Source organism: Solanum stenotomum, chromosome 5 (genome assembly GCF_019186545.1).
Source record: "Solanum stenotomum isolate F172 chromosome 5, ASM1918654v1, whole genome shotgun sequence".
In the NCBI taxonomy this organism is placed as follows: Eukaryota; Viridiplantae; Streptophyta; class Magnoliopsida; order Solanales; family Solanaceae; genus Solanum; species Solanum stenotomum.
In genome coordinates, this window is record NC_064286.1 from 56,004,995 (window position 1) to 56,068,273 (window position 63,279).

Below are 63,279 nucleotides of genomic sequence, written 5' to 3' on the forward strand. Positions count from 1 at the left end.
AACACATTTATCTCACCAGTTCAACATGTTCGTACGAAGTATCTAGGAAAGTATGCCCAATCACCATACACAAACTTAAGTGAATCAGGTGACACATCGGTGAACACAGTGAAGTAGTGTTTATGGAGGCATCCTTTTGTAAATTACAAGGGGTTTGATATGTACAGTGAAGTTATCCTTCATATAAATGGGTTGATAGCAAATTATCCAAGAAACGTGGAAAGTATGTATTGTTGTGTAATTGTATTTTACCATTTGTTCATTCACTTTATATGCTATAACTACTCAGTTTGTTTTATAGGAAAATCAGTTTCTTCATTGCTGCTTCAAATCCAATCGATCCTCCTTTTGAGTTTGGTGTTGGTAGGGTGGATTTGATGGATTGGTTTCACCCTTTGGCTTATTCAGGACAGCCTTGGAGAGATTTGGTAATTTCTTACGGTGTAACTCTATATTAAAGTAAGATTTGGTATTTATTTTTTGTTGTGATTTTTAGTGATTGGTAAGTAAAATTGGCTTCATTGTAGTCACTGAAATCTGTGATTTAGTTCTATGGGGACAATTGTTTTTGGTATGTATGTTAGGAAAATAAACTACTGACACAAACATAGACTCCTAATTATAGTTTAATTGTTACAATGAAAAACATATAATTTTAAATCTAGTCTAATAGGTAATAATCATATAATGGTGATTCTTTCAATCAAGTTGTGATATTATTTTATTGTTTGGTGCTAACTAATAAAACTTGATATGCAACATGTTGATGTGATAATGTATTATCTTTGCAAGTTTTGCAAGTATGGTCCTAATAATAGTGCAAGAGTTACTACTACTGACCCTTTTTTCATCAGTTGGGTTGTTCAAATCTATGATGCGTGGGAGGCCAATGACAAAGATGAAAGTCTGATTAGTATACATCATGAGGTTGCACAATATATAAGAGGTGATAGGATTCTTGCTAATACTCCATGGGTGGATGCTGATCATGTATGCTTTCCAGTCAATAGTAGTGCTGCATTCCACTAGTTTCTGGTTGTTTTTTCCATAAGAAAAAAGGTGTTTATATATTTATGATTCTTTAAATGGTTATGGGGTTAAATATACCAATGCAGTAACAAGTTTGGTTCAAAAAATATCTAGAATGATACCTTGTTCCTAGTTGCTATTGATTATTATGCTTTAAGGAAAGACATTTACTGGAATACAGATGTGCATTATGCTGGAAGGCCAGTTGGTGATCCGTTGGTATATGGTAATCGTGAAAACATCCCACAACAACGCGACAATTCAACGTAAGTATAATGTGACTTTTTTGTGATTGATTATACTATGTATTGTACTAATTATGTTAATTGGGTAATATTTATAGGGATTGTGGTCTGTATACCTGTGCTTTTGTTGAATATGTTTGTCGTGGAGATAGGAACGTATCTATGTCGGGTTTAAATGCTGAAAATCTTCGGTTGAGATTTGGAGCATTACTGTGGGAATATGGAAAGATGAAAATTGATACTGAATCTGTTAGTGAAGATGAAGCTTCTAACAAAGGTGGTCGGTCAAATCGGAGGGTCAAGGAGTAAAAAGTGTCATTTCTTAAGACAAAATTTCATGAATGTTTTATGGTTTTGAATCTCTTTTGTAATTTTGGATAGTACTTTAGTTGCGTTTATGGTCTTGAGTTCGTTGGATATTGTCTTTATTCTGTGATTATGCATTTATTTGGTTGTTTTTTTGCTTAAATTTTGTGATAAATTTATAGTGTGAGTTTGGTTTGTACATTTATGAGTTTGGTATAAATTTAGGTATAAATTGGGTTTTATCATTATTGAAAAATTACACTAAGTGCTTGTATATGATCGATTGGATTTCTTTCAAAGTTGCAGGCTGGTATGCATACCAATGTGTTTACCCAGTTTTGTGTTTTTTTCTTTCATATGTAAACCAATTTTTTTGTTTAACATAGTGTTTTTTTTTTGTTTCAGTGTTAACCAAGATTATAGTCATAAGCCATTTATTGAAATATCAAAGTATTTTACCAAAAATTTAACCATTTAATGATCTTAAAAAAAACAGTCAAAGAAATACCAAAGTATTTTATCAATATTTTAACCATTTAATAAACTTAAAAAAAAAACAGTCAAATATTACATACCCTTAAACCAATTTTTAAAATTTATGATTTTATCAGGTTACCATCAATAAATGTAGGAACTATTTTTCATATTATTATTTACACCAATTCACATACTTAAAATACACTAAAATATGTACCATATTTTTCTTTACGAGGTTCTAATTATATACCATAGATCGTCAAACTTGTAGTTTTTTACACCACCAATTACACCAAATAATTTATTAATGCACTCATTTTAATTTACGTATTATCATATGTAAGATAATATACCATCATCATTATGACATTTGATTTTTATATATACCATCATTTTATACCAAGCTATGTACCAGTTGTAACAAGAGTAAACCAATTTTACATTAATTGAGTGTTAATTATTGTAGCGTCCAAACTAATATACTAACATTTAATACTTTTCAATTTATTGTTTTAGGTTGGTGTAAACTGCAAACATTTGTTTTACTATATACACCATTATTATGATCCGTTATTTTTACCATAAATTTGTTCCTATTTACCATAATTTTACCAAGAATTTGGCTTATTTACCATATCAAATCAACAACAGAATATCATCCAATAAGTTCATTTTTTATCAATATTTCTGGATATGTGACAACACGTAATCCAAAAGAGTTCATGATATCTACTATATACAACCGTTTATAACAACTATGTATTCAAAAATATGAATAAGATAACAAAAAGTAATCAACTTTGAAATAAGGTAATGAAATTAAAAAATAGTACATCTAATAAAAGTAATATAGTTCAACTGTATAACTGCAAAGTAAAAATAACAACAAAAATACCACAAAGCTAATTATCATGAGTTTTTTTTTTGGGCAAGTCTTCTTGTTATGCCCAACTATACCACATTCACTACTTTCCTCTTATTCCCCTCTCCTTCGGTGAATCCCTTTTTGCGATCATTTTTTGGAGGTCTGCCTGATTGCTTTCTTGTAATTGGTGGTAATACTACCTCTTCCAAGACATGTGATGGAACATCCCAAGTGCTTTCGCAAGGCAAGGGTTCAATTGGTATTGCATATGTATCTTGATAATTCTTATTACTATAATAAGTTGAACAATAATCATCGCGATGTTTATTCCTATGTTTGATTGCTGCAAGTGCATGACTACAAGGGATCTCATCATGTTGAAATCTGCCACAACTACACATTCGTGTATTCAAACATACCGTAAACCTCTTTGCACCATCTGTAATGGTATGAATGTGTATTGTTGATGCGCGTACCTACATTTAAGAGCATGCATTATCAATAATAAAACCAAAACATACTATGCATAGTAGAGAATTGTTAATACTTACAAGTATACGATGAGACAAATTTCTATTGTCCTCCAACATTGTATTTACTTGTCAAGGTTGTTGTAGTATTTCTACCTTCTTCGTTGTGTTTCTCATTTCAAGCTTCAATTGTTTTTCTAACAAATTTCAACAATGGTACCACTGGTAACCTTCTTCCAACAAGAATAACGTTATTTAGTGACTCTGCAATGTTACTTGTTAGTGTCCAAGTCCTTTTTACTGGTGAATGTGCGCGTGACCATTTCTCATAATTTGTTTTTTGTAGATAAGCACGGTATTTTAAATTAATTTGATCCATTCTTTTCATCAATTTATCAAACTCTTGAACAATGTAAGTTTTTGCTAAACTGAAGAATAATGTTCTAACCTCTTCTGTATCTCTGTATATTTTCTTTAGTAAATTGGTCCATAGATGGTATATGCATGCGTAATGTCTGAATTCGGGATAAACAGCTGCAGTAGCATTCCAAATGCTCTTATTTCTATCAGAAACAAAGCACATATCTTCCCTTTCATCGAATGCATTTTTAAAATTCTCAAAGAACCATAACCATGAATCATTATTTTCTGAATTAACTATTCCGTATGCAAGCGGCAAGATGTGACCTATACAACAAATATCTTCAAAATAAATACAACATATATTGATTATATATAAAACAAATTAATCTAGTTGCGGTAATGGTATAAACAGTACCTCCTGGATCTAATGTGCTAGCTATCAACATAGTGCCTTCGTATGTTGATTTTAAATGTGTACCATCCACGACTACTATTGGTCGACAATACTCCCAGCCTCTTATACTTGCATCAAGTGCTGTAAATGAATATAAAAAATGATTTTCATCTGTTTTTTTATAATTCACAATTGTCCCTGGATATGTCTTCTCCAATATATATAGATATGTTAGAATTTTTCCATATGATTCAGCAGGGTCACCTCTTAATGTCTCAAAAGCTTTTTTTTTTACCTCTCCATGCTTGCATGTATGTCAATGAAATACCATGTATCCTTAGCATGTCTGCTTGTATGTTAGGTTGGTGTGTAAACGGTCTTCAGATCGACATACTTTTCAACCAACATTGCCCCAAGCACACCACTTGTTGATTGTCGCTTTGATTGAATCCGGTCCTTCAATGGACAAGGATGTGTATCATAGAATTTCCTCACTTTGAATAACTTTGAATTATTCAAACATGAGGATTTAAAAACCCATGAATAGTTTTCTGTAGCACACTTTAGATAGTAACTGCGAAAACTCATGCATATTAATACATGGTAAGTTGTTAAAATATATTGATAATTTTTAAAATCAACATATATAATAACTCACCAGGTAGGACTTGATCTTTTTGCAATGAAACAAAACTCTCTTAGAAATGCATATCGCTTTCAAACTTTCGATATAGTTTGCTTGTTTATATAAACTTGATCCTCGGCCACCAAATAGTGTTGAGGATTTGAAATTATTTCAGTTCCTTCAGATTCTTCAATATAACCTTCCAAAATTGGATCCATGTTAGTCAAACATAGTGTGTTAGATCCCAAAATATGTTGACGTGTTGTTTGGACATTAGTTTGGTACTCAATGGATTCCATAGCTTTGTCCACACACGTCACACATAAAGGATATTTTGAAAAGAAATCTAAATTGCATCTCTTTTGATCTAAATAAACTTGCACTCCCGTATCGTTATGTATCTTCATTGGTGGAGATGGACCACTCACGAAATACCTCAGTTCCAAATGATAAATTGTTGTGTCCACTCCCAATTGTGAAGATATAGCTGTAATCAAGCCTTCGTATTTGGTGGTTGGATCATACATAACTCCTTCAATATTGTAATCCACGTAATTGTCTGTTTAAAATAACAAATTCTTCGATAATATTAAAAGGAACTTTCAGAATTACTTACTACAGTCATCAACTTTATTATCTTTGTTTTTACATTGATTTTTGTTGGTATATAAGTCATTTATTGAAATACCAAAGTATTTTATCAAAATTTTAACCATTTAATGATCTTAAAAACCATTCAAAGAAATACCAAAGTATTTTACCAATATTTTAACCATGTAATAAACGTAAAATAAAAAGTCAAAGATTACATACCCTTAAACCAATTTTCAAAATTTATGATTTTATCAGGTTACCATCAATAAATGTACGAACTATTTTTCACATTATTATTTACACCAATTCACATACTTAAAATACACTAAAATATGTACCATAAGGTTATTTATGAGGTTCTAATTATATACCATAGATCGTCAAACTTGTAGTTTTTGACACCATCAATTACACCAAATTATTTATTACTACACTCATTTTAATATACGTATGTTCATATGTAAGATAATATAAATTTGACCAAACAATACACCAAATCATGCATTAGGCTATTTGTTTGGTGTCAGCTATTAGTGACAATTATACCAGATCACATACCTAAACAAATACAGAAATACATATCGCAAACTTATTAATATAAAATATTTGCTACCATACGGCACACCTCATACCAATTAAACCTAAACTTTAACAAAAAACAAATTTGACACATCAGTGTACAACAAAATCATATGAAATTGTTGAAATTACACCAAAATTTCGACGATCCCGAGCATCAACCAAATTGTATGAATTAATTTACACCAAAATTGACAAAATAAACAAAACGAATAACTACCAAAAAGAACAAAATAGATATTTGTGAAAAATCAAATTCAACCACATAATAAAAAATCATGAGAATTATTTTTTATATAATTACCTGATGAGTGCCATCGCCTGTTGTGTTGAATTAGAATTGAGAAATTATTGGTATGCATTTTTTTCAATAACCGTTCTTTGGCCGATTTTTTAAGTCAGAGAAAGGAGTTATGTTTTGGTAGGAAACCTCTATTTATGGGAGATAATATATAGCATATTTGAATAAATTAGGGAAGGTAAAATTATTGGAGAAATTTATGGGAATTGGGATAAGCATGGCTGATTTGGAAAATCTTTTTTTTTTTTAATTTAAATTTACTTTTGAAAAAAAAAAGTATTGCTATATAATTCAAAAAAAAAAGTATTGCTATGTTGGTGTAAATACAGTTGTTAATTTGTATACTTAAAAAATCCGCCCAATATATATTACTCTCTTTTTCTCAATTTATGTTGCACAAGCGAAATTTCCAGAGTCACCAAAAAAATTTAAAATATTTCTTTTAGGTATTTTATGATTTATAATATTTCTTATGCATTATTCACATAATATATGTTACTCCCTTTATCTCAATTTATGTGGTACAAGTAAAAATTCGACAGTCAACCAAGAAAATTAATTATTTTATATCTTAAATTGTAATTATTTTGATTTATAGTCATTTTTATGTAATTATTGAATATATAACAAATTAAAAAATGAAGTACGACAAATAAATTGACACAAAGAAATTTTTGAAAGTATTGCTTCTACCACTTATTGATATTTAATAATAACAATAATAATTAATTTATCATTCCTAAAAATTTGTTGAAATTTTATGAAAACATTATTTTTATTTTAATATTTTGATTTATTGTTCTTTCTATGTAATTATCAAATATATAACAAATTAAAAATTAAAGTAAGACAAATAAATTAACACAATTTTTTTTTTGAAGTATTGCTTTTAGCCACTTATTAATATTAAATAATAATACTAACAATAATAATAATAAATTTATTATTTCTAAAAATTTGTTGAAATTTTATGAGCAAATTTATTTTAATTTTAATCTTGATAAAAGACAACGTTAAATAAAGAAGAAATAGTGGGGGATGGTTGGGGACGTGACACGTGAGAGAATTAACTTGGTTGGATTATTGTGTGGTAAAGAGATGACATATGCAAGGGACACTTTAGTCTATAACACTCAAAAAGTATTCGTAGTTGCTATAGTAAAATTCCCTTAGGTCCAATTATATTGCTTCATTCTAAGTGAAATGACTAAAATACTCTTTAAAAGCCAAGCAGGTATGTTGACAAGGTGTGTGCTTATTCCCATTTATAAGATAGTATATATACATATATATATGCATGTTATAATATTACAAAGGGTCGAGCACCATGCTAGTGCGTATATATATAGAGAGAGTATATAATTATATAATTATCCTGTTGATACATTTGATTTGTATAAGTTCTAAAAAATTCATAAATGTATAAATACAGAATTTGTATATAATTATCTTGTTTGTATAGTGACAAACGAATTACACATACGACAAGCGAATTATACAAATTAAAATATTTATATAAGCAAACGAAACTATAGATATGAAGCGTGATTTGCCAAAGCATAGCTGATGAAGCTTAAGAAGTTTTGTAACAAAACTTCAATGTACTAACTACAGCCACATGAATCAAATTACGATGGCTAAGATATGTAACCTAGATGATTCTCAAGTCAAAACATGTAATCTTCGTTCACTATGACGTATTTTTCTGTATAATTTGTGTATAGTAAATGTATAATCAATGTATAATGTGTACACACCAATATACATATACTTTACAACTATTATACATTAATTACACAATGTAAAATTGAAGGAGCACGGAAGAACTGACAAACTTGACCTTTTCATCTTTGAAAGTGTACTCTTAATTAATATGATTTTTTTTTAGAGCAACTTACAAAAATGACTATATTTATAGGGTTATTGAAGTTCAATAGCTATAAGTATGTTATTTATAAAAAATGACTACAATTTATATCTTTTTCTAGCTGTATTTCTTTATATATTTTTATTTTTCTATTTATACACTAATACAGTTTAATTACAATAAACTAAATAAGGAACATGTATTAATTGTGTAACATATGAATACTATGAATTCAAATGTCTCTATTTATAAGACTTAAAGTATTAATATATCAAGGATACAAGTATTTATAAAAACTTAATGTATTAATATATCAAACAAGGTAAAGTATGACAATTAACATATGAACATGACAATTTGAAAAATGAATACATGAATATACTGTTGTTAAACAAAAGATGGATACATTGGACAACATAGAAACAAGAAAAATGGAAAATAATAAAATGTGTAGGTATCAAATTAAAGTGTGTCAGTATTCGCTTGTATAAAAAAATTGATAAATCCAACAAACGTCAGTCTCTTTTTGGTCAAGTTTTTTTCTGTAATACTTGAGGTTTGGTGTTTACTCATGTATTTGTTTATAAAAAATATAGGATTAATGTATTCAATTATACTTGTATTGCCTAATCAATCTTTTAAATTGGATAGATTACTTATGTATCCAGATATACTTGTATGCACAAATCACCATTTCAACTTGTGTTAATATTACAATACAAGTACCTATGTATGTAAGTATTCTACAATATACAAATTTGACAATCACACAAATCCCAATCTCTTTTTGCTTGTGTTCTTCCTTTACTAATTTTTTTTTTGTATAACTATAATCATTGTAATGGAGAAAGCAAAACAATTCTTCCATCGAACCCCTATATATAAAAATAGATGAAAATATAGATGGATACAAATATAATCTTCATAAAAAAAAGAGAAAAAATCAATTAAAAGATACTTGATGAATTCAAATCACAATCACACAAACCTCAATCTCTTTTTGCTCATGTTCTTCCTTTACTACTTTTTCTTTTATAACTATAACCATTGCAATGGAAAAAATAAAATAATTCTTCAATTGAACCCCTATAAAAATAGATGAAAATATAGATGGATACCAATTTAATCTTCATAAAAAAAGAGAAAAAAAAATCAATTAAAGATACTCGATGAATTCAAATCACAAAAATTGCTCCTAGAATCATCAAAAAGATCTTAAATTGGAAGGAATATGGGAGGAAAATATTGAGAATATGTGATATAGGAATATTGATGAAAGAGAAAGTATTAATGAGGATAAAATTGAAAAACTGATCACAAAAAATGTGCCTAGACATAATTAATTATCCTTGTGATATTAATTTTCCTATTTAATATTTGATAACTTTTCTGATTATTTGTATATAATTAACTTTGCTATTTATTGTATAGTTATATCCATGTAACATAAAAAAAAATAAACTATAGCTATTTGTTTTAAAGATATATTGATGTTTGCCATATTCTGTAGTAAAACACAAAGAAATTAAAAGAATTCTTAAAAGGAAAAAAGTATAGGTTTTAAAGTTGACAACTCCGGTATATAAAACCAAGGGAAAATTACACGATAAGACAAACATGTTATATGTATTTATGATAAACTGTTGTAGTTTAAAATATTACAATTTGTCATTGTATATAGGATTTTATAACAAATTTCTCTCTCCCTTGTGTCTCGCTNCCCCCCCCCCCCTCTCTCCATCCTAAACAGTTGCAACCTAAAAACATTCTACTTAAATATGACAGTTGTATTTTGTATTATGTATCAAATATATTTGTATTCTGTATTAACTATATTTTGTATTACGTATCAACTGTATATGTATTATTTTGTATCAATTGTATTATAAAAATTTGTATTTTGTCAATTGTGTTCGTAAATACAATTGATACAATTATATTTGATATATGATACCAATCAATTGTCCTCAGACAAATATATTTTGTATCAACGTTATTTGCATTATGTATCAATTGTATTCATGATACAACGAATATGAATGCATTCAACATCTCTCCTCTTTCAGTCGATCTCGCTCGCATTTCTCCTCCTAAAATGAATGCAATTGTATTTCGATACAAATATGTTGTATCAATTGTATTCGTGATACAACAAATACAATAGGTATTAAACCCCCCCCCCCCTCTCTCTCAGATCTCATTTGCCTCTGTCATTTCTCTAACATGTAGCTATAATTCGTAATTAAGCAAACTATAGCTACAAATCTCTAATTAAGCCAAAATTTGTCACGACCCAGGGGTACCCCTTAGATGTAACAAGGCGTATAGAACACCGAACGACTCCATACATGCCCCTTAGTCCTCATAACATAAGAAATAGAACAATAAGAGTAATACATAATTTCAAGTCTTAAAAAGTTTTTCATTAAAGCAAGCGAAAGTCTAGACACTTTGTTTCATCATAGCCATCTATTACAATAGTGGATGAAATAGGGCCTAGCCCATACAACATGTCCAAAAGGAAATACAAGAAATGGAAACTAAACAAAAACTCCGTCCTCGAATCATGAGGACTCACCAAGCTCAGGAACAATCAAATCCAAGCTCTAGCCACAAGTATAATCACCTCTAGTACCGGACCCTACACTTGGAGAAAATGTAGGCAAAAGTAGGCGTTTAGTACAAAAATGCACTAAGTGTGGTAGTAATGCATAAAAACACTGGAAACATGCAAAAGTGGACATTCATTTGAAAGCATGCACTTTACCAAGTTTAAACATCATCATAGAGATAGTTGGGAAACATAAGCCAAAACATCATCTTCAACACAAGCTAGCATCATCTTTAGAACATTTGAACACTTACGGGATACTTCTTGAAGCATGTCTTAGTTCACTATTAAACATCTTGTTATTGTGGAAAATAAGCCTTAATCGACATGAGACCATGTGAGTTGAAACATGGAATCCGGTGACCCTCTCATCGAAAAGGATTGGTCTACTTGCCTAAGGTAGAACCGGTAACTCTTAGCTTAGGTGGATCCACTGGCTAAATATCCTACGGGGGCACGTAGTTTATGGGATAAAGAGATTCTTACTAGAAATCCGGCCTTACTATGGGAGAGCTTCCATCTCAAGAGATTTCTTCTAGAAACCCAGCCTTACTATGGGAGAGCCTCCATCTCATACAATATTCACTCGGTGCTAAGCATTAAATTCACAGGGAGTAGTTAATTCTTTATCAACATCATTACTCATGATAGGGCACCCTTGGCCTACCGATTCAAGGTACATCATTGGAATAGCTCTTTTTAGTTACTCATGAAAATGTGTCATTGGCCTACCGATTCAAGGTACATCATTACTTTAGCTCTTTATACCATGCGTGAGCAACTATCATCATCCATGATCACCTTTACTCTTAGATTCAATTAGGTGAGAAAAACCTTTCAACCTTAGAGTCATTATTATTATGAGAAAACCTTTCACATCATGTTCATAAAGAGTTCATGAGAATAACCTTTCAATCAACCCACAACAACTAACATAATCATTAACACTTTAATCTCAAAGCATCATTAAGACAATTAGATAGACTTCATAGAAAATGCATAATCTCATACTTTACCTCCTTGAGGTTCAAAACTCACCGTTAATCAACACATCTAGAATTTAAGCATTAGACATGGATTTCATTATAAATCATGTGACTCTATCACCTCATGCATTAATTCATAAAATTTCCTCTTTCATCAACAAAGACCCACATCTTATCATCAACTTTGAGAAATATGAGGATTTCATGGGTTCTTGGGGATACATCATAAAAACCATAGGAAATCATCAATTCATGCTTAATATAACTCAATTCAATAATTAAAATCAAGTTTTAAAGGAACCCATGACTTTTGAATCAAATTCAAACAATTGGGGATTTCTACAATTTGAAATTGAACGTTTTGAGAGGCTCTATGGATGAAAGCTATCTATGGATGAAGACTACCATACCTTAATCACAATGCCCAAAAAAACTGATGTGCAAAAGCTTGCTCTTCAAACCATTGCTCAAATCATCATCATCTTTTTCTTCTTCTAGAGAGAAAATTTTTTTGGAAGGAGGTTTTGGTTTTCTTTTGGGATTTAGGAGGAATGAATTAAATGGGGTGAATTTAGGGTTAAAAGGGCTTATATAGGGGTTCTAAATATAGACAAAACGACATAGTATAAGAACCAATTAATTAGGAAAAGATCCAACTGCCCCTAAGTTAAACTGCCAGCTGCCTCCGACCTGCCGACCTACAGACCTAGTTAACGGACCGTGGATGGACCTACGGTCCGTCTTGGTGAACCGTGGTTGGTGGTCAGAGAATTTAGCCTTGACCTATGGCCACTGGACCATGGTCTGTGGACCGACCAACGATCCGTAGGTCCCTTCCGTGGTCTATGCTGGGACCATTTCTGAGTACCCAACGACGGGCCGTGGTCTGACCCACGGACCGTCCTGGTGGACCGTCGATTAGGATCAGAGACCAGGAATTATGGGGGTCCAACCACGGACCACACCTACGGGCTGTGGGTGGCGGCGTGGTTTCACTACACTAGCTCCTGGAAATGCCCCTTTTTGGATCGAGGCGTTACAAAACTGTAGTCATTTTTTTTAATGTTTCCCTTGTTGACATCCAATTTTAGACCTCCACATTAGAGATTAATTATTGAGCTTCTTCAGTTTCGAACGAATAAAACAATTAGTTTTATAAAATCACAAAATAAAATAAAATATAGTTTGCAAGTTATTTTAAACAATTTTGTCACTTCTTTAATATATATATATATATAGGTTTTATATAGTTATGTATATAATTAATGCATTTTATGAGTATTCAAAAATCATCTCGAAAAGATTTTATATTTTAAAAATACTTTATTAGCAAGGGTCATAATTTTGAATTAATAAGTTTTATGAAATTCAAAATACTTTCAAGTTATTTTTTAGTAATTTTATCACATTTTAATAATAAGTATGTATATTTTTGCAATCACGCTATTTTATAAATATTTGAAAATTATCACAAAAGATTTTACATTTTGGTTAAATTTTTTATTAATTTACTTTAAGTTATAGTTATAATTTTGAGTTAATTAGTTTTGTAATTGAATTAATTAGTTTATAATTAAGTTAATTATTTTTTATTTCTTTAAGATTAAGAAGCTCATCAATTAATTCATATTAATTCATTTTGTTTAAGTCTTAACCAATTCATCGATTAAATTTGATTCGATTACAATCTAGATTTAGTTGAACTTTTATTCCTAAACAATTTTCAGGCCAAATTTTGGGCCTCTGTTTTTTTTTTCTTTTTCAATTCGCGGCCCAATACTCGAACTGGCCCAATTCCTTCAGCAAAAGAAACCCAGTTCATTATTTCCCTTTTCCAGCAACAATTCCCATCCCTCCCAAATCCTCATCAGCAACCCATTCCAATTTACATCAGCCCATTCCCTTACATTTTAGTACCAAAAAGATCCGATCCAACAATTCCATTCAACATACATCAACATATACATACACATACCAAACCGACCCAATTTCTTCTTCTCCCCTACGCAAGAACCAAAAGTCAAGAGCTGCAAATCCCAGCAAATCCGGAAAGCAGCAGGCGTCTGCCGCTCCCATACTCTTCGTCGTCCCCTTTCCTCCCTTTTCACGGAAATCAGCTTTTGCCCATCCCCTTTACTGTGGTTTCGAAAATAGCAGAGGGGATTGAAATTGTTGTTTGAATTCGAATGGATTTCCCCCTCCAAAACGTCTCTTTTCTTCTTCTATATATTCCCTCTTTCAATCAGTGTTTGGGGGGACTTTTTTTTTGGCAAGAACTCAAGAGAAATACATTTTAAATATATATACGCTCTTCCCTTGTTTGTGAACTGCTAGTATTCATAGGAGTTTTCGGAAGTTCGAAGTCGGTGGTCAAGTTGTTACTCCTTGTTCACCCTGTCCCTGTTCGTTGCCCACAACAAGGTAAACAACTCTTGACCTCTTCCCTTCTTCTTTTCGATTTCGATGAGTGTTAAATCAAGAAATATTTGTAGTTGGGTTATGAGCTGATCTTATATAGTTTGAGCCTAAGTTTTCTTTTCTTCGTAGTCTTTCCGAAACTATTCTGTGTATTTCGTATTCAAAATAACTTTATTGCCTGTTTGATCTGCTTTTCTTTGTTTATGGCTCATCTCTAGTTTTTCTTAGCTGAGTTGTGCTCATTACGATTTCTGTTTGTTTATTCGTTAATCATCTTAATACTACTCCGTCCATGCTTGTCGAAATAGAGTCCGTGTTTGCTTGTCATGTGTTTGGAGGATGCAAATAAACCAAGCGGTTATGTTTAGCTATTCTCGAAAATGAATTATCCGAGTTGCGAGTAGTAGTTTTGAATAGGATTGATTCATCATGCTTGGTCCATACTCGTTCTTAGTTTCTTTTGTAGCGTCAATATTTATGTGATACTTGTTGGAGTCGTTCGAATGCATCTGATAGCAATTGTTTAGGTCTCTGTTTACAACTTGCATTGTTCCAAGTTTTCTTGTGCTTAACATTACTTCAAAGGGTTGTTTAAATGTTGTGTTTAAATTTCAAATGTGTCCTTAGTCTCTAATTTTTCAAAATTACTACAAAAGGAATCCTAATGCTCCATGTTTATTAAAATTTGTTCAACTAATGTATTTTTCTTTCTGGGAACGGTGGAAGTATATGTTTTTTGATAAAAGTTTGTGTTGAATATTATAAGAATATTATACTTGTCCTTTTCAAGATCATTGTGGCCATGGCCTAAGCATTTATCTAAAGTGATTTTGTTTATTGATGAAGTGTCGGTTGTAGTTAGAATTTGCGTGATAAGTCGCTCTTTTTTTTTAGTTTTCTCTGTCAATCTCTTGTAGTCTTTTTTTTTTTCTTGAAGGCTATATTGGAACAAGTGTTAAAGTTCTTCATCCTTTTTTTTATTTTTATTTTTAAATTTGGATTGTTGGTCTAATATTCTATAAAGGACATAGTGCATGAACATATTTTCCTTTACTTCCCCACTTGTCTCAAGAATGAGCATTAGTAGTAACGTACGACTGCTTCTGCTATTTTTTTATCCTCTTTAATTTATTGTCGTTCATGAGCAATCACTTCCATATCATTCAAGACAAGAATAGCTTTTCATGTGTCCTTTAATTTAAGATATGGGTTACTGTAGTATATGTATTATTGCTATATCTTTTAATATGCATGATAATGAATAACTTTATCCTTTTTTTTGTGTCCTTTTCTCTCTGTCTTGCCATCTGTAGGCATGCATAGCAGACACATTAATTCCTTAGGCTTAAGTGACTATTGTGTTCTCCTATTATATTTATTTTATTTTTTTTTTATTTTTTTTTATTCTTCAAATTTGTTGGTGTCCAGTATGCCTCTATGTGATTCCCTTTGGTAGGATTGTTTGTTAGTATACATCTTTCTTGAGTCAAAATATGCATTTTGCATTAAATTAGTGTGTTCTTCTTGCATTTTTGTTAATTGGATTATATATTAACTCCTTTCTTTTACCTTATTGCATGTGAAATAATGTCCGAGTCCTCCTAGGCTTCAACCCTCCCGTTGCATTTCGATGATTGGGCCATAGGGGCCCGATTTTTCTTTTCTTTAAGTCAGCCGGGTCATCCGAATAGGGCAGTACAGGGGCTGGAAATTGAAAACAAGTCTCAGAAAGCTAAAAAAAGGCTGAGATACAGCCTATATACATTGATATATATCGGTATACACTCATATAACAGGTCAAAAAATGTGAAAATATACAGCTGAGGCGAAATACAGGTGTTCGGAAGTAGGAGATACACGAAAAGAGCTGATATACATGCTCATATACACTGATATACATGAGCTATATACCAAAAACGGGTTTTGTTTAAACCCCAAAAAAGTAGCGAATTTGGCCCAAGAAAGGCCCAAATTCAATTTCTCCCTTACGCTTTAATTATTTAATTGCGATTACTTATTATTTGTTGTTTAACTCTAACTTTAGAATTTTTAATTAACTTAGTTGAATTCCCCAAACGATGAGTTACTTTCTTTGTGTTGGTTTAATCTTTAATACATTTCATGCTTTATGTTCATTTATTTTAGTAATTAAGTATATTGGTCAAAATTTTATATCTTCAATTAAGTTAAACTTTTTGAACTTGAAAAGAGATGTTCTTTAATGCTTTTTGCTTAATCATATTTTACTTATGTTAAAGTTGTTTTAAGTTAAAGTATTTTTCATCAAATAAATTTTAAAAAATGTTAGCCAAAACCTTTTCAATTAATTAAAATAGTAATACTTACTTAATCATTTTCTCAAAAGGTTTAGTCAATTAATTCAAAATGATATTCATGCTTTAATTTATTAAATTGGTTTAAATTATTATTTCAAAATGAATCAAATAAATTCTAGTTAATCTAATTCTATTAATATTCTAATCACTTGATTTTTCGAGTCAATTGTTCCATTTTGAATCCTTTTCTCTAAAAAATAAAAAATAAAAAAAAATGCGTCATTTATTTAATTATTTTCTCAAAGTTAATAAAAAATTGTAAGTTATTATTTTTTATGTTAAATCATTATTTTCCTAAAAATAGTCAAATATATTTTAGTCAAGTCGCAGGTCAACCGCATGTTAGCGGGCACTTCGAATGCTTAAACCCTTCTCGAAGTGTAAATTGAACCCCGTACCCTCTTTGGTATTTTCAAATGATTTTTTCTGTTTAAATCTTTGAAAATTATAAGTTTTCTTAATTTCTTTAAATAAATTAAGTGGCGACTCTTTTCTAAGTATTTTCTTTAAATGTTTTATACTTAGAATATTTCAAAAAGTGATTTTTCTAAAGGTTAGGAAAATTACGGCATAACAGAAATGGCGACTTCCGCTGGGGATTCAATTAGGTTCTAACCATAATGACTTGACTCTCTTTGACTATTTGCTAATATTTGTTGAATTGTTTTACCTCAAATGTGCCTTATTTGCTTAAATTATGATATCAACTGTCATTGCATGCATATCATTTATTTCGTCAAATGACATTTTTCTTTCTTTTCACTTAAAGGACGATTATGCGGGCCGCAGTCGTTCGTTAACCAAATTGTTCTCGGGACACCCTGACGAATGTAGTTGGCTACTGGATAGTCAATGATCGTTAACTGTCCCAGCCCAAGTAGTCCGCTTGGGTCACCAATCCACTTCAAATAAACCTCACTCTTAGTCAAGACTAGTGTAGAGCCAAACCAAATCCCAAATTTAGCGCATTTGAACTAAGTCGACCCAACACCCAAGGCGTGTTTGGGCCCATTAGAAGTCCACCTTGTGTCTATTTGGCCCATTGGTCAATAAAAGACAATCATGCTTATGTGTTTGAATTTGAAGGATGTATACGCCATTTACCAAACCATTGTCTCTTGGGGTTGAGTTTTAATCGTTTGTTCGAGTCAAAGAAGGATCAAATTATCATAGCATCCAAGAGCATGGACATTCGAAGATGACAAGAAATCAAGGACATATGATCTTTCCTTGGAAGCATAGATTAGGATTGTACCCCTGCGCGGGACTGATATTTTGTATCCCATTTCCCCTATAATGTATCCCCATTTAGTTTATTCGTAAAACTTGTATAAATTTGGGTTTTGGGGCAATGGAGTGTTTCAAATGACGTCATACATCCTTCAATTCGATAGGCCTACCTTTGGCGTAAAAAGGTCACAAGTTTAGGGCGCGATATAAACTATTTCTGTGTTGCTTGATATAATTGTTTGTGTTGTGATGTGTCACTTTGTTTAAAGCAGAATTAATCCACTCTTGTTTCTTAGAGCACTCTAAGCATATATTAAAATTCACAACAATAAAGTCCGTCCAAATTACTTCTGAAGTGTTGTCCAAGTTTCTCAGAAATATATAAACTGTCTGCTCTAAAAATCTCCTAAGTTTTATTCGTTCATCACAGGAAGGTCGACTTGCTAGAATGTCTGGAAAAAGTGTCAACGCACCAATCCCACCCATTGCTATGGTTAGTGATGAAGAAACTGAACAGTCAATGTTCAGAAAATTTGTCGAGACTAGAGAGAGAATAGCTGCAGCCAAAAGAAGACTTGCAATACTAGACCAAACTGAATGGATGCTACGAGAGAGAATTATTAAGGTTGACATGAAAACAGCCTCGGTGAAAAGAAAGATTGCAAAAATTGATCAAGAGATAATTAATATCACTAAAGCGTCTGCAAGGATCCCTGAAATTGAACGGGACATTAAGGAACTAAATTTTGGGAATGCTTCCTCCATGAAGGGAAAAGGTAAAACAAAAATAGGTTCAGATGACGAGAGCACCAGATCGTCACCCTACAGTCGAAGAAGAAGGAACGAAACCTTTGGGTAGATTTAGGTTCATGTAACACTTCTCTTATGTTTGTCATGTTGTTTTTAAATTTTTATTGTAATCAAGAACTACGCGAGACTTGAGCCAATAGGGGGTACGTAGGAAGCTCTTTTCGAGCCTAGTCTCTCTATCAATTTTGGGAAGGGTGCATTTAGGTTATCTTATGTAATTCGAACTACGTCGGGCCTGATTTCCTTGGTGGATACGTAGGCAGCCTACTTAAGGCTCGGTCCCTATCTTTTCAATTTTATTCTCCCTTATTAGTGAATGATTCTAAAGACTTTCACCTACAAAAGCATATGAGTGGAAGAAATTAGCAAGATTCTATGCAAGTCGACCTTTCCAATTCAATTGCAAGAAAAATTTCTTTTACATTTGAGTCCTCCCGTCCATCCAAAATATTTTCGTGGATTAATCTGCTTGAAGCAAAATGACACTTGTGTGTTTATTTTTATGTCATCTTATTTGCACATCTCGTTAAAAACAAAAACTAACACATATGTCTTTTGAGTTGTTCTTCTCTACAGGTAAAAACTGATATGTGTTGAAATCAAACTGGCTAACCATCCCTACTTTACAAGATCTAAAGCAATCATACCATTCTTCCCTGATCATTCTCTGGAGAAAGGCAAGAGCAAAATGACTGGTACTTCTGAAGAAACGGGAATAGTGGACATGACCATCAGAAATGCTGAACTCGCTGATCAGAGTGAGTTGATCTCTCAGTTAATGCAACGAATTGCAGATATGCAGGAAGAGCTTCAACAGACCAAAGATCTGGCCAAACTGGCCATTGCATCGAATGAACCCCCTCTTGAAACTAGAAGACCTCCTCCTCCTTTTCCATCACTGAGTTCCCCATTACCCAACTATTTCCCTATCCATACCACAGGACCAATCGCTTCCACCCCTAATCCGCATACCATCGACTTAACTGTATCCAACGCTCCTTATGCCAGCACTTCCTACCAAACACCACCACCATTACCGAATCCGAACCAAGCACCTAAGACTAATCACTCCCAAAACTTCATGCCAACCTATCAAATCCCAGTCCCAGTCCCCAATAATCCAAATGTTTTGCCTAGCCTGCCTACACACCCTTTCGTAACATTCCAAACTCCACCAGTCTATACAATCTCTGAGCCATGTCCTAGCTTTCCAGTTCAACCGGAGCTTGATCACTATGAAGAAATGGAGAAGGAGTGGAGGCTGAGAGAAGAAAAGCGTGAACAAGAGATGAATGTTATGAAGGATGCCATCTCCGAAGCAGTAAAAAGTGTTCAATCTTCGAGGAAGATAACAGGACTTGAGTATGAGGACCTTTGCATGCACCCTGACTTGGAAATACCCGAAGGTTACAAAATTCCAAAATTTGAAACCTTCAATGGTATTGGCAATCCCATGGCTCACCTACGAGCTTATTGTGACAAACTCGTGGGTATCGGGAAAAATGATGCATTGATTATGAGATTGTTTAGTCGAAGCCTCAGCGGGGAGGCGTTAAAATGGTTCACATCTCAAAAACTCCGTCAGTGGTCTACATGGGGGGCTCTGGCCAAAGATTTCTTGGAGAGATTCCAGTTTAATGTCGAAGTTGTCCCTGACAGATATTATTTGGAAAAAATCAAGCAAAAGTCTACGGAGGACTATCGTGAATATGCGTGCCGCTAGAGGAAAGAAGCTGCAAAAGTACAACCTGTGATGACTGAAAATGAAATAACCTCTGCTTTTATTCGAGCTCAGGAGCCCGAGTATTATGAAAGGATGTTGCCTATGATGGGACAAAAGTTTTCGGAGTTGATCAGGATGGGAGAAGCAATAGAAGATGGCCTCAAGTCTGGAAAGGTTACAAGTCTCACTGCCTTGCAGGCCGCCAACAAATCCTCACCAGCCATGGCCACAGGATTCGCTAGGAAAAAGAAAGAGGACGTGTCTGCTGTATCTTTTAGCCCGAGGCCAAGGTCGCAAAGGTATTTTGGGTCTGGTTCTGCCATTGGAAACTCCAACCGATTCCCCACCCCAAATATTTACCCACTATCTCCACAAGCTTCAATCCCAATCTATTATGCACAACAGAACTACCAAGCACCACCGCCCATCTACCAAAATCAACCACTAACCTACCAAAATACACTACCAAATCACCAAGCCAATGCACCAGTCTACCAACATACCGGACAAAACAACCCAAATGCCAACAATCTACCCCGTCCTAACCTCGAAAGAAAGCCTCCCAGAGTTTTCACTCCTTTGGCAGAAACACGTACCCAACTCTTTGAGCGTCTAAGAGCGGCAGGATTGATCCAACCAGTAGACGCAAGGGCAATTAATCCCATAACAAAGTTCTTCCGAGCAGATCAACGTTGTGCGTACCATTCTGGAGGGGCAGGACATGATACAGAAGGATGTATCAATCTGAAACATAAGATTCAAGACTTGATCGATAACAGGGTCATCACTCTCCAAGCCCCTGCCCCCAATGTGAACCTTAACCCATTGCCGAATCATGGAGGAGCTACCATCAACATGATTGAAAGAGACGAAGATTGGCTTACTAATGGGACTATCGGTGAAGCAGTTGTCAACTCACTTATACCAACAGTGGCCTCATTGACCATAAAGGCCCGTCCAGAGTTTGTTGTAATAACTGCACCTCATCAGGCATTTGCTTTGGTGAAGGAAAGAAGCAATGAACAGTCCAAAGAAAAGTTTGTCGTGCAGGCGGCTACCGCACAAGGGATGACACGTTCTGGAAGATGCTACATTCTAGAAGAACTAACTCAGGAGACACGAAGAAAGGATAACCAAAAAAGACCGATCACAGAGGGTGAGGCTGAAGAGTTTTGGCGAAGAATGCAGCCTAAGGAGTATTCCGTTGTCAAGTATTTGGAGAAGACTCCCGCTCAAATTTCTGTTTGGGCTCTATTAATGAGTTCTGAGTACCATCGAAAAGCACTGTTGAAGGTACTTGATGAAGCATATGCGCCGACAGGAACAAGTGGTGAGAATTTGGCCACCATGGTAAGTCATGTCATTGGGAGTCATCAAATCTCTTTCCGAGAAGAAGAGTTGCCACTCGAAGGGGTTATGCACAACCGTGCCTTATATATCACCGTCAAATGCAGGGACAAGTTTGTAGCGCGAGTATTGATTGATAATGGCTCAGGACTTAATATCTGCCCATTATCAACCCTTACTCAGCTAAATTATGATGTCGGGAAAATCCGTCAAAGCCGCATGAATGTAAGGGCGTTTGATGGTTCGCAAAGAGAGACCATGGGAGAAGTAGACTTGTGTATCCAAATGGGGCCTGCAGAATTTGTCACTGAATTCCAGGTGATGGGTATATCTACAAGTTACAACTTATTGCTAGGAAGACCATGGATCCATGCTGTTGGAGCAGTTCCATCCACATTGCATCAACTTTTGAAGTTCATCTGGGAGGACCATGAAATTGTCATCCATGGTGAAGGGAGTAATCATAGTTACCCTGGTTTCTCCATTCCAGTTATTGAAAAGTCTTCTCAGGGTACTGATTTTCACATGGTGGAGATAATGAATGCTGCTTTTGAAGACACGACACTGCAAGTACCAATGCCGCCAGTGTATAAAATGTTAGCTGTAATTATGCTGAGAAGTGGTTTTGAACCTGGGCGTGGGTTAGGCAAGAATTTGGATGGCATATCCGAACCTCTTCCTATACCACTTCAAAATTTCCGATTCGGTATCGGTTATGCCCCAACAGAGGAGGAATTGTTTGAAGCAGAAACAAGGAAGAAACATGACTGTGATATACCAAAGCCTATTCCAGTATTGTGCCAGTCATTTGTTGCTAAAGCTTTAGAGCCTGAGATTGATGGTCTAGTGGAAGGGATAGGAAGATTGTTTGATGAAGAAGATTGTGTTGTGATCTCGGCAGAATGCACAACAACAACAACCACCATCCGCGATACCGAACCTGGAGAGATGCTGCAGAATTGGATGGCCACTCCACTCATGATCCATCGAATGGCTTGGTAGACAAAGACAAGATTTGAAGTTTTATTTTTAAAAATCGGTGTTGTTCGGACGAGGCCCGAAACCACCATTTATGTCACTTTATTTTTCATCGTAATGTTTAAAAAGGAAATGACTCATAAGTCATGACCAAAGTTTGTACACCTTTTTAAAAAAAAAATTCCAATGAAAGCCTCATTTATTTTAAATTGATTATCTTGTCATTGCAAATTATTCTGTAACAAATACATTTAAACTCTTTCTATCTAACATGGTTGATTTGTTGTTCTTTTCAGTAAAAATGAATCTAAACCTGCCAATGTCATGACATGTCACGAACACGGCGAACCAAGTAAGGTCGATGAAGATGAATGTGAAGAATATGATGAGGAAACTATGATGCCTGAACACCTTACCGAGGACTTGAGGCAACTTGAAGACGATAAAAAGCTCAACCTGGATGAAACAGTGACAGTAAACTTGGGAGATGATGAGTCGATCAGAGAAACCCGAGTCAGTGTTCATTTGGCAGCAGCAGAAAAAGAAGAATTGGTCAAGCTGCTCAGACAATACATCGATGTGTTTGCCTGGTCTTATGATGAAATGCCAGGGTTAAGCACTGATATTGTTTCCCATAAGCTGCCTATCAATTCAGAGTACTGTCCAGTAAAGCAGAAAACCAGAAAGTTCAAGCCCGATCTGAGTCTAAGGATAAAAGAGGAGGTCATGAAGCAGATCGAATCAAAAGTTGTTGAAGTGACCAAGTATCCCACTTGGCTGGCTAACATTGTTCCAGTAGCGAAGAAAGATGGAAAAATCAGGATATGTGTGGATTATCGAGATCTCAACAAAGCAAGTCTGAAAGATAATTTCCCCTTGCCAAATATCCACATACTCATCGATAATTGTGCTAAGCATGAGTTGCAATCTTTTGTGGATTGCTTTGCGGGGTACCACCAGATTCTAATGGATGAAGAAGATGCAGAAAAAACAGCATTCATCACACCTTGGGGAGTCTACCATTATCGAGTGATGCCGTTCGGCCTCAAGAATGCTGGAGCCACCTACATGAGAGCTATGACCACCATTTTCCATGATATGATCCACAAAGAAATTGAGGTGTATATGGACGATGTCATCATAAAATCCCGCGAGAGTTCGGATCACCTGACACACTTGGAAAAGTTCTTTAACAGGTTACGTAGGTATGATTTGAAGTTGAACCCAGCCAAATGTGCATTCGGAGTACCTGCAGGGAAGTTACTCGGATTCATAGTTAGCAGAAGAGGTATCGAGCTTGATCCTTCCAAGATCAAGGCAATTCAAGACTTACCTCCTCCAAAGACTAAGAAGGAAGTAATGAGTTTTCTGGGGAGACTAAATTACATTAGTCGATTCATAGCTCAATCAACGGTGATATGTGAGCCCATATTCAAGTTACTACGAAAAGATGCGCCAACCAAATGGACCGAAGAATGTCAGAAGGCTTTTGACACCATCAAAAGTTACCTTTCGAATCCACCAGTGTTGGTGCCACCACGTGCGGGCAGTCCTTTGCTATTGTATTTATCCGTCTCAGACAATGCATTCGGGTGTGTGTTGGGACAACATGATGAGACCGGAAGAAAGGAGAGAGCTATATACTATTTGAGCAAGAAGTTCACATCTTATGAGGCTCGTTACACCCTTTTAGAGAGAACTTGTTGTGCTTTGACTTGGGTTGCTCAGAAATTGAGACATTATCTGTCGGCTTATACAACACATCTCATTTCGAGGATGGACCCGCTTAAGTACATATTTCAGAAAGCAATGCCCACAGGAAAGCTAGCAAAGTGGCAAATGTTGTTGAGTGAGTTCGATATTGTGTACATGACTCAGAAAGCAATCAAGGGGCAAGCTTTGGCAGATCACCTTGCTGAAAACCCAGTAGATGGAGGATATGAACCACTTAGAACATATTTCCCTGATGAAGAAGTATTGTTTGTGGGAGAAGACATATCAGAATCATATCCTGGGTGGAGAATGTTCTTTGATGGAGCAGTAAACTCTATAGGATCAGGAATTGGAGCAGTGTTGATATCTGAATCGGGGCAACATTATCCAGCAACAGCAAAGCTTAGATTCCGATGCACTAATAACATGGCTGAGTATGAAGCGTGTATTCTTGGCATTAGAATGGCTCTTGACATGAATGTTCAAGAATTACTGATTCAGACTTGTTAATTCATCAAGTTCAAGGAGAATGGGCGGTGAAGAATCCTAAAATCTTACCATACGTACAATTGGTACGAAGATTATGCCAAAGATTTAGGATGTCCGAGTTCAGACACACGCCGAGAATACAGAACGAGCTTGCTGATGCCCTTGCAACCATATCGTCCATGATATAACACCCAGAAAAGAGTTATATCGATCCACTTGAGATAGTTTTAAAAGAACAACCAGCACATTGTTCACATGTGGAAGCAGAATGGGATGGGAATCCGTGGTATATCGATGTAAAAAAGTACTTAGAAGCTGGCGAATATCCGGAAAAAGCGACAGGTATTCAGAAGAAAACAATCCAAAGAATGGCAAACAACTTCTTCTTGAATGGGGAGGTTCTTTATAAGAGGACACCCGATTTGGGACTACTGAGATGTGTGGATGCTGCAGAAGCCACAAAATTGCTTGAAGAAGTGCACGCTGGAGTGTGTGGGACGCATATGAATGGGTTTACATTAGCAAAGAAAATCTTAAGGGCGGGATACTTCTGGATGACTATGGAAAATGATTGTGGCCGGTTTGTCCAAAAATGTCATAAATGCCAAGTACACGGAGATCTCATCAAGGTACCACCCCACGAGCTCAATGCGATGAATTCCCCTTGGCCATTTGCAGCCTGGGGCATGGATGTTATTGGACCGATTGAGCCTGCTGCTTCCAATGGTCATAGGTTCATTTTGGTCGCCATTGATTACTTCACAAAGTGGGTCGAAGCTGCTTCCTACAGAGCTGTGACAAAGAAAGTTGTGGCCGATTTTGTTCGCAACAATTTGATATGTCGTTTTGGAATTCCAGAGTCTATCATCACAGACAATGGAGCAAATCTGAATAGTCACTTGATGAAAGAGATATGTGAACAATTCAAAATTACTCACCGTAATTCAACTGCATATCGTCCCCAGATGAATGGAGCTGTGGAAGCTGCTAATAAGAATATCAAGAGGATACTGAGAAAAATGATTGACAACTACAAATGTTGGCATGAAAATTTGCCTTATGCTTTGCTAGGCTACCGCACCACAATCCGAACCTCAACTGGAGCAACTCCTTACCTATTGGTATACGGAACAGAAGCAGTGATACTAGCTGAAGTTGAGATACCATCTTTAAGGATTATTCAGGAAGCTGGATTGAGCGATGCCGAATGGATTCGTGACCGATATGAGCAATTGGCATTGATTGATGAGAAAAGAATGAGTGCCGTTTGTCATGGTCAGCTGTATCAACAGAGGATGACTCGTTCTTTCAATAAGAAAGTAAGAGTTCGAACATTTGAGGTAGGCCAATTGGTGTTGAAACGCATTTTCCCTCATCAAGACGAATACAAAGGGAAGTTTGCACCTAAGTGGCAAGGACCGTATGTTGTCCACAAAGTACTATCAAGAGGAGCTTTGGTTCTAGCAGAGATGGACGGTCAGGTGTGGCGAAAAGCTATTAATTCAGATGCCGTCAAGAGATATTACATTTGAAGGATGATACTTTTTTCCTTTATTTCCCTTGTAATTGCAGTTTGTTTGTAATCATTGTTGCATTTATATTTTGAAACATTCCCCTTGTACCTGAACTACGTTCGACCTGAATTCTCAAGAATGAGATACGTAGGCGGCCTATGTCGGCCTCGATCGTCTCCTTATGCATTTTCTATTTTGTTACTTCTCGAGATGGGAACTACGTTTGACCTGATTCCTGCCTCAACGGGATACGTAGGCGCCACAAGGGTTCGGTCATATTCCCAATAAGATTTCCATTTCCCCTCATAATGGAAACTGGGACAGAATTTTTGAGAGGACCTCAAAAATTCTACAAGAAGAGTCATTTTCTACAAATAAGAGTCAAGAATCATATCGAAATGTGCAACTGGAAATAATTTTGAGAAGGTCTCAAATTTAAGGCTCCCGTGATCATCATCAGATTTGTTTCGAAGCATCTAACTGGGACAGAATTTTTGAGAAGGACCTCAAAAATTCCATCAAGGATACTCGGACCTTAGAAGTCAACTTCAATTGCCTCAAATTGACGTGTTCTTAAAGGGTTTTAAGTTGCTAGCAAGCTACCTATCATATCAAAATCTGAGACAAAGGGTTTTGTTCGTGTCGTGCATGTCGTGACAGTTAATTGGGTATAATAAGATCATCAAAGAAGCTATATTTATCAACCAACTAGTTCAGGAGAACATATCCAGCAAATATCAATTAGTTGTGAGATACCGACGGAAATGATGTTATGATCAAAAAGTACCTATCATCATATCAAATATGGATGAAAGACGACGTTCATAGTCAAATTTATATTAAATTGCCAAGAAGGCCATTCATATTTAAATTGCCGAGAGGGCCATTCATATCTATATTGTCGAGAGGGCCATTCATATTCATATTGCCGAGAGGGCCATTCATATTCAAATTGCCAAGAAGGCCATTCATATTCAAATTGCCAAGAAGGCCATTCATATCTATATTCCCGAGAGGGCCATTCATATTCATATTACTGAGAGGGCCATTCATATTCAAATTGCCAAGAAGGCCATTCATATTCATATTGCCGAGAGGACCATTCATATTCAAATTGCCAAGAAGGCTATTCATATTCAAATTGCCAAGAAGGCCATTCATATCTATATTGCCGAGAGGGCCATTCATATTCATATTGCTGAGAGGGCTATTCATATTCAAATTGCCAAGAAAGCCATTCATATTCATATTGTCGAGAGGGCCATTCATATTCAAATTGCCAAGAAGGCCATTCATATTCATATTGCCGAGAGGGCCATTCATATTCAAATTGCCGAGAGGGCCATTTCATATTCAAATTGCCAAGAGGGCCATCATATTCAAAATGCCGAAAGGGCCATTCATATTCAAATTGCCAAGAGGGCCATTGCATATCAAAGTGCCGAGAAGGCCTTTACATATCAAACCGCCGAGAGGGCCATTGCATATTAAATTGCCAAGAGGGCCATTCATATTCAAATTGTCGAGAGGGTCATTTCATATTCAAATTGCCAAGAGGGCCATCATATTCAAAATGCCGAGAGGGTCATTGCATATTAAATTGCCAAGAGGGCCATTCATATTCAAATTGCCAAGAGGGCCATTGCATATTAAATTGCCAAGAAGGCCATTCATATTTAAATTGCCGAGAGGGCCATTCACATTCAAATTGTCAAGAAGGCTATTCATATTCAAACTGCCGGAAGGGCCGTCATATTCAAACCGCCAAGAGGGCCATTTCATATTCAAACCGCCGAGAAGGCCATTCATATTTAAATTGCCAAATGGTCATTGCATATTCAGACCATCAAGAGAACCACCAACATATTACATCAATCTATTACTGCTTCGATATCAAAAGAAAAGTATATTGAAGAATTATATTAAAAATATGAGATATGAGCTTTATTTGCTTTACGTCAAACTGAAAGAAGTTTATGTCAAATGCTCAAGGAAAGAAATTAAGGGTGAAAATGGTGCGGACGACATCAAAAAGGATGCAGCATAATGTGGAACTTTTTCTTAGCAGCGAACTGGGACATAGTCCAAAGAGGAGTACCAAACTCTTAGGACACGAACTGAGGAACGACTTCCACCACAATCAAACCACACGCCTATCAGAAGACATGTGGGTTTATCTTTGAGTTTGTCGGTTTCAGTTTCACATCCGAAAATTTTTTATTTCCTCCGGAAACAGCTTTCCAATCTAAGTGAAATACACCAAGAGATTCGGAAATTATGTCCATGTAAGTTCTTAATTATGGGTGTGAAGCGCGTCATATTCATGGCTAAGAGGTTGCAAAGCCTCCTTTTCATACTCGACTTACTTGTCACTCCTCCAGATCCAAAGGTTATCTTACATAATGGATTTCCTTTTCAACCGATTGAGTCGAACTACAAGCAACCTGATTCTCCGAGTTGAGGGATATGTAGTTGGAATCAATGTTGAAAACTCGGCTGTGTTCCAATATTCTCTCTTAAATCTTATTCTCGAGCATTCTAGTCCCTCCATAATACGGTATCAAGATAGTATTTGAATTCTTTCAAAATCGTGCGCCAAATCAAGCGTATCGAACTACAAGTGGCCTAAATTCTCATATAGCCTGAGATATGTAGAAAGCCTGATACCGAGGTTCGGCCATAATTCCTAAAGCTGGTACCAAAATACCTTTCCAAAAGGATGAAGATGTGTTCGATCAAAACTGGATTTGTCAATTTCATTTGCCTCGAATTTCTTTCATCAATCCAAGTCAAACGAGGGACAGCTGTTGACATCCAATTTTAGACCTCCACATTAGAGATTAATTATTGAGCTTCTTCAGTTTCGAACGAATAAAACAATTAGTTTTATAAAATCACAAAATAAAATAAAATATAGTTTGCAAGTTATTTTAAACAATTTTGTCACTTCTTTAATATATATATATATATAGGTTTTATATAGTTATGTATATAATTAATGCATTTTATGAGTATTCAAAAATCATCTCGAAAAGATTTTATATTTTAAAAATACTTTATTAGCAAGGGTCATAATTTTGAATTAATAAGTTTTATGAAATTCAAAATACTTTCAAGTTATTTTTTAGTAATTTTATCACATTTTAATAATAAGTATGTATATTTTTGCAATCACGCTATTTTATAAATATTTGAAAATTATCACAAAAGATTTTACATTTTGGTTAAATTTTTTATTAATTTACTTTAAGTTATAGTTATAATTTTGAGTTAATTAGTTTTGTAATTGAATTAATTAGTTTATAATTAAGTTAATTATTTTTTATTTCTTTAAGATTAAGAAGCTCATCAATTAATTCATATTAATTCATTTTGTTTAAGTCTTAACCAATTCATCGATTAAATTTGATTCGATTACAATCTAGATTTAGTTGAACTTTTATTCCTAAACAATTTTCAGGCCAAATTTTGGGCCTCTGTTTTTTTTTTCTTTTTCAATTCGCGGCCCAATACTCGAACTGGCCCAATTCCTTCAGCAAAAGAAACCCAGTTCATTATTTCCCTTTTCCAGCAACAATTCCCATCCCTCCCAAATCCTCATCAGCAACCCATTCCAATTTACATCAGCCCATTCCCTTACATTTTAGTACCAAAAAGATCCGATCCAACAATTCCATTCAACATACATCAACATATACATACACATACCAAACCGACCCAATTTCTTCTTCTCCCCTACGCAAGAACCAAAAGTCAAGAGCTGCAAATCCCAGCAAATCCGGAAAGCAGCAGGCGTCTGCCGCTCCCATACTCTTCGTCGTCCCCTTTCCTCCCTTTTCACGGAAATCAGCTTTTGCCCATCCCCTTTACTGTGGTTTCGAAAATAGCAGAGGGGATTGAAATTGTTGTTTGAATTCGAATGGATTTCCCCCTCCAAAACGTCTCTTTTCTTCTTCTATATATTCCCTCTTTCAATCAGTGTTTGGGGGGACTTTTTTTTTGGCAAGAACTCAAGAGAAATACATTTTAAATATATATACGCTCTTCCCTTGTTTGTGAACTGCTAGTATTCATAGGAGTTTTCGGAAGTTCGAAGTCGGTGGTCAAGTTGTTACTCCTTGTTCACCCTGTCCCTGTTCGTTGCCCACAACAAGGTAAACAACTCTTGACCTCTTCCCTTCTTCTTTTCGATTTCGATGAGTGTTAAATCAAGAAATATTTGTAGTTGGGTTATGAGCTGATCTTATATAGTTTGAGCCTAAGTTTTCTTTTCTTCGTAGTCTTTCCGAAACTATTCTGTGTATTTCGTATTCAAAATAACTTTATTGCCTGTTTGATCTGCTTTTCTTTGTTTATGGCTCATCTCTAGTTTTTCTTAGCTGAGTTGTGCTCATTACGATTTCTGTTTGTTTATTCGTTAATCATCTTAATACTACTCCGTCCATGCTTGTCGAAATAGAGTCCGTGTTTGCTTGTCATGTGTTTGGAGGATGCAAATAAACCAAGCGGTTATGTTTAGCTATTCTCGAAAATGAATTATCCGAGTTGCGAGTAGTAGTTTTGAATAGGATTGATTCATCATGCTTGGTCCATACTCGTTCTTAGTTTCTTTTGTAGCGTCAATATTTATGTGATACTTGTTGGAGTCGTTCGAATGCATCTGATAGCAATTGTTTAGGTCTCTGTTTACAACTTGCATTGTTCCAAGTTTTCTTGTGCTTAACATTACTTCAAAGGGTTGTTTAAATGTTGTGTTTAAATTTCAAATGTGTCCTTAGTCTCTAATTTTTCAAAATTACTACAAAAGGAATCCTAATGCTCCATGTTTATTAAAATTTGTTCAACTAATGTATTTTTCTTTCTGGGAACGGTGGAAGTATATGTTTTTTGATAAAAGTTTGTGTTGAATATTATAAGAATATTATACTTGTCCTTTTCAAGATCATTGTGGCCATGGCCTAAGCATTTATCTAAAGTGATTTTGTTTATTGATGAAGTGTCGGTTGTAGTTAGAATTTGCGTGATAAGTCGCTCTTTTTTTTTAGTTTTCTCTGTCAATCTCTTGTAGTCTTTTTTTTTTTCTTGAAGGCTATATTGGAACAAGTGTTAAAGTTCTTCATCCTTTTTTTTATTTTTATTTTTAAATTTGGATTGTTGGTCTAATATTCTATAAAGGACATAGTGCATGAACATATTTTCCTTTACTTCCCCACTTGTCTCAAGAATGAGCATTAGTAGTAACGTACGACTGCTTCTGCTATTTTTTTATCCTCTTTAATTTATTGTCGTTCATGAGCAATCACTTCCATATCATTCAAGACAAGAATAGCTTTTCATGTGTCCTTTAATTTAAGATATGGGTTACTGTAGTATATGTATTATTGCTATATCTTTTAATATGCATGATAATGAATAACTTTATCCTTTTTTTTGTGTCCTTTTCTCTCTGTCTTGCCATCTGTAGGCATGCATAGCAGACACATTAATTCCTTAGGCTTAAGTGACTATTGTGTTCTCCTATTATATTTATTTTATTTTTTTTTTATTTTTTTTTATTCTTCAAATTTGTTGGTGTCCAGTATGCCTCTATGTGATTCCCTTTGGTAGGATTGTTTGTTAGTATACATCTTTCTTGAGTCAAAATATGCATTTTGCATTAAATTAGTGTGTTCTTCTTGCATTTTTGTTAATTGGATTATATATTAACTCCTTTCTTTTACCTTATTGCATGTGAAATAATGTCCGAGTCCTCCTAGGCTTCAACCCTCCCGTTGCATTTCGATGATTGGGCCATAGGGGCCCGATTTTTCTTTTCTTTAAGTCAGTCGGGTCATCCGAATAGGGCAGTACAGGGGCTGGAAATTGAAAACAAGTCTCAGAAAGCTAAAAAAAGGCTGAGATACAGCCTATATACATTGATATATATCGGTATACACTCATATAACAGGTCAAAAAATGTGAAAATATACAGATGAGGCGAAATACAGGTGTTCGGAAGTAGGAGATACACGAAAAGAGCTGATATACATGCTCATATACACTGATATACATGAGCTATATACCAAAAACGGGTTTTGTTTAAACCCCAAAAAAGTAGCGAATTTGGCCCAAGAAAGGCCCAAATTCAATTTCTCCCTTACGCTTTAATTATTTAATTGCGATTACTTATTATTTGTTGTTTAACTCTAACTTTAGAATTTTTAATTAACTTAGTTGAATTCCCCAAACGATGAGTTACTTTCTTTGTGTTGGTTTAATCTTTAATACATTTCATGCTTTATGTTCATTTATTTTAGTAATTTAGTATATTGGTCAAAATTTTATATCTTCAATTAAGTTAAACTTTTTGAACTTGAAAAGAGATGTTCTTTAATGCTTTTTGCTTAATCATATTTTACTTATGTTAAAGTTGTTTTAAGTTAAAGTATTTTTCATCAAATAAATTTTAAAAAATGTTAGCCAAAACCTTTTCAATTAATTAAAATAGTAATACTTACTTAATCATTTTCTCAAAAGGTTTAGTCAATTAATTCAAAATGATATTCATGCTTTAATTTATTAAATTGGTTTAAATTATTATTTCAAAATGAATCAAATAAATTCTAGTTAATCTAATTCTATTAATATTCTAATCACTTGATTTTTCGAGTCAATTGTTCCATTTTGAATCCTTTTCTCTAAAAAATAAAAAATAAAAAAAAATGCGTCATTTATTTAATTATTTTCTCAAAGTTAATAAAAAATTGTAAGTTATTATTTTTTATGTTAAATCATTATTTTCCTAAAAATAGTCAAATATATTTTAGTCAAGTCGCAGGTCAACCGCATGTTAGCGGGCACTTCGAATGCTTAAACCCTTCTCGAAGTGTAAATTGAACCCCGTACCCTCTTTGGTATTTTCAAATGATTTTTTCTGTTTAAATCTTTGAAAATTATAAGTTTTCTTAATTTCTTTAAATAAATTAAGTAGCGACTCTTTTCTAAGTATTTTCTTTAAATGTTTTATACTTAGAATATTTCAAAAAGTGATTTTTCTAAAGGTTAGGAAAATTACGGCATAACATCCCTAAAATTAAAGGTATATATAAAGATTGAAGTTTAGGTTTATAACATTAAAAAAAAATCTTTTAAAGATGTGTTAGACTTACAATAATGAATGCTTTGATGTTCTGATTTGTGATAGGATATCCAAATTCTCCACTCCCCATCACTTTAAGTAAATCATCAACCAAATTTTCATTTCCAAACTTACCATTACATTTCTTACCTTTTGCTCGATTATCTGGATGATCATTAATGATTTTTCTCCAAGATTTCATCAACATTTAAGTGCGCCTTTGACAATTTGGACTTCATTCCACTAATGTTATGAAGCCATTTTTGGGAAGGGAACAAATCGGTTAAGTCAAATCCTCCCTTTATCAACTTATTTCGATCATGTATGATTTTTCACCTACATGTTGTAGTATTCGCAAACCAAACAAAATTGTTTGATAAGTTGATCAATGAGTCAGGTGTGCTTGAAATGAGATTTGATATTGTTAAAAAATGACAAAAGTCTCATATCGGAGGTTAATGAGATGTGTGGACTTCTTATAATGCCTGGACAATCTTCCTCTCTTTGAGCTAACTTTTGGGGTGCGAGTTAAGCCCAACACCTAATTTAACATGGTATCAAAGCAGGGCTTATCTCACCAAATGTTGGGCCCCCAAAATCAAAATTATTCGTACACCAAATGCTAAGCACCGGGTGAAGTGGGGTGTTAAAGATTTGACCATTTTGAGCTAAGAAGTTCGAGGACACAAACTTTCCTCATATTTCTCCAAAAATCTCAATATGAACTATCCTATGTTGGTGCAATCATAAAAATATGATACTTGCCGACATAATTTTTGGCCTATTTGCCAAAAAAAGATCTTGAGTTTTCATTAATTGCTCCAAATTTCCTATAAAAGGTAAGCTCCATGGTCCAGGAGGTAAGATTTTGTTTGGAGATTTCAATTTCTTTCATTTCAAGATTTCGTTGAAGAAGGTTCGGATGAATCCCTTATTCCTTGCTAGCTCCACCCCTCCTAGCCCTTATTGACACCCACAACCACCACCGGTATAGAATCTACTTACACTAATAAGGTAATACATTTTTTAATTCGTTTAGTATTTAATAGATGATATGCTAAAAGAAAAATCACCTTATTAAAATATTAGCCATAAATCAATTATTCAGAGAAAATTTCCCATTCTCACAATTTTTGTTACTGGAGTTCTTCTCATACAATTTACCAGAGGCATATCCAATATTTTGGAATGATGGGTGCATTATTATGAAAATGTGAATCAAATCGGTTTGACATTTAGGTTCGTATCATTGAAAATAATTAAAAATTTAAATCTATAGGTCTAAAATTGAATTGATTAATTAATTAAAACGCCAAAAGTGCTACCAATAACCACTTAGAGAGGTGTTACCTAATTTTAGAAAGAAAAATAATACAAGATATATATAAAATTCAAAATTTCTAATCTCAATCATCATTGCATTAGATGATACTTCAATTGTGGGTTCACACATTTATATTTAATAAAAATTTAAAAATATAACAATAATATATATGATTTCAGGAGGAGAACATGGGTTCACATAAACCCGGTGACCTCCTTCTGCAGACGCCTCTACAGTTTACTAACTAAAACTTGAATGTATCGTAATATTATTAGCTTTTCTATTGATAAAAGTTTGGTCAAATACAATCTATGACAATGTCTCAATTAAATATTTGAACACATGATAGATGTTTCTACTAGATATTTTCTACTAAAAAATTTAAATAAAATTTTGTGCATGTTCTCAAGCGATCACAAGTAGCAGGACATGTTAGCCATTTAAATTACGGAAAAGGGCCTAAAATACCCTTGAACTATGAAATTTGGTACAAAAATACCCTTCGTCGACCTTTCGGTCCTAAAATACCCTTGCCGTCAATGTATTGGCCCTAAAATGCCCTTACTTTTGACGGCCACATTTTAAAATATTATTAAATGTACCATTTATTACGTGGCACGATTTTATTGGTGTGTTTACAATTCACCTAAACTAATGAAATTCCGACCCAAATTTGGATCCACCAAATAAACCCATACCCGCCCCACCTAAAAAGAACCCCATTGAACTAAGAAAAAAAAACTTATTTCTCACTGAGGGTGTTCTTCAAGCTTTTTAGAGTAAAATCCTCCCATAGTGAATTTACTTTTCCTTAATACATACCCAAATTAGTAAGTGAACCTAAATTTAAGTACAATAAATGATTCTTCAAACGATTTTGACAATGGTAACCTACAAACTTAAGTTCTCAAATTTTGAAATTGAGATGTGAAAGATGTGAAATTCTTCGACTTCAAAAATGGAGTTCCGTTGATTTCGTTCGACATTTTCCTCCATCTTATTCACCAAATCAACAGCCAAATCATAAACCAGATTACTTCACAATTAATTATATTTAAGGATTCAAGAACCTTCAACTTTAAATAAATTTCCAACCTGATTCGGAATCCTTCGAACTCCAAAAAAATATCAGTAGATAAATTTGATTTTGGTAAGTATACTATTTTAAGCTTGAATCTAATTGGTATTTTATTTGAAACTTAAACTCGTCGTAAGTCAGTTGAATATTGGGAAGAAAAAAATCTGGTTTAAATATATTGAACACTATTGAAGCTCAGATAGAGCTCTAATGGCGATTACAAATTTTTGATGTATAATTTGTTACTTATTTTGAAGTCGGTGATTCAAATTATTGTCTTGCCATCATTGTGAAGTTGTATTTTGATTTTGAAGGGCTTTGAAGATGAATTAGAATAGCTTGGAACGAATTTGTAATTGGATTCATGAAGAAGATGATAATAATTTGAAGACCAAATCAAATTTAGCATAATGAACAAGATGAAATCAAGGTTTTTTGCACTTAATTTAATGGGTATTTAGGGCGGGTGGGTATGGGTTCTTTAGGTGGATCTTGGATTGAGATTTAATTAGTTAGGTTAATTTTAAAACACACTACTAAAATCGTGCCACGTAATATATGATACATTTATTAATATTTTAAAATGTGACCGTAAAAAATAAGGGCATTTCAAGGCCAATACGTTGACGTCAAGGGTATTTTAGAGCCGAAAGGTCAACGAAGGATATTTTTGTACCAAATCTGATAGTTCAAGGGTATTTTAGGCTCTTTTCCGTTTAAATTATATCACCTCCTTTTAGCATCAGTAACCAATAAAACCTCATGCATATGTCAATCGATGATGACGTCATGATGTGTATATATAAAGAAGGAGACTTACTTTATATGATTAACTTATCTATGTAATGAACACTTTGAGAATATGTACAAAAACTTTTCCATAATAGAAGTTGAAAGTGTCTAAAACAAATACTTTATCATATGTTTGGTGCTCAATTATTATATACTATAGTTTAAGTATATAAATAAAATTTACTATCATGTTCAAGTGGTTCAGCCTAAAAGTTTATTATAAGAATCATCCACATTTGCATAGCTTTGATAAATCGAATACACAGACCCTTAAATTTTCCAAACTGTGTCAAATTGCTACACTTATAAAGGAGTTTAAGTGTCCAATAGATACTAATAATAATTTAAACGGAAAAAGGCCAAAAATATTCTTGAAGTACAGGAAAAGGTCTAAAAATATCCTCCATCCATCTTTTGGTCTAAAAATACCCTTCTACTCATCTTTTTGGTCTAAAATTACCCTTCCATCCACCTTTTTGCTCACTTATACCCTTACAACTAACAACCATTTTTTAAAAATACTTATTATGTGTCATTTTCTAATTGAATGAAATAAAAATCCAACTCTATTAATTTTTCCCATAATTTATCCAAATCAAAACAATATATCTTTTCAAGATCCAAAAAATATATTTTTTTAAAAGATCATTTAATTTTTTTGACTAATAATCTTGTCGTCCGCGTCATTAGTGATCAAATCTTGGACTGGTGCACCAACTGGAATAACTTTTTTTAGGATTTATATTAATATATTATAATTGTGGCATGACTAATATTTTTAAAAATATTTTAATTATCTAAAACAATTTTTTTTTGGAAAAAAGCTATAGAAAATAGAAATTACTAGATTTAAAAAAATATATTTTTTGGATCTTGAAAAGATATATTGTTTTGATTTGGATAAATTATGGGAAAAAATAATAAAGGTGGATTTTTATTTCATTCAATAAGAAAATGACACATAATAAGTATTTAAAAAGATAGAGAGAGGGTTGTTAGTTGCAAGGGTATAAGTGAGCAAAAAGATAGATGAAAGGGTAATTTTAGATCAAAAAGATGAATAGAAAGGTGTTTTTAGACTAAAAAATAGATGAAGGGTATTTTTAGACCTTTTTCTATACTTCAGGAATATGTAGTAGCTAGGCCCTTTCCCGTAATTTAAATATTTAAATAAAATTATCTGATAAATTTAAGGAACTACACATATATTTAGCTATAGTCCGTACATGAAAAAGGATTATAGGAGATTTGAAAAAGATTCATAAAGATATGTAGTAGCTAGTTGACAAATATGGTAGGGAGATACCATTAATTACCTAGATAGTGATATTCCTAAAAAACAAATATATACGTGTGCAGGGCGGCTGGTAAGGGTTAAAAAAAGGGGAACTTACATAAATATACTATAATAAAAAAATATTTACCATTTATAGCAATAACATTTTTTTTTTCACTTGATCACTTTTAATACATTTATAATACAGTTTTAATACATATTACAAAGAACAAATTATTATTCACATATAATACAAGTTTTATTGATGGATAATACATTTATCACACATTTTAATACACTTTTAATACAATGTGTCAACTTCTTACCAAACAAGCATAATATATTTTTTAAAAACAGTTATAATACATATATATTGCATACTTAATTCACTTTTAATACATATTGCAGATTTAACATATTATTGTTATATATTGCTATAAATGGTAATAAATGAAAAGTATCGCTAAAATCAGTAATTATTTATTAAAAGGCGTCCATCCAAGTAATTTTTTCTTAAAAAAAAGTCATTGGCATTAGGCCCCTAATTTTAGGGGGCCCTATTTTTTAGTTAATTAGATAGGATTAAATCAAAAAAAAAAAAATTAGAACTAAGACAACAAATGCAAATGGCATTAATGAAGTGATAGATATGACAATTACTTTTTACCTTTTCAATAAAAAGTTGTGTACTTTTTTTTTTAATGTTCAAGTTATCTCTTTTTTTTTATCTTATTCTTTTTTTAATTTTATTTTTATATATTCTATCCTCCTCTCTTCCTATCTTCTATTTTTTCTATCTCTCTTATTCAAAGTTTAAGAATTTACTTGTTCTATTGATAATTTATATTTTAAATTTATAATTTTTTAATTTTTTTTAAGGCCTCTAATTTAATTTTGGCATTAGGCCACCAACGGATTTGAGCCGCCTTGTAAGTATGGTATATATATATGTACCACTAAACAATAAAAATATATCATTAATTAGAAGGATATGATATCCTACTTGTTGATCCCTCCGCAACTGAGCAGGCAATTAATCGCAAGTACCAATGACAGATTCTAGGCATTAGGTCGAGTTCTTGACTTAAGCTTGTCTTAATATCACCAATACCAATGCCGTTTGTTCTTAATGCAATTACTCCTTCTTGCCATAGTAATGGTTTCTTTTAGAGATGTCAAATGAGTGAATTGAGTTGAAACTAAAGATATTTAAATGGGCTGAAATTAAAATTGGATTGGATTCTGACCCGTTCAAGTTTACTTTGGGCTCAAATAGGCTTAAAAGCGGGTTGGGTCTTGACCAGCCCAATTGACCCGCTTAATTTCAATAATTTTAATATATTGTTATTTAAGTTTTATAACCACCATTTGAGTTTCAACTCACGAAAATTTAAAAAAAAAGTTACAAATAGATAGATAAATCCTAAAAGATATAAAATAGATAGTAGTTCATACCTTTTAATAGTAACATACATTACATCAATGAAAATAAAGAGTCTTAAAACGGATTGAAATTGGAGATTAAATTGGGCTCAATTGATTCTCTTAAAATGGGTTAAGACTTGATGGATTGAGATTGAACCCAATTCAAATTATCTTAAACCCAACCCTTAAAATTATGAGCAGTTTATTTACTTATAGTTGGACTCATTTTTTACGCCTCTAGTTTCTTTCTTATATATTATGAGTTTGTCCTCTTTTATTCAGTTTTGTTTAATTATTGACTGAATTAATTCATGAACTCCAAGTTAGAATAAATACTTGCCAATCAAGGTTCGGTTCAGACAAGTTATATATTAATATGTTACCTGATTCATATTATCCTCTGCATCGAACCTAGATTGGTTCAAAGTTTTTATGATGAAAAAAATATATCGAATAATGTTAGTCAAAGTTTTTATCGTTTAATTCTAATAAAGAAAATCATGACAACTAAAAATAAATTGATCGAGGGAGTACAAAATTACTTTAAAATACCTTAAATAAATCAATTCATAAGCTGAAAAGATATTTTGGGTAAGCTAATTATAATGGTCCCTTGCTCATTTATTAGTACCTTCACAAGGTACGGGGTTAAGCTGCAACTACATTTTTTTTTTCCATTCAGTGTTTGGTAGCTACATTAGAACTGGATTAAATTTGGATTTGCACCGAAAAGTTTCACATTGAAAGGTAAAGCGCTCCCAACAAAGGTGACTCCGTACCCAAGGAGGCTCGAACCCGAGATCTCTTGGTTAACGATGAAGGAGTACTTACCACTTCACCACAACCCTTGTTGGTGCAGCCACATATTGTTACAACAAATTAAAAATAACTTTTAATGATAATAAATATACTCATTAACAAAGAGTAATACATTTTTTATTGACATTAGTTAATTGTTACTAAATCCACGGTTAATATATATTTTAAAGTCATTTGCAAAAAATGTTAATACCGCTAAAAATATATTTTTAGCACCAATTACACAAGACTTGAAAAGGATAGTTTTATAATTTATATTTATGCAAAGAATTTACTATTAAATGAACATATTTATCTAATATTTGACGGAAGAACTTATCTAATGTTGCAGTAGCTGAATTTTTTTATTATGGACGAGGCACAACTTACTAGTTGTATGAGAGATTACTTTATTATTATTATATTTAAACTCGTGGGACCTACATTTTGTTTTTCTTCTTTGCCTCCTATTTCTCTTTCTTGTTTTTCTTCTTTCCCTTTTTTCTCATTTTCTGGTTTTCTTTTCTTAAATTTATTTTGAAAACCGATTTAATTACTCTCTCATTTTGTGCATATGAAAATATTTTTTTTACCTAATTGTTTTAACTGATTTTTTTTTAAAAAAAACATTATTTTATCGTTAAAAATAAAAAAGGCATGAGCATACAAAAGTTCAAGTTAATTCATTAAATGATCACTTATGTCATAAAAATTGATCACTAAAATTATTTCTATGTTATAAAATATTATAGTGTTGATGTCCACTACACCAAGAAGTTACTCTCACCCATTATCTCCATTACTTTCCTCCATTATGAAGATAACCATAACCTCCATAACCTCCAACTTTATAACACCATTATTCTTGTAACCTTTCACTTTCATAACCTCCTCCATTATATTCATGTTAATGTCATGTTTATGACTAACCTTTTGTATGCCTCTATGTTACACTATAAATAGAGGCAAGGGTTCATATTGTATACACTTGAAGACTTGGAATAATAAGAAAAGCTCTCATCTCTTGTTTTACTATTTCTATTGCTATCATCTTTTATATTTCTTGTCTTGTTTTACTTTAGTTTTACAACACGTTATCAGCACGAATGTTCTACCATTGCAGGATTGAAGCAAAGTAAATAAAAGAAGGTAAATTAATTGTGTTTATTTTTCTCTCGGAAACAAGGTAAATTATTGTGGAATCTATTTTATATTTTACTTGTGAACAAGGTGAATGATTAATATAATTGTTAATGTGCATTTCTTTTTCCACCTATATACTTTCTTTTGCATGTGAAACTTATTTTATATTTTACTTTTGATTATGCATCATTAGTTTTCTTACCATCTCAAAATCATATGAGTCCAGCAGGTTGCTTTTACTTTGAGCAAACTTTTAATTTGATCACTTATATATTTAAATAGTAAAATTAGTTTTGTAAGTTAAAAATTTGTAAAGAAATTGTTCTTTATGATCTTGTTTTATTAAAAGATAAGTTATTGAGTTATGTGGCATATACATATTGATTGGATTATCATTATTGGTTACTTTTGTACTTCTTTATTTTTTTTTATCTAAACATTTACTTGTTGAGTTATTAATATTATTTGTACTAACAAAGTTTGTTTTGTGGTTATTTTAAAATGGTTAGTAAATTATGTTAAATCTTCGTAACAATATTGAGAAGGAATGTTAAAAGGTTTTAATTCATTTTAACTTGGGACTTTTACATGATTCCAACATGTTGTTCTAATTAATTAGTTTTGTTCATTATAACTCAATTTTAAGTCAAATTCAAATTATATTTATGGTATTCAATATTTATTTTATTGGTAATGCATTTGGTTTATTAAGACATTGATTGAGGGTAAGACGGTGAATTCAAGTTTCACCGCACCGAGTGGGTAAGACATCGAGTAAAGTCTTGGTGCTCCATGATAATAAGAAGTTGGGTTCAAGTCCCATTGATTTATGACCAAAGGCGTCTTTATATGGGTAAGACATTGGGTTTAAGTCCTAATACACTATAATGATGATATGATGATGACTAACCTAAAGTTGTATACTTTTGACTGAAAGTCATGAAATTTGCCCAATTATTTTGTTCCATTCTCTAATGTGAATGTGGTAGCAGTGCGTATTATGTCTGAAAAATGACAAGTGGTTGAATGTATGAATATGGGTGTGGTAAAATGTTAATGGTCATCATTGTGGTATGAAAGGTTATTGGGCACATTGTTTATTAAGATGGTCATTCAAATGTGAATGTAATTTTTATCCATCAAAGTGGTATGAAAAGATATTGGGCACATTGTTGTTGATGCAAGCCAATTTGAAAAGTTTTGTAAATCCTCCATCAAAATAAATGAATACAAAGTGGTAGTACATTTGGTACATTTGACCCCTTAAAGTGATGTTGAGGTGAGTCTCATAAATTTGATAATGCCAAAGCATGACAATGAGTTTCTAATAAAAACTTATGGAACATGTACAAAATGGTTATGCTCATTTCTTGAAGAGAATGTGACTTGTGTTCATATGGATAAGGACATGTTCATGTATGGTTGGATAATTGCCACATCTCACCTCTACGGGAGGTTTGAGATATTGAAAGAAAATATATATTTTGACATAAATGGTCATTTTGGTCATATACTTTGAGTACTACACAAATATTGTGGAATGTTTTATTATGAACTATTGGAGGACAAAAAGAAAGAAATAATTCTTTTCTATAAAGGTTATGGTGATGACCAAAATAAATGTTATTGTGTGGCAACACAAATTTGTCATTGGTTATCAAGAAATAAGTCTTGCAGTAATAATTTTAACCATGACAATAATAATAATTTTCTCTTTGAAGGAGATGGTCACCATAAGAATGGTGTTGTGAAATTTTTGGCATTACACAAAATTAATTGAAAGTTTCGGAAGGACTAATTTGTTACTATCCAGAAAATGAAATAGTTCATAATATTGAGGTTGTAGTAAGTCTCAAACGAAACTTTTTAAGTTTCAGAGGAATTGAAAAGAAAAATTGTTATATTGAGACTGTAAATTATTGAAAGATTAAATATCTTCAAATTACTACAATCAAAGCGGGTTATGAATATTTACATAAAAGGTTGCCCACTTTTCTCTTGTTTGTTGAATAAAAATATGGGCATGATGAAGGAATCACATGCAAAAGTAAACTAGAAGTTTACTAGAATAAATATCAGTTGGCATAATCGGTTGGCCATTCCGATTCAAATGTGATGCAAAAGAAATTGAGAATTCATGTGACTATATGTTTGAAGAAATAAAAGATTCTTCAAGAATTCTATTGTGTTGCTTGTTCTCATGATAAAATGATCATTGTATCAACTATGGTTGGGATTGTATCCCCTGAAATTATTTGGAACATATAGAAAGGTGAATATGGGCCCGTTCACTTGCCATGTGGACCGTTCACTATTACGATTTAATAGATGCATCTATGGTATGGTCACATGTGCATTTATGTCAACTTACAAATTGGTTTCTGTAAGGTTGTTTGCTCGAATTGTTAAATTAAGAGCACAGTTCCAAACTATAAAATTATGTTGATAATGTTGGTTGGTTTAGCAGAAATTGTATGCCTCCAATTATAGCTAGACCAATGATTATGAGAACAAATCTCTCAAATATAATTTGGTATGAGATGAGTTTATTTAACGTGTATGCATCAAACCAACAAGGTTCTCCCATCACAATTGGTTCAGAGTCAGGAACCAAATAATTTCCATCTAAAAAAATTTGATGTGTGCACATATGATTTTATTGCTCCACCACGCACAAAGATGGATCCCCAAATGAGATTGGGGGTGAATGTTAGATTTCCTAACATTAGGGGGAGATATGTTTAGCAGCTGAAATTATGTGTGGGGTGAATTATCTAGATCCTCGTTAAAAAAAAATGTGAACTTGAAGTTCAAGAGATAATTCATTTGCATAATGTTGCAAATAATTTGCCAGATGTATTTGCCGACCTAATATTTTAATTAAGCTGCAAATGCTCCAATAAATAGTCCTTGAAGGACAGAGTCTATGGTACGCCAGAAGTGTGATAGACCAATTGATTCCAAATGTAAAACTCATTGAGAAAGGAGAGGAGCAAATTATCAAAATGGTCATGATAATGAGGTAAGTGCTTTGAAAGAGCACTATGACATAACACTTCATAAAACCTTGGCAAAGGTTCAGATACCTGAAAATGATGAAAAATGAAGAGATCTCGATAAGTTATGTCATATTGGAATCAAGTCAAATGACCATCGACGGTATCTTTGATATGAAGTAACACTCAATTCTATAAGTGGTTATGAGGATCTTAAATTCGAATCTGTCATATAATGTGGACAGATAAATGATTGGCCAAATAAAATGTACTATTCAAGTATATTTTGTTTCACTTAGAAAAGTGATATTTTTGAACTTATAGTTCATAGATCAAAATATATGTTAGTGGGGTACAAATGAATCATTGTGCGAAAGTATAACCGTAAGATATAAAGTATTGTTTGTGCCTCGAGGCATAAAGGGTTTTCGCAGAAGTCCTGACATTATTAAATGGAGATATGTTCTCCAGTGGTGGATGTAATGAGACTTATTTCAGTCTGGCAATAGATAAAATACTTGAATATGTATAATAACTGATTATCATGTCTAACTAGACGATGAAGGTTATATGAAAATTCTTGAAGGATTTAAAAGGTCTTAAAACAATTCCATTGAGTATCCAATGGTTCTGAGATTGCTTAACACAGAGAAAGAATCTTTTCAACCTCATGAAAATGATTTAAAATGACATGTATTAGTGCAATTGGTGTACTTACAGATTGCTGGTTATGCAAATGCTAGAAGATTATTTGATATACATAACGAAAGTTATGTGAAAAGATTGTCATATTATCATTCAAGTTATGACAAGAAACTAACAAATCAAGTGACTCAATGCATAGAAGATGTGTGACTTTCTTTCAGAAGAGAAGACGAGCTTCAATAAAATTGAAATGATCAATCCTCGAGTCAGAAATGAATTGATTATGTAGATAAAGGATATTTATTTGATCTGCATAAAGCTCGATAGCAAATTGACTGTTTATTTACATAAGGAGACACAACAATATCTTGGCATTCAAAGAATCAAACATTGGTAACCACTCCTTCAAAGCATGCAGAAATATTATTGATCTATGAAGTAAGTCGGGAGTGTGTTTGGTTGGAATCATAATCTATCATATTCAGAAAATATGTGATTTTCCTTTGGCAAATGATATTCCAGCCACCATATAAGAAAATAATATATAGCTCAATTGAAGGGAAGATACAATCAAAGGAGATCGGACAAAGCATATTTCATCAAAAGTCTTTTTCACACATGATCTTCAACAAAATGGTGACATAGACGTTCAAAGGCTCGTTCAAGTGATAATCTTGTAAACTTATTCACTAAGGATTGCCAACATCAATATTTGAGAAGTTGTGATATAAGATTGGAATGCATCGTCTCCGAGATATCAACTAAAGTTTTTATCAGGGGGAGAAAAATATGTGTTGTACTCTTTTCCTTAACCATGGTTTTATCCCAATTAGTTTTCCTGGTAAGGTTTTTAACGAGGCAACATTCAAAGCGTATTAAAAGATATGTGTACTCTTTTTCCTTCACTAGAATTTTTTCCCACGGAGTTTTTTCCTAGTAAGGTTTTAACGAGGCATATTATCTATGGACATCCAAGGGGGAGTGTTATAAAATATTATAGTGTGGATGTCCACTACACCAAGAAGTTACTCTCACCCATTATCTCCATTACTTTCCTCCATTATGAAGATAACCATAACCTCCATACCCTCCAACTTTATAACACCATTATTCTTGTAACCTTTCACTTTCATAACCTCCTCCATTATATTCATGTTAATGTCATGTTTATGACTAACCTTTTGTATGCCTCTATGTTACACTATAAATAGAGGCAAGAGTTCATATTGTATACACTTGAAGACTTGGAATAATAAGAAAAGCTCTCATCTCTTGTTTTACTATTTCTATTGCTATCATCTTTTATATTTCTTGTCTTGTTTTACTTTAGTTTTACAATATTCTATTTCTTTTCTCTCATTTTTCATTTATAGTACTTTAAAAATTTCCACATTCATATTTCGTATCATTTTAACTTCTACTTTTAAAATTTATCTAAAACTTATTTTTTACTTTATTTGAAAATTGATGTTTGATCATGAAAATTTGAAATACAACTTTTCAACTTGAAGGTATATTTCAAATTTAAAAAACATGTTAGTATAATCTGTTTTTAAACTCATTTTTCACTTTTGATATTATATTTAAGTACATTCAAACATGAATATTATTTCAAATATTCTTTTATTTATAATAAAACATAATTTTATTTTCAAATTTTGCTCCATATAATTCAAATACAGTAAAAAAAAATACATATTAAATTCTATGGACAAATGTCAAATATTTTTTAATGTTTAGTTTAATAACAAGTGTTTCACAATTCTTTTTTATTTTAATGATAAAAATAAAAATAAAAAATCGGTTAAAACAAATAGGTAAAAAAATTATTTTCATATGTACAAAATGAGAGAGTAATTAAATTGGTTTCAAAATAAATTTACGAACCAAAAAAAAAAACAGAAAATGATAAAAAAAAAAAAAAAAAAAAAAAGCAAAGAGAAAAACAAGAAAGAGAAATAGGAGGCAAAGATAAAAAACAAAGTATAGGTCCCACGAGTTCAAATATAATAATAATAAGGCTTAAGGCATCTGCGGCTCCTTAAAGTTGTCTGCATATTTCATTTAAACATCTCAACTAAAGGTTGTTCCTATTGAACACCTCTACCGTTCAAAACATGTACCTATTAAATACTTTTTGATGACATGTAATTATAAGTACGCACGTGAAGCCAAATTTTTTTTTGCTGACCAATAAAAAATGGACATATCAACATAAGAAAATTCATAATCTGAACAAAAATTATTTTTTTAAAAAAAAACCCAGTTGTCTTCTCCAACTCATCTTCCCCAATTGAAATTCTCAATTCAAAATTACTTGAACCTCATCGACCAAATTCCTTTGCTACCATCTCTCCACACGCTCCTTTCCCATATAATCCTTCATTCATTCATTCATTCTTTCTAGCATCATTCCGCTATCATCAATATCATCATCGTTGTTCACTTCATCGAAAAAACATCAATAAAATAAATAACCAGTAAAAACACAAAAAGATCAAAAGAGTTTACTGTTAAAGATTTTAATTTGAGTTGTGAAGAGAATTTCTCAAAAATAAAATCAAATTGAGTAAAAAACAATGCTGATCAAACTTCATTTTTTCCGACAAAACTAATACAAATCTGAAGTTGTTTTCTTTTATAATTAAGAATGGAAAGGAAAAAAGGTGGAATAAGGATGGTTATCGGAGTGTACACAATTTTAGTTGTCGATCACTGTGCGTGTGCAGAGGCAAAAAAAACAATAGGGAAGGACAAAAGTCGGGGGTGGGTGGGTTGTTCTGGCAATGAAGAAAAAAGAGGAAGAAAGGTTTTTTTTTTGGGGCTGAAAACATACTTTTTTATTTTATTTTAATTTCTAATTTATTTTTAAATTGTTATTATGGGACAATGCCACATGTCTTTTTTTTTATTAGTTACAATGCCACATCAGCCGCAAGTGCATAACACATCATTTCTATTTTTAGTTGATTGTTAAAATTTGTTCAATATGTATTTTTTTTTTACTAAAAAAGGTGTTCAATTGGAACAAGCCTAAGATAAGGTGTTCAAGTGAAATATGCGGACAATTTTAAGGGGTCGCAGATGACTTAAACCTAATAATAAAGTAATCCCTCATACAAGTAGTGTAAGTTGTGCCTCATCCATAATAAAAATTTTCTGCTAGTCGTACAATTCCAACGTGTTGTATTTCTCGGTGATAAAGAAGGGTGTCAACAACGTAAAATAATGAATATAATTTTATTTTAATAAATATTTTGTTCTAAAATATATTTTCTTATTTTTCTTATAATTTTAACTTTATTTTTTCTTACGAGTATTATTTTTTGTTTCTCTTTCTATTTTTTTCTTCAAAGTTCACTGTCATCTCTATTGAACCTCCTCATTTAATTTCAATGTCACAATTTTTACCACATGTCCACCCTCCCTCTTTTATTACACCTCTCTCTGTCTCTAATTACTTGTTCACTTTTTTTTAGTTATCATAATTACTTGTCCATTTTGACAAATCAAGAAAAGACAATTTTTTACCTATTATACCCTCAATTAATTACTTTGAAAAATGTAGAACTTCTTGAAAATCTTAAAATTTTAATTCATCAATTTCATAATTAATAAGGGTAAAATGGTAAATTCACTATGACAATCATTGTTTTCTTAATATGTGTGTCAATTCAAAAGTCAACAAGTAATTAGAGACAGGAGTATTAGTTTAACTCTCTTCAATTTTAAAACTTTATATAAATAATTTTTTACATTTTGAAAATTTTGATAAACCCATTAGATTTCAAGATGATTATAAGGTATCATTTACTTATTTTATTTGAATTTCAATCAAGCTATTCTTATTTTTGGAGAATTCATTTATTCTTTCAAATTTATCATTTTTAATTTTGAAAGTTATATGAAAACAAGTTAAATTAATTGATGATACCTTTAAAATTTTAAAATTTCTTAGAAAAATAATTAATTTTGTTATCAATAACTCAACAAAGTCTAGAAAATAGTATGATTTTAAAAAAAAATTACCGAAAAAAAGGAAGTTGGCTAAAGAAGAAAAAAAAATGAAAATGGGAGAGGAGCTCAGCTTGAATGTGGGGTGCGGATGAGAGGCGAAGAAGAAAGAAAGAAAATGGGGGTGGGGTCAGCTTGAACGTGGGGTGGGAGGTGAAGTGAAATTTAAGGAGAATTCAAAATTAAAGTAAAAAAAAAATTAGAAGTAAATGAGAAAAAAATAAAGAAAAACCTAAAATAAAAAAATATATATTATACTTCCTCCATTTCATATTAATTGAATTTTTGAGGTGTTTCACTCCCTTTAAGAAAAGTAGATCAAGACATAAATTGAACATAGTTTTCCATTTTTTCCCTTATTAATTATTGTCAAATTTATGATTAAAATAACTAAATATTAATCAATCACTAATTTCAATACTAACTAATGAAGGGTAAAATTGGAAGAACATTCTAAATGTAGTCTTGAAAACTGAACAATTAAGTTAATTTGAAAAGTGAAAAATGTCTCAACAATTCAATTACTCCATGGAGGGAATAAGTCAAATTAATATGTGTCACATAATGATTGGTGTGTGATAATACTTGCTTTTTAAAATTTGAAAGTAATTGAAACGCAATATAATAGTATCATTTCCAAATTATTTAAGTAGGCAATAAAACACCCGCATAATTAAGATGTTTTTTTTTTAAAAAATTCTACACAAATTCAGATACTACTCTATGTCTTTCCTCTATATAAATGTGCATTCCCCATTGATATAGATGCAAATTTCTTACACATCAACTTTGTGAATAGTATCAAAGTTGAAGGATTATCAAAAATGGATAACTATACAGTTGCGCTTGGATCAACTTTGACCTTGAGCTTTTTTTACATTATTATAGCAAAAATATGCAATAGAGGCAACAAAAAATTCCCACCAGGTCCATCACCATGGCCAATTATTGGAAATTTTCATTTGTTAGGTACAAAACCTCATAGATCACTAGTCAATCTTGCACAAATATATGGTCCAATTATGAGTTTAAAAATAGGACAAAAAACACTAGTGGTCATTTCTTCATCAACCATGGCAAAACAAGTCCTTCAAAAGCAAGACTTAGCCTTTTCCACTAGATTTATCACTAATGCCCTTCAAGCACATAACCATTGCAAATTTTCTGTGGCATGTCTTCCTGTTTGTCCTCAATGGCGAACGCTTCGGAAAATCTTGAACACAAATATCTTCTCATCCAATAGGCTTGATGTGAATGAACTTCTAAGGTCTCAAAAGGTGAAAGAGTTGATTGCTTATTGTGCAAAATGTAGTCAACAAGGTAAAGCTTTCGATATATGTCAAGTTGTTTTCAGGACTAATTTCAATTTGATGTGCAACACCCTTTTCTCCAAGGACTTGGCTGACCCCTTTTCGGATTCAAAGGTAAAACTAAATAACATGATTGTGCATACCTTGTTATGGTTTTTTGTATACCAAACGGTACTCCATGCGTCTCATTTTATATGAGTTAGTTTGACTTGATACAAAGTTTAAAAAAGAAATAAAGACTTTTGAAACTTGTATTCTAAAATAAGTGATAGATATTTGTGTGACTTTAAATCATTTTATTATGAGTAAAATTCATATTTCAAAGTTAATATTTCATTTTTTTTTAGATTGACTAAAAAAAAGTGATATAAATTAGAATAGAAGAAGTATATCAAATGTCCTGTTTTGACCCTTCATAATTTTAAAGGTTGAGTTGAAGGATATGATTTGGGGCATCATGGAAGAGGCTGGGAAGATTAACCTAGCGGATTATTTCCCTATACTTGAAAAGTTTGATCTTCAAAAAATAAGGTATCGCACAAATATCCATTTTGGTAAGTTGTTTAAACTTTTAGGTGATTTGATCAATGAACGATTAGAGGAAAAACAAAGCAGCCACGGTGAAAAGAATGATGTTTTGGAAGTATTACTCAACCTCAGTGCAGAAAATCCCAAAGAGATAGATCACAATCATATAAAATCACTGCTCCTGGTTCGTGCTCTTCTATTTTATCCTTTAAATTTTAGAAAATTTTCAACATTTCCTTCACCCCCATCTCCGCCTTGTTAGCAATCTGTGTTTAAAAAAAAACCCAGAATTACTGATTCCAATAAGTATTGCAGAAACACGAAGTAACCAAAGTTTAATAAACCAGTAAGAATAGATGAACATAAATAAATTGACAAAACTAAAATCTGTAAAAAACGTACCACAATCTGGAAAAACAGAATCAGAAAAAAGACCAAGCCCACTGAATGCACAGTGTCCCCTTAAGGAAATTATTCCCCTCTAGTATCTGAGGTTTGATTTGGAATATGTCCTCCCAGGATAGAATGGTCTCAATCACCAGTGTATTGATACCCAAAACTCTGGTGTCAACGAACCACTCAACAACAGTAAAGTACACGAAGAAATTTTGTGCAGAAGAAGAAGAAGAAATCAGAAAAATTCGTAAGGAATAAATCTGAAGAATCAATGTATTTATAGGCAAGAGAAACTGGTTCCGAAAGGTTGCAATCCTTTCAGAATCCACCCAACCATTCATGAAAGTTTGCAACCTTTCAAACGGCCATGGTTGTTTCTGAAAGTTGCAACCTTTCAGAACAATCACTTTCAACTGTGGGAAATTTAAATAAAAACGGGAAAGATTTAAATAAAACGGGTCGCGCGTGGATCCAAGTCGGGTCGGGTCAATTAACTAATTAATTGAATCGGTTAATTAACTAATTAAAACGTTGGCCATTTAATTTAATTTAATTAATTAAATAATTAATTAACTAAAATAATTAAAACAAACTTTGTCCAAAAAATAATCTATCGATCATTTTTTCAAAGTCGAAATCGAGCGAGCGACGACGACGGCGCGAGGGGGTCCCTCTTTCCAACCCTTTTAACAACTAATAGGAGCGTTTCTATATTTAAACTCTCCTATTTTTCTTTCCACCACCGATGAGGGACAAATGTCTTTTCAATAAAGCATAAGAGGACTTTTCAAGTTCTCAACTTTTCAAGTTCCCAACTTTTTCAAGTTCCTCCCTCCATTTTTCATTAACTCTTGCTACATACCCAACACGCCTCCCTGTCTCATTATTTTGATTTAAATTGTCCATGAAGTAAGAAAGAAGAAGAAAATAATAATCGAGAATACACTAGGATTTGTGTTGCTAATTGAACTGGCTAACTGTGTGGTAGAAGATCAAGGGTTAACTACCACAAATAGAAAAGAAGAAATAACATAAGAATTTAACGAGATTTAGTCGGGCCAACTTCCTTAGGACAAAAGTAGATATATAGAGTTGTGCATTATAAATAAGAAGAATAATACAAAGAATTTATAATTATAACCCTTATTTACAAGTCCCAATTATTCCTAAACCTACATGAAAATGGCTTTCTCAAACCTATAAGAGTAAAGAATTTCTTAAACCTATAAGAAAACAATGAGTTTCCCAAACCTACTAGGAGAACTAGTATAGCTAAAATTCACAAAATTCAAGAAATAAACAGCAACTATTTACCTTGACTTTGAATTATCTTTATCAATTGAAACATCTCTCTCTCCTGCCCTCAACCCTAGCAAGGTATTTACTTAGTACTGCACACACTAATCAAACTTAGGCAATGCCAAAATTTATCAGGGAGAAGGACCTAACTTGTCCCTCAACTATTTAATTGGTACAAAATAATCTTTCATCCACATTTTGGGCCTTCAAATACTCTTGACTTTAATATTTTGGCTCCTGAATACTCTAGATATAAATATTTGGCTCATATTTGCTCTTATTTTTAACGGCTCCCCTAAAGTAAAATTATTAAATATGTATTATTATGTTGGCTAATCTGATTGGTTCAAATTTAAGCTCTTCTCAAATAAATGATAAAAACTATATTGGATATACACAAAAGAAAAATTGCAGTACGTACATAGTTGTTTAATTAATCATCTTCTATGAACTAATAATTTGTAAATGAATGTCGTTGTTATGTTTCTACTTTTTTCTCCCTTTAATTTGTTATTAATTGAGAAAATTTAAAATTTAAAATGGTGGACAAGATCCAAGAAGAAAAAAAAAGTGGAAGAGAGAGGAAGTGAGGGTGGGGTGGGGTGGGGGGAGGTGAGCGTAGATAGTAGAGGATTGATCTTTTTCTATTTTTAATTTACCATGGAACCCAAAATCAGACCAATCATACAAGTCCATATATTAATTAATTTCAAATTATTTTAATGGAAAAGGGCCTAAAATACCCTTAAACTATGAGATTTAGTATAAATTTACCCTCCATCCTTCTTATGAGTGTGAGCCATTAGAAAGATTCATTGAATGTCACATCTATCCCTATTATTTTTCTAAGGTTAAGGGATCGAGTTAATTATGAAAAGTCATATGGGACTATGAGAATTGATAGAATATGCAGTGTTAGAATATGCACATCGAAAGCATTATTCAAGATCAAAAATCTTACCTAATAACTAAACTACATAATCTAAATGAATTGAGAGGATAACTTATAACATGTTGAAACTTTTATAAAACTCGTTTAAGAACAATGAATCTAGGGTTGCAATTTTATGCTATTTCCTAACTAATTCTCTCAATCAAGTCTAATGTGGGTAAGTGTTTTTTTTAGAAAATGATGATCCTTTCTTAAGAACCACCACCCCTATTTATACTTTTCAGCAAAAAAAAGAAGAGTTTGAAAGAGAAAACATTATCAGTCATTATCCTCGGCAATGACAATTAACAACCGCTAAACATCATTAAGAGAAGTTAAAATGCAATCAACAACAAAATGTTCTTTTCTTTCTCCTTTTAAGGAAAACGTTTTTCCCTCTTTCAAACTAATAAATTATTTAAAGTCAAAACAATTTATTCCTATAGTATAGAAGACTAGTAAAGAAAATACCTCTTCTAGAGTAATCCTTTTCTTTCCATTGTACACATTGAACTTTAAATTATGGAAAATGTGTGGTTTTGATCCTTGAAGTAAAATATTTAAAGGATTCATTATTTAAAATATTTGAATTTTAAAAATGTCAAGGTTAAAGTATTTTCTGAAAGTAGTTGTTAGGACAACATTGATAGACCTAAGAAGTTCATCGACCCACTAAACTTTTCCGTGTGTATCATACTTGACCTGTATTAGTAACCATTGAAAAAGAGAATAGAATTGAATTGCTAATTAATGAACCATGAACAGAGCAAACGTGATAGTAAATGGGATCAATTTATATATTTAAAATAACTATTTTGATTTTATTTGAAGGGTTGCCAGCCACGGTACCAACCCTATTGTAGATTTACTGTAGTTTTTAAAGTATATGAAACCAAAGAGAGAAAAAATAGAGTATTACCATCGAGAGACGAGAGTATCACAATTTACAGAGTTAATATCTTAAAATGTCACTCAACTTAGAGAATTTAGCTAGTAAAGTCATTGAACTTTGTTTTGTATCAATAAAATCACTTAATTTGTGTATTTATATCAATAAAATCACTCAACTAAATTTATCATTAAATTACTTTTTATAACATGTAAAAATAAACTCCACAATAAATAAAAAATTTAAAACTCAATACAAAAAAATTTAAAGACAAACTTAATTAGTTAAACAAATACTCTTATGATATTACATTACAATAAACAAATATACACTGATACTCAAAACAAATTCACGACGAAAACTCGAAGGTCACAAAATTTAACTTTATTTTTCTACTTCTGTCTACGAGTTTTTATTTTTCTATTTTCAGAAAGTTGTGAGAATGTTTAAAAAAAAATTATGCTCTGTTTACGGCGAATTTCAGAATGCATCGCATTGGTGAGTATTTTCCAAAAAAAAAAAGTGAGTATTGAACTTCCATTTTGTTTCGTTTTTAATGTTTTTTCTATAAAAATATTTGTGGAACACTTTAATTTCATGGAAAATGATAGGTACTTAACTTTTTTCGCTATAAATGATAATTGTATAGCAGGAAATTTCATATGATATTATTTTATATTTATTTATTGAAATGCCATAAGAGTATTTATTTCACTAATTAAATTTGTCCATAAAATTTCTTAATGAGTTTTATTTAATTTTATTTACTTATGGGATTTATGTTTCATGGTATAAAAATAATTTTCAATTTTGTCCAATTTAGTTGATTGATTTTATTTATACAAATACATATGTTGAGTGATTTTATTGATACAAATGCATGAGTTGAGTGATTTTATTGATATAAAATAAAGTTTAATGACTTTACTAGATAAATTCTCTAAGTTGAGTGACCTTTTAAGATATTAACTCCAATTCACAAGAGGGGGAATGAATTTGAAGGAATGAATTGTAGATTATGTAATTTATTAGTTAATAATTGTAGATTATGTAATTTATTAGTTAATATAATTGTATTATGTGATTTTTAGTTAATAATTGTAGATTATGGAATATTTTATGCTTTCACAAGTATTTATGAATCTTTCCATTTATTTAGTTCATTTTAACCCCATATATTTCAATCCAAATAATATTTAGAAAAATTATTGGCTCATATATTTATCATCTTAATCTATTTTAACTCGTTCAAATTCATGTCAATCTGCCTATACCCCTAATTTATACTTTAAGAGAATTATTAAATATTACAGGACTTATTTTTTGGTGGTACTGATTCACCAACAACCACATTAGAATGGGCAATGGCAGAAATACTAAGACAACCAGAAATTATGAAGAAAGTCCAAGTTGAGCTTGTAGAAGTCGTTGGAAAAGGAAAACCAGTAGAAGAATCAAATATTCCTAAACTCCCTTACTTGCAATTCATTGTCAAAGAAACCTTAAGACTGCACCCACCAACTCCATTTTTAATACCCCGAAAAGTGGAGCAAGATGTTGAACTGTGTAACTATATCATCTCGAAGGGCTCACTAGTACTAGTTAATGTGTGGGCAATTGGCCGAGATCCTACTTTTTGGAAGGATCCTTTGGTATTTAAACCCGAGAGATTCCAAAGTTTAGAAGTGGATATGCGAGGGCAAGATTTTGAATTGATTCCTTTTGGTGCTGGTCGAAGAATATGTCCTGGTTTACCATTGGCATTGAGATTAGTCCCAATAATGTTGGGTTCACTCTTGAATTCCTTCAATTGGAAACTTGAAGCAAACATTGAGCCAAAAGACTTAGACATGGAGGAAACATTTAGTTTCATCTCATCCAAAGTTCATCCTTTGCGAGTTATCCCATCTCCTCTTTGATGTTTGTACAATGTAATAATTGAGTGCACGTAAGATTTCCTACTGTTGGTTTTTCAGGTTTATTATTTTTGGTCCTTTTCCTTTTCAAAACAAAATAAATTTTGTATGTTTTACATTTTTTGGTTCTCTTTTGCACTGGAAAGTGTCATTTTTTTAATAAACACCTTGTCCGTTAATTCACGAAATTTGGAGAAAAGCGACTATATAGAGTTTAATTGATTGTCCACTTGACATTTAATTTTTCAAATGGGGACATATATTCGTCTCCTTAGGTTATCTTTCATTTCTAGCATATTATTTCTTCCTTTGTTCGTGGAAAGCTTTTGATCATGTTTCCTTGTCAAATTGAAAAATATATATTTTGTTTTTAAAACGAAAAATGATATTTGGAAATTAATAATGTTTGGTTATGACTACAAATTGGAGTTGTTTTTGACTTTTTGTGAATAGTTTGGTGATAAAAAAAAGTAAAACAACATTTTGTTGGTTTTTTACATGTAATGACCCAGTCGATCATTTTTAAAAAGTTTCGTGAATTTATCATTTTACCCCTCCCGATTTCGACCCCGAGTCTTTTATATTGAGTTTGAAAAGTTGATTTCGAACTTTGAGTTAAAAGTTGAGAATTTGGTAAGTTTGTGATTTTGAAAGGTTAAGTTGCTTAAAAGTGGTTTTTGGAGTCTTTTGGAGTTTCAAGTGTCGGAATGAAATTTTATCGATTCTATCAGTCCTAGAATGTGGAATCTGGTCTAAGAGAGTCGTCGGTTTTAGATTCAAATCAGTCTTTTTGAGGATTTGAGATCCTAAGTTAGAAAACTGTGGAAATTTAGCCTTTGGATTGACTTTGATCAGCATTCGGGATTTAGATGCTCGGATAGGAGTTCGAGAGTTTCGTTGGATTTGGGGGATAATTTTATGCTTAGGTGAAGTCTTGGTTAATTTTTTAGAGGTCCCGAGCTTGTTTTAACCTTTTTAGGCATTATGTTAGTTTCTTGTGACTATCACAAGTTTTGGGTCAAGGAGACCTCAGATTCGTGTTTCGACAGTTCCATTGAGTCTGAAACATTGAGTATAGTCGATTTTCATAGATGGTTTAAGTGCACGGGGTTTCGAACGAATCTCAAGGGTCCCTTCAATGATTTATGTTTGGTTGTGTTTATTTTGCTGAGCCTACAGACCTCGTTTTTGGGAAGACTTGTTCGCTTAAGCTAAGTTCGCAGAAGCGAATGAGGCTTCGCTATTGCGAGAGGCACCACTTTTTGGGGTTTGCTTTAGATAACCGCTTAAGTGCACTTGGATCTGCTTTTGCGACATCAGAGAGGGTTTTAGACCTACCCATTTCAAGGTTTTAGCCCAATTTTCCATTTTTGAGCTTGGTGTAATCCTTGGAGGCAATTTTGAAGAGATTTGTTGCGCTAAATCTTTTGAGTAAGCTTTTGTGACCCTAAAACTTTATTCCCTTTGATTATTTATGGATTTTAACATCAATACTTAGGATATTGATTGGCAAATGACAAGGTTTTTCAAAAACTTAAGTTCTAAACTGAAATGGAGATTGTGAATTGATTTCAATTCATTTTTCAAAATGATTTTCACCAATGAGTTCCAAATGTCTTGGGTAATTTCTTCAAGTAAAGATTTTCATATTCAAACCTCATCTTCGGAATTGGATTTTTGAGTTGATTGACCAATTTTTCAAAGTATAGGATGTGGGTATTATTGTTTCCCAAATCTTATTGTGGTTACTTGATTGAAATAGATTGTGTGGCTTTGGACGTTGTTCGGAAGGGGAAGACTCAAGTCTTGTATTGACTATTTGATTGAATTAAGGCAAATGATCTCTTAAACTTTGTAAATCTAGTAGAATCATGTATTTCTCTTCATTGTCTGTGTTAGAGAGTAATGAGAATGAGATGATGGATTCATTGTTCCACTTGATTAATCTTAATGAACTAAAAAGGGATTAATTAAAAGACAACGGTTGATCATTATGCTTTGTGAATTTCCTTGTTGTGACCCCTATTGCTTGAGTTGTTGTCTCTTCCTTATGAGGTGAAATTGCTTATTTTAATTGATTGTTGTACATCGTGATGAGACATGTGATATAAAGTCGAAGAGAAATGATTCCGGCTAGTGAAGTGATATAAAACCGATGGAAAATGGTTTCGGCTAGTGATATGATGTTGAAGGGAAATGATTCCAGCAAGTGATATGAAATAAAGCAGAAGGGAAATGGTTTCGGCTAGTGATGTGATATAAAGCCGGTGGAAAATGATTCCGGCTAGTGAAATTGTGCCAAAAGGGAAACGGTTCCGACAAGAGTTGACTATTGTAATTGATCTACTTGTTACTTGTGATTGATATACTTGTTACTTCTGATCGATCTATTTGTTACTTGTGATTGACATACTTGATTCGTGTTGATTGTTGAACTGTGACTACTAAACTGTGTGGCTAAGCCTTGTGAACTGTTAGGTTGGACTGATTTCTTTGCAAGTTGTAGTTTGAGGAGGTCCGGTTGGGATGAAATGAGTATTCGATTTCTAGCTAGTTTTTTCTTGTTTATTAGGTTGCTTCATAAGTACCGTGTTGGTTGATACTTACTCCTTGCTTCTACACTTGTTTAGGTTCTGAGCATGGCACCGAGTGATTTCTCTTCTTCTTCTTCTTCTATTTTTGAGGCTTGTTAAAGGACTTTGAGAGGAAGTTTCTTGTCATCCCGGCGGGCCTTGTTGTTTCTTATGTTATGCTTTGTTCTATTTGACAAATAAAGACATTGAGACTTGTAGTTATATTTAAACTCTGCACTTTATGTATTAGTGGCTTGTACACGTGATAATCAAGTTTTGGGGTTATAATAGAATGAATAAGTTTTTCACTTTTATCTTGGCTTGCTTTATCTTTCCGTATTTCTTTCGTTTCGTTGGATTGAGATAGAATACTCAACCAAGCATTCAGCTCGATGGATTACTCCTGCAGCAGATAGTTCTCAGCCACAAGGTTGCCGGTATGCCCCAATGAGAAGGTACTCTCAAATCGAATATCTCGTGGCACCACATCTTTAGATGCCTTGGTGGGAATAGACAAATGTCATCACGTCCATTTTTGGATCGTGATAAAAGTAAATGCCTTTATATATATATATGTGTGTGTGTGTGATCTTGGGCATATTCATATGCCTAATTACTACAAATTACCCATCTTTTAACGGGAGTTTAAAGACATTCACTAATCTAACTAACATAAGAATTGCGATGATTGCATACTAACATACATAATTAGCAATTTTGCAGGGTTCCTAAGGGGTTGAAGATGACAAGTGACGCCAGGAGCACAAGCTGGCGCGGCGCCCCAACATCATTGGCGCAATAACGACACGCCAAGGCCCAGTTTACTAGGGCTGCATTTTGGCGCACTGGCAGCGCAGCGCGATTAGGGCGCGATGCCCCAGTGCTGTGCGGACGTTTGAGAGAAAGTTGATTTAAAAAAGACTCCTTGTTGAAGTAGATTTAGGCTCTAATTTTCCTAACTTCTATAAATAGTCCTCTGGGGATAATTTGTGGGGGTTCGACATTATTTTGGTGTGCAAGAGTAAGTTTCATCGTTTGTAATAGGTTTTGATCTTCTAACTCTTCTATTTTCCGAAAATCGCATGAACAATAGTATTTTGTGGTTTTCTAATAGCATGAGTGGCTAAACTCCCTAGTTCTGGGGTTGTAGCTACCAATCGAATGTTGGATATTTAAGGTTTATGAATTAGTTCTTGGTTGTCATTATAAATTACTTCTATATTCTTATTTTAGTATTTTATTCTTGTGCACCATAAGATAAATCTACTGTCTAATCTTAAAATCGAGAGAGGAGGGATTAGATAGACTAGAGATTATAGAGAGCTTGATCGACCCATTAAGTTGAGGTGATTTGTGTTCAGGAGTGACACCCGGACGAACAACTCGCTTAGTTACGAAACAGGATGAAATATAAATGCTTGCTAGTTAGTCTGTTTATCCCTGCTCAACGATGTAATTAGACAGCTAATTGGAGTAGGAGACTAGAGGTGTGTAACCCGACTCATACAATTAACCCTGTAAACCAGTAACTTGACAACTAAAATTAGTTCTAAGTCGATAATATGATACATGAGATTCGTTGCATGCTGCAGCCCTGGAATTGTCTTTTACTTGTTTGAAACATCATCTTAAAGTCATTCACAAGTAGTTACTTTTAGTTATTGCATAATTCGTAGTAATAGTAAACAACCATCACCAACTCTTGAAAAGGCTACTTTTATTTTATTTGTGGAATTGAGTGTTAGATATAAATCGATCATAAGTCCCTTGGGAACGATAACTCGTTTCTTTAAAGAATCTATATTACTTGCGCGACCACGTACACTTGCGTGTATATTGGGGAGTAACAATATATATATATATATATATATGCAGATGAAGAATTGTGCATCTATCAAATTATTATACAACACACACAAAATGGATTGTCTATGAGGATTGTGATGGATGAGATAATATATTTTCATTCTTAATTAGCTAAGAATTTTGACGTTAAGTTTAGATGAGAAAAGAACTTTTAATAAAAAGCACTTCCCCCTTTTGTGTTTAATATGATGTAATGAACTAAAGATCTCATAGATTTCTTTTTTTTTTAAAGAAAATTTTGGTATTTTATTAATAATCTAAAAATAAAAAAATAAACACTACCTCGGGCATAGCCCAACCAATACCGAGCCCAAATAAAAAAAATACATAAAAGAATAACATTCTATTCTACCCACCTAAAACCCAATCCAACTCTTGTTGGGTATGTAGCAAGAGTTAATGGGAAATTGAGGGAAGATGAAAGAGGAACTTGGAAAAAGTTGGGAACTTGAAAAGTTCTCTTATGCTTTATTGAAAAGACATTGAAAAAACATTTGTCCCTCATCGGTGGTGGAAAGAAAAATAGGAGAGTTTAAATATAGAAACACTCCTGTTAATTGTTAAAAGGGTTGGAAAGAGGGACCCCCCTTGCGCCGTCGTCGTCGTCGCTCGCTCGGCTTCGGCTTTGGATTTGGATTTGGAAAAATGATCTATCGAGAGATTATTTTTTGGACAAAGTTTGTTTTAATTATTTTAGTTAATTAATTAAATTAAATTAAATGGCCAACGTTTTAATTAGTTAATTAACCGATTCAATTAATTAGTTAATTAACCCGACCCGACTCGGATCCACGCGCGATTCGTTTTATTTAAATCTTTCCCGTTTTATTTAAATTTCCCGCAGTGACTGTTCTGAAAGGTTGCAACTTTCAGAAACAGCCATGACCATTTGAAAGGTTGCAAACTTTCATGAATGGTCGTGTGGATTCTGAAAGGATTGCAACCTTTCGGAACCAGTTCCTCTTGCCTATAAATACATTGATTCTTCAGATTTATTCCTTACGAATTTTTCTGATTTCTTCTTCTTCTTCTGCACAAAATTTCTTCGTGTATTTTACTGCTGTTGAGTGGTTCGCTGACACCAGAGTTTTGGGTATCAATACACTGGTGATTGAGATCATTCTATCCTGGGAGGACATATTCCAAATCAAACCTCGGATACTAGAGGGGAATAATTTCCTTAAGGGGACACTGTGCATTCAGTGGGCTTGATCTTTTTCTGATTTTGTTTTTCCAGATTGTGGTACGTTTTTTTTTTTTTACAGATTTTAGTTTTGTCAATTAATTTCTGTTCATCTATTCTTACTGGTTTATTAAACTTTGGTTACTTCGTGTTTCTGCAAAGTTTATTGAAATCAGTAATTCTGATTTTTTATACACAGATTGATAACAACTCTTACCCCGGTGATGCTATATATATATATATATAAAGTAGTGTTTCATAAAGCAGATCCCCTCATTACCTTCTTTGTATTCTTGCATCTTTCTCTACCTCTTTTCTCCTGAGATATGTAACCGCCTTGGACTAATTCAAGCCTCGACTTTCTATTTAGTTGGATCATCAACAACCTGGAGCTTCTATTCTTTTGTGTTGATGTGTATGCTAACAAGAGTAAGTACCTTCGTCCCTGTATTGTGACCTTTTGTTTTGCTACTAACTGCTTTTCCGTCTTTAGTTGTGCTCTTAGGTTACATGAGTTGTGCTCTTTATATTTTAATATGCTCGTAGATCTTGTCTATTGGAGAGATTTTTCTTCCCTCGGTAAGTCTTCACACTTCTTCTCCTGGATTGGAGTGCATGGGTAGCTCTGGTCCGCCTCCTTCAAAGAGTGTTGAACTTCTTCCAGGTTTAAACGTCCCACACTGCCCCAGATCCTCCCATTTTGTCGAGTCATTTTTGTTGGCTGAAATAACTTAGGCTAGATAGATTTCAACTATCAAATGACTATACAAAGAAAATTCCCAAACTCAAAAAGGAATACTAGACGACATGCACAAATACCGCTTTTTAGATAGTTATTTAACTTATATTTGGTGTTAATTAATTTTTGCAAGTTTTCTACTTTGATCACAACTTTAAATGCACACAATTGAAGTTGAAAATTTGTGTTTGACTACGAAGATTTTTGTCTGAAGTATGGCCCTGTGAAGATGGTCAAACATTAGACATTTTTGTTTGAAGATTGGCATGGTTTGTCAAGGTCAACTTCAAACATTTTTTTTTATTGAAGTACTTGTAGATTTTACATGGCAAGACATTAAACATTTTTTCCTGAATTTTGGTACGGCTTGCCAATACCAATTTCAAACAATTTTCCTTCAAGTTGTGGACTTTACAAGGCAAGTTTCACACATTTTTGACAATTAAGAGTTACAAGTCTATTCTAGATTGAAGGTGATTCCTATGACACTTGAACAACTATAGATGAAGATTGGCATGGTTTGTCAAGATGTTCTACTTTATTTTTTTTAAAAAAATTCAACCACTAAGATATTATAATATATATTCATAAGATAAATAATTGACATCGTCGATTTTATAGTTCATTTAATTCAATTTATTAGGTTAGTCATTCGTGAAAAAGACAAATGATGAATAGAACAAATAAGTTTAGTTTAGTTTTCATCTTTTTAAAATCGAACTGAAAAAAAATAAGAAAGAAATACTATAAAATTAAGGGGGGGGGGGGGGG

The 63,279-nt window shown here is 32.7% G+C and overlaps 2 protein-coding genes across 2 annotated transcripts; both read left to right on the forward strand.

Annotated features, from left to right (window-relative positions):
• The first annotated feature begins 20,259 nt into the window (after positions 1 to 20,259).
• LOC125864156 (uncharacterized) lies at positions 20,260 to 26,288 on the forward strand. Its single transcript, XM_049544077.1, is given in 3 exon segments — positions 20,260 to 22,574; positions 22,851 to 24,757; positions 24,760 to 26,288. Coding segments are annotated over 3 exon segments (5,751 nt in total).
• A 23,462-nt stretch (positions 26,289 to 49,750) lies between these two features.
• On the forward strand, positions 49,751 to 56,184 carry LOC125866394 (geraniol 8-hydroxylase-like). Its single transcript, XM_049546793.1, has 3 exons — positions 49,751 to 50,302; positions 50,616 to 50,900; positions 55,545 to 56,184. The coding sequence occupies exons 1-3, from the start codon at positions 49,901 to 49,903 to the stop codon at positions 56,148 to 56,150; spliced, it is 1,293 nt and encodes a 430-aa protein (XP_049402750.1). The 5' UTR covers positions 49,751 to 49,900; the 3' UTR covers positions 56,151 to 56,184.
• The last annotated feature ends 7,095 nt before the right edge of the window (positions 56,185 to 63,279 follow it).

What these genes read in the sequence shown, in the direction of transcription:
- LOC125866394 (XM_049546793.1), top strand. Translation starts at nt 49,901, where the DNA reads ATGAGTTTAAAAATAGGACAAAAAACACTAGTGGTCATTTCTTCATCA. An exon ending in ACCCCTTTTCGGATTCAAAG is followed by an intron (nt 50,303 to 50,615) that starts GTAAAACTAAAT and finishes ATAATTTTAAAG; the next exon opens with GTTGAGTTGAAGGATATGAT. An exon ending in ATATAAAATCACTGCTCCTG is followed by an intron (nt 50,901 to 55,544) that starts GTTCGTGCTCTT and finishes TAAATATTACAG; the next exon opens with GACTTATTTTTTGGTGGTAC.